The following is a 72089-nucleotide window of genomic DNA, read 5'->3' as shown; positions in this document are numbered from 1 at the left end:
TGTCTAAATGAAAGTTATAGTACTTGGAGATAACTACGCGTGGATGTAATGTACATCGAAAATGGAGTTCGTACGACCAAGTTATGAAATTTTTGAAGATCATTCTGTACCTAACCGCTTTGCCATGTAGCCCCAGCCACTGATCGACATGTGTTCGAAGCTGAGAGGTGTAGTAGCGACCAAGAAGCTGCGCGGAGCGCACCTTCCCTATATGCGGTGCCATGGCTAAAACTTCGCCTATAAATAGCTTGTTCTAGTTCAATCTTCCCCCACACCTCACCAATCGTTCTCTCTCGATACTAGCTTAATTTCCCTTAGTTTATGCCCTTTCGGCGAAGCCGTGAAACTATTGAGTGCCCGTCTGGTAGTTGCTCTCGAGTAGAAGCTCTGGAGGCACAATTTCCAAACTTTTGTCTAGGGAATCTCTGTAAGTTAAATTATACTCTATTTTATTTTAATGCAATTTATATTTAAGTTCATAGTCGTTGTTATGGATTTATAAATAAGATTTATCAGTAATTCCAAGTCATTATACTGAATGATCTACTTACGGTAGAGGTGTTTAGAATTGTCACGTTGGATTGGTTGTAGGATTTCAGAAAATCTATATACCGAAATGATCCTGCCTCCCAACTGTCCTCCCTGGCTGATCCTTACTTGATAGATCTTGATGTAGACATCGGGATTATTGAGGAATCTAGACTATTAATATAGTCACAAGGATTATGAGACTAGACTAAAACTTTGTGTTATACGTTTAGGTCTTTGAGAAGTATCAAGGTGAAGCGATGCCAAAATCACAAGTCATATGTTTTTAACTTGTGAGTGCAGAATTACTTTCATCTTACACATAGTTACTTTCATCTTACACATAGCTATATGTGCCTACTATTTGTAATCAAAATGTGCTATGTTAGATGAAATATTATAAGGTGATTTTTATATGATTTACCATATATGTATTTTCTTACCTATAAGATATTAGGTAGAAATAGGTATTGAGGGTTATATAAAATAAAGAGGGAGATATGTGGTGAAAGATGAAAAGAATAATATAGGACTTGACTTACTAGTACTTCAGTACTAGGCTATGTAGTCGTCTAGCAGAGTATAGATGATAACCACAAACTATTCTATACAGTCTAGTGGAACTCTACCAGGCTCGCAACCTGAAGGTGTTTTTGAACTATGTGTTCACCAGATGTACTCTAGAACCTATTTCCATATATACCGGGAGGAATCTCTAAAATAAGACTATCAATAAAGAAGATGATCTTTAGGATAAATCCTTAGGAATAAATATCGAAGAAAACCTACTGACAAGTATCACAGAGGAATCCACACTACTAGAAAAATAGCCTTTTACGACGCGCAATGCGTATCGTAAAATGCTCAGACGATGCGCAAATGCGTGTAAAGGAAGGCCCTGTCATAACGAGAGACGACACGCTTTTGCGCATCGTCTACGCATTTATGACACACATCTACGACGCACGTTTACGACGCGCAATGCGTATCCAGGAAGCCGCTGTCATAAAGGAAGACGACACGCATTTGCATGTCGTAACCTTACGACGCACGTTTAGGACACGCATTGCGTATCATTAATGCCCCTGTCATAAATAAAGATGACACGCATTTGCGTGTCATAAACTTCAACAACCATTTACGATATACATTTACAACACGTCTTTACGATACTCATTTACACATAATACAGAAATATGGAAACAAATATATACCAAAACAATCAATTTCATCCATAACATCATGTCAAAAAATTGTAATACATTGGTATTAAGGGGATCTGATTGTACATTGTTATTAAGAGGTTTTCCCTAACTATATAACCTAATACTACATTGTTATTAATAGGAACACCTTCTTGTTTCTACTTTTTATTGTTATGCTTCTGTTTCCACATGATACCTGTTTTCATCATCAACACATTAGTAGTAACATACTTGTACAAAATAAAATACAATAAATAAGTACCTCTGAAGATGAGGTATCGCAACAATCTCTTCAATCTCCCTGCATTTCGCCTTCGCCAAAAACAAAATCAGAAAAAGAAAAAAGAAAAACACACCAAGAATCTAAATTCTAAAACAATAACTCAACAAAATCATCTACTTACTTGGAAAACAACACCAAAAGAGACAATTCCAATTACATGCTCAGCTATGTAACTAACAGTCTGGGACAACACATTATCAAAGAAAGGGTTACGAGAAGCAACTGCAAGTGCTAGTATTGCTCCACAAGATTCTCCAAGCAAATAAATCGGCTTATTTGGGGATGAATTTTGTTCAATCTTTACACTTTCTTCCACAATTTTAATCAACCCTTCATGCAAATATAAGGGTAAAATGGTCATTTACTCTCTCATTTGGTTCCTTGAAGTTTTAACATAATATAAATACAAGAGAAGATGATAACCTTCAAATGGTGTTCGATCATGAAAAGGAATATGCAAGCATTGAACATGAAAAACCCTGTCATTGTATAAAATTTAAGCAAACATTTACATACTCCTATTAAAGATTCTATAAAACAAAAGTTTATAAGAAAGAATGTTCAAAGAGAAGATGAAGATCAAATTCAACTCACTTTCCAAGAGCTTTCTCATGTACAACAAGGCCAGTTCCTTCCAACCCTACACAAAGTATCACATCCAATTAGTAAGTAAATATACCCATATCTTGCAGGGGTAAAATGGTAATTTGTCTAATTTTAAAACCAAACACAAATTACCAGGCAAATACATAAGAACAGGAGAATCTTTTAGAGGCCTGTTACAAGCAACAGGGAAAAACCACCTAGGTGGCCCACCATCACTATTAGTTAAACGACTCAAATCCATGGCTATTTTAGTTTAATCTTTCGTGGTTTGTGTCCCATAAATAAATGATATGATCTTAACAGAGAGGCTTCAAAGTTCAAAGTGTTTTGAGACCAGATTAATCTCATAAACAGACATCTTAAAACAAAAACATCTAACATGAGCAGAGAGATTCAACCATTTCTTCATGTTTTGTTTAACTGGGTTGCATTCGGGCAGCTTGTGAACGGGCTTTTGCTGCCCGTCTTTCACTCGGATCCTTTCGTGGGCGCCCACGTTTTCGTTTTTCATGAATCATTAGTGATTCTTCGGGTCTTACTTCATGGTTGACTGGGTTCATCATTGGAATATAAACATATTTTTAGAAAAAGAATGTATAGATTTTGTCTGCAATTAGATAAAGAATTAAAGATCAGTCATTAGTGAGTTGTAACACATAAATAAAGCTACAAGCCTGATGCAATTGTTAGGTAGAATGTTTCTGAAGCTAGTCCATACTCTTCACAAACCTAAAAATCAAACACCAAATTAACAAATGTTATAAAATGGAACTCTGAATGATTAGAATCGAAATTCGAATGTTCAAATTTCAAAAGCTAACCTCCACAAGCCAATCAATTAGAATACTCCGCATTTCTTGTGAGATTTCCAGCTGCACTGTTTTCATGTAATCAACAGAATGCATCCACTTAAGTTGTGAAAGAAAAAAGGTACTTTAGAATAACAAAAGAAAAATAATTTCTTATTTGGGAAACAAAGCACATGTAGTGGTTATTGGTTAATTAAAGTTTGGTTTATTGATTTAATCTTTTAGATATAAAAAAACATAGACAAAAGAGGTTATTAACCGATGAAGGGAGATCAACAGCTATTCAGACCTCTGATGTGTGTAAATTGCTATACACTTCTATAGCATATAAGCTGCACATTTGTGGACCCTTGTGTTTGAAATCAATGTCAATAATGGATTCATCATTTAAGGCTTATGTTGTTGTTTTTCCCTGAGGGCCCACACAAACAGATGGTGCCCCTGCCACTGTCATCATCACCCTATCATTCTTCTTAGAAGTACATATTTTTTCTTATTAGGACATTTATAGCCTTATATTTGGACAACATTGATTTTGATTTAACTGGGTAGTTTTTTAAAGTAGAATGCCATAATAAGAAATACTTAGTTTGGTCTTCAATTGATTTCATTCAGCCGCTTCCTGCTGAATGAAATCAAATTTTTTATTTTTAGGTTTGATGAAGAAAACAAATCAAATTTTTATTCTTCATTATCATCGAAAACCCAAATGAACAGAAAGTTGGATGTTAGGTTTGCTAAATAGTGACAATACCCAAACAAAATTAAAAAAAATGAACAATCTTATTTTTTTTGTTTTTTTCTTAAGAAAAAAACACATACACGAAACAAAACCAGATTCTATTTTTTAAACAATGGTTGAGAAGCTAGAATAAAAGCTAGTTTTGGGTTCTTTTACCCTTTACAACAAGAAACAAAACCACATTCTAATTTCTACATAATAACTACAATCTCCTACTTAGTTTTCAACTAATGATAAAAAGTATATGTAAAAAAATAGTCAAAACTGCATTATGAGCACATCATCACTTTCTAACCTGTGTCACTGATTTTCCCTCCTTTATAATCCAGAGATGAATAGTTCCAAAAACTAAAACCACACCAAAAAAGAAAATATATACACATGACAAACATGTTATCATTTAACAATAGTGAATGTAATAAATATGAAAAAATCTTACAAAATTGGCGTATATTGTTGAATAAAAGATTTAACTGGGTTGCATTCGGGCAGCTTGTGAACGGGCTTTTGCTGCCCGTCTTTCACTCGGATCCTTTCGTGGGCGCCCACGTTTTCGTTTTGTCGGTAATCATTAGTGATGCTTCGGGTCTTACTTCATGGTTGAACGGTTTCATCATTGGAATAAAAACAGATTTAAAAAAAAGAATGTAGAGATTTTGTCTGTAATTAGATAAAGAATTAAAGATCAGTCATTAGTGAGTTCTAACACATAAATAAAGCTGCAAGCCTGATGCAATTGTCAAAAGGATCTAGGAAACCATAGAAACTTTAGAATATGAAGTTATATAGCTTCATAACCAAAAGAGAAGGATCTGCAGTTAATGACATGCTGAAGTAGATGCATATAAGGAAAAATAATAAACAATCAATCTAGAAAATTAATATGGATACTGATAAAAATTGGACTGTTGATCAACAGCAAACATGATAGTCCAACTGGAACCCTAATCAGAACCAAATATTTACTATGTATGGAAAATTAGCTTATTTGGAAGTTGGAACACTTTAAAACAAAAGCTTGAAATGAAGATACAAACCAGTTAAAAAAATTACTCATCGATTCTACAAGTTGATCATGAATTTTCTGCACATGATTAACAGTTTTTACATTAATTAGGTCGTATGATTGATGATCAATTCTAGGTTAACTGATTACTTATTCATTTCGCCCGAGTCCTTTAGCACTCATGACGACTTGCAAACTTGCGCATCAAATAAAACACCAAATACGTGATCAGCCAAACAAGCTCTACATGATACAACATTTGCGACGTAATCAAACCTGTAATTGTTTTCATCTTTGTAAGGGAGAAACGAATAAAAGAGAGAGAAAGAAGCATATGAATTAGGATATAAAAATACGGTTTCAAATTCCCAGTAACGGAGAATTTCAGTGACGATGATCAATCGGAAGTGGGTTAAAGAGACGGAAATCAAACCTTGAATCGAGGGTGTAAAAGAAGGTCTCTATTTGTTGCTTGCACTCTGCCTCCATCGTTGTTTTTGTTTCGTGCTTTGAAGTCCCGTCAATCTTCTCCACGCATAAATCATACCCTAAATCGATTAGCCCCATCTCTGTTATTTGTATTTATACCACAGCTGCATTTTATTTTACTGAGAAAACCCACCATCACTGAAGGAACCGAAGGAGGTGACACCGACTAATCGAAAGTGGCGGTTACCCTGGTGGACTTAAGGAAGCCGATGAATAGTAACATAGAGAAGCTGGAGCAGTAGAACCATCCAGAAAGCAAGAGAAACAAAGAGATAGTATTAGAGAAGGGAGATAAGGCGCTGGAGAAGAACCGAGAAGCATCAATCTGAGACAAATGCAAGGATGAAAATCACGATTATATGTAAGTGGGAAATAAAAGCCCTAGTTGTTGGTCGCCATTTTGTGATCTTCAGGAATGAACGCGAGCAGAGATGGTCTTATGATTAGGGTTTGTAGAGAGAGAGGGAACAAGAGAATGAAGGAAGGTCTTGAAGTGGGGTATTTAAAAATTTTAGAACGCGCATTTTGAGAAAAATTATAAAGCGGCATTCACAGAGGACGCACATTTTAGATAAAGTGCCCTCCGTGTTTTTAATTTTTTTACATGAGACACTAATTTAAGGGCACGCAATAATGCGCGACCTAAATCCTTAAATTTTTTGAAGAGATGACACTTTTTTAATGTCACTCTCTTTTGCGTAACATAAATCAATGAGTGTCGTGGTTTGCGCGTCGTAAAAGGGTCTTTCTCTTGTAGTGCCATGAACTAGTATTGTCAGCATAGGTGATCCTTAGGGTAGATCCTTAAGAATAAAGAAGATAATGGGGATGGGAAATTGGGTTAAATGTTTGATAATTAAACATATTAACTATATTATTGTGGGTTGAAAACCCTATGTACTCACAAGGTTTCACAACCTTACCCACTCAGTTTATTGTATTACATGTAGCGATATAAAAGATACATTATGCTGAGAGTTCGAGGAGTATTAGGCCAATAGTTTAATTGATGTAATATTTCATTATGCTTATGTTTTTGTATTGCCGATGACATCCTAAGGTTTTTAATAAAACACATTTCTTCCAAAATAATTCGATAATATCATTACCATGTTTTGGGACAAATTTCGTATGAATAATCTGTTGGGTTTTAGTTCAAAAATAGTTTCATAAAACTACAAAAATTGGCAAACGTATGACTTTAAATTTAGAACATAACATAAAGATTTTATACCCACCAAGGATCTTCTTGCAAGTTATATAAAGATTTAAACACCAACAAAGAAAGGATGAAGAAATAACAACCTTTGTTGTTCTTTGGGTCCTCTTGGGAGGCTTGGAAGTTGATGAAGAATGTGGAACCTTTGAGACACCAACAATGACTCAACTTGATGTAGATGCTAGGTCATAAACTCTTAAACCCTTAACCTATAAGTTCATAACCAATATGAACTTAAAGAGGGCATGTAAAAGCAAAGTGTTCTAACACTTTAAAGAACAATAGGGGAGAGAGCATTTTGAGAGGAAAACTTTCAGCCATTTTGAAGTCTTTCACTCAAAATTGAAAGTGTCATCCTCTTAATGTATAAAGAATGTCATTATCCAATAGTTACTTCCACTTTAGACAACCATGTCCCTATGTCTTAATGCATGCATGCTTAGGCTTTAAGGCTTTTGAATAAACAATTCAAGAAGCCATTCCTTTTGATTAAAAATTTAGAAAAGCCCATACTCTTCCTTTCATCCCTCAATTTCCTAAAATTGATTATAAAAATAAGTAATCAGTTTAAATTTTATAAAACCAAGTTTTATAAAGTATAAACTTTGTCTTTTGAGTAAACGATAAAAAGGTTTCAACTAGTCCAAAAAGTTGTGCATGACTTATTAATTCACACCATTTGAATTATGTGACATTACTTGCTAATGAAAATTATTATTTCCATGAAAAAAATAATTTCCAATTTAATTATAAGAGTTTTATTGAATATTTACTAAAATCAATTTCTAATAAATAATAATTATATCAAGTCGTTGTTAGTGTGACCCATTAGTATCATATGTTAATTAGCAATATCACTTTAATATGACTCTTGAGCATACTATACCTTTCACTCTCCTACTTGCGCAAGACTCATATTAGACTGATATAGACAGTGGTGAACGTCTAGCAACATTTCACTGCCCCCAACAACATACGACTTTGTGCCATTCTATCAATGCCCAATTCCCAAAAAACTCAAAGCTACAATTGGTGTATAAGGTAAGTTTATCAATTATCCCTTTGCTACAGACATCATGTTGAAATGAAGTGCGGATCGAGATCAATCTCATCAGTTGTTCAACTTTTTGTAAGGCGCCTTAAATGTCTAACTCTCAATACATAAGAGGAGCAAATCCCATCTTGACTACATAAGTCTCTTGCATAGTTCACACCATACCTGAAAATGGCTTCTATAACTGCCCGGTTAAGGAACAACATTTTACCATATCAAAGAATAGTACTCCCTACACTTAAGTCCCACTATGTATCTCACGTGTTAAGGATACATAGATAGTACCTTTCAATCAAGTATCATTCATGATAGCGATCCATGAGATGATCTTGATGCAAGTCAGTTCAATACTAGTTCTCTTACAAGTATTTATGAAACTTGGTTACAACCACTTGCCTACTTTCATCTAGTGAGAGTCAACCAATCCAATTCATATTAGTCTTAATTTATAATTGCTCCCACAATTATAACCGACTATGAACTTTTAGAATAATAACATTATTCATGGATTAAACATGTTAATATATAACACAACAAGTATTAATGTGATGACTATATCCCAATATATCATAACATTATCTAATAGTTGTTGTTATAATGTTCCAATATCCAAATACTAAATCCAAATCAAAAACCCATTTCTATAATAATAAAGTCTTCTAGTTGAAGTGTGATCATTCATACTTAGCTCAAAATAATGGCTTTATCAATGGATCCGACAAAATTTAATTTGTGTGAATTCTGTGAATACTATGATCTCCATATTTAACTTTATTCTAAGTATAATTAAATATACTGGAGAATTGGTGTTCTTTCGTGACATAGAGTCTATTGGCTTGATTAAGTATACTCTCGAAGTCACGAAGATTTCTATGTAATCCTTGAATGGCAGAAATCAATAATGTTTTTCAATGATCTCATTCATCCAACCATATTTGAATTCAACTTCTAAAGTAGTGTATTCTTATTTTGTAGTAGATTGTGTCATTATGTTTTGCTTGTACCTCATTCCAACAAGACTTACCCTTTATTCCATAATGAAGTCAAAATCCAATTATAATTCATAATTTTTTATATTTGTTTAGAAATTAACATCTTGTGTAGCTCTTTCCATGAAGATCCTTTCCAAACTGATTGTCTCATACACATTCTCTTAGTTCTTCTAAAGTACTCTTAGAACGCTCTCTTAGTCATCCAGTGACTTAACCACGCATTCAATTACTATCCTATGACTTGCTTACAACATGATTAAATACTATGTCCTATGCATAATATGGCGTAAATGATGAATTCATTTGCCAAGCAAATAGAATATAAATCATTTCATCTAGTTCAAGCCTATGAGCTATGTACTTTTGAGGCTAGCTCAAAATGGTGCCATACGACAATACCAAGAATTCTCCAAAAGAATTTTGTGTCTTCATCCCTTTCAAGATATTGCCAATGTATATGGACATGAAACTTTTAACATTCATTTTATGTATCCCTTATAGATTTTACATTCCAAGAATGTATCTTCTCCTTCCAAAATATTTCATTTTAGAAACACTTTCTGAGTCAAGTTGATAATGACCTTGCTTAGTCAGAATGTGATTTCAAATGATTAAGTATGTCTCATTCATACAAGATTAGGAATGTCACTATACCCCCACTAGTTCTTAGTAAACACACATGTTTTACCCATTTTGATATAAAAACACACTTTGTGGTTTTATATGAAATGATGATTGCAACATTGAGATGTTTTCTTTATGTCCACAAGTGGATCTCAAGCTCTACACATTTTCTTAGGATATCATGGATTAAGAAAACCTCCACGCTAATATATATATATATATATATATATATATATATATATATATATATATATATATATATATATATATATATATATATATATCTTCTAGTAGATGTCTATTAAGGAAAGCGGTCTTTCTTGAAATCTATTTGCTATATCTCACATATGAATTTATAGTAAATAATATCCTTGTTGATCTAATTACAACTACTTGTGAAAAAGGTTTGATCACAGTCAATGTCATGAGTATGATGAGGACCATAGTCAATGACATGAGTATGAGAGAATCCTTTTACTACAAGTCTTGCTTTAAATGTGTATGGTTATCCATGTAATTTATTCTTTCTAGAAGAATAATTTTCTCCTTCTAGCCTTGCTATAGCGATAAATTTTAATCAAGCCATAAATAGAAGGGTGCGAGACCTCCTGGGGATAATTTGGAAACTTGTCATTTTTAACCCCTTAAACAATATTTCTTTCATTCCAACTTCCCCCAAAGCCCCGATATCATACCAAACACACGAAACACGTCCCGAAGTGCCCGAGAAGCCCGAGAAATTTATCTTTTCGGTTTTGAAGCCCAACCCTCGCAGAGCCTGGTTTCTCAATAAAACTCTCAGTTTTATTAGAAACGATCGTTTTAGGAAACGAATTACTGCCCGATTATCATTAAATCATGTGAGTGTGTAGTTACTTTCACCTTACACATAGATGTGAAGTATTTACCTTAAAATACGTGCTATGTGTAATTATATTAATTGTTTATTTGAGGTGACTATTGAATAGATGTTTTATACAAGTTTTAAACTGTATATATATTTTATCTACAAATATGTTGGGTAAAACATGGGTAGACGAAATAGTCGATGGGTGTTAAAATGATGAGAGGCATCGATGTTGTTGTTGTTTTTGTTGTTGTAGTCGTCTAGTGGAGTAAAGATGACGACCACGGACCATTCTAGACAGTCTAGTGGAACACTAGCAGGTTCGCAACTTGTAGGTGTTGGTGAACTAAATGTTCATTGGCGTACTCCATCCCCCTCATGGTTGCCTTTAGGACATGTATGGCTGAGGAGTCCCCTTAGCAGTAGTGTACATCCCGATGATATTCCTTAGGCTAGGTCCCTTGTGTTAGGTGTTTAGGGACGTAAAGTGAGGACAACGGGAATGGGTAATTAGGGTTATTGTTGATTGGTGAACTTAATAAGTTTATTATTATTGTGGGTTGAAAACCCTATATGCTCACCAGGCTCCCAAGCCTGACCCACTTAGCTTTTTATTACTACAGGTAGTGGACGCCGAGCATAGTCGGAGGATGATGAAAGATTTTTGGATTATAGGCCAGTAGTTGTAAATAACTGTTGTAAGGCTTATAATGTCTTGTTTATGCTTTTGATCTGTATCGGAACATGACATCCCAAGGTTTTGATATAAAATGAAATTATATATTTCTTAAAGAAAGGTTTTGATAAACTTTTATCATGTTTTGTTTTGGGGACCGATTCCGCAACATCTTTTAAAAGGATTTCTCTGACTTTGTTTTAAAAGCATAAATTAAATCGGTCTTTTCTGGCCGAGAAATTAGGGGATGTCACATTTGAAGTATTTTGTATAGATCCATTTTGCTCCCCCTCAATAATTGGATCAGTATTCGGATGCTCCCCCTCGACTTTAACATTCGGTTGATGTTGCTCCCCCTCGAAAATATGCTCCCCCTCAATACTACTGATTCAACTCACATGCTCCCCTTCCACTTGAGAATTGGGTATTTCATGTAAACTTTCGTTGATTACTGGAGAACTTGTTGAAGATTTCATATCAACTACATCCTGCGATATAGTTGAATCATCACTATGCTTCGATGCTTCAGGGATTTGATTATCATCATCATTAACCTCTGCATCAATTGCCCTGTCAGGAACACCAAAAATTAAAACATAATCAAAATCTAATGAATACAAACTTTGAGATTCATCATTCGATTCATTAATAATTGGCGTTTTTTTCAAAACATTTATCGACTCATTTAACATAATGATCATCAAAGGTAAGATTAAAAGTCTCTTTGATTTTCCTGGTTCTCTTGTTTAACACCCTGGATGCCACCGAATTATGTGAATATCCCAAGAATATCCCTTCATCAGCTTTTGACTGAAATTTCGAAAGGTTATCCTTAAGATTCATAATGAAGCACCTGCAACCAAAAACATGGAAAAATTTAACATTTGGTTTTCCTATTGTTAATGATTTCATAAGGAGTGATGTTAAATCGACGATGAATGAAAGATCGATTTTGAGTGAAACAAGTTGTCGAAACTACTTTAGCCCAAATATATTGTGGAAGATTCGCATATGTGAGCATAGTCCTTTCTGTTTCACAAAGCGACATGTTTAGGGTCAAAACTGACTTTGCCTTTCAACTTCTCAGTTTGATTCTTATCAACCTTCGATTTTGGAACTGCTTTCCATTTTCGAACCGATGGATTCGATTCTTTGGATAATGTGCTTCCACTGGTTGATTCATTCAAGTAGCTTTCATAAGCAAACCTGATTTCTTCTTAAGAAAAGTTTCCACTTTGATATTCTTTTCCTTTTCCGTCTAGCCAATGATTGATGTTTTTAACATCAGTTTTTCCTTTGGAAAACGAAGAATTGCTTGGCTTCTTCGAAGAATGGTTGGGAAAATGAGGTTGAGTTGGTTTAAATGGGACATTACTCTTGGTATTCACATTTAACTTTTCAAAATGATGCCTTGAAAAATTAGATTTCTCTTGTGGTTGAAATCAATTTTGAAATTGTTTTTGATAACCAACATTTGAGCTTTGAAAATTTTGTGGATCTTTCGAAAATCTTCTTTGACTTGAGAATTGATTATAATTTCTTTGTTCATTTGGTTGAAAACCATTTCTCTTAAAATCAGTTTGACAAAACCTTTTGTTTTGAGAGTGATGAAAAAAATTCTTTGAATGGTGATTATTCACGAAATTCTATTTGTTTGTGTTTTGAAGATTTGGTTAGGATGTGGACATCGAAGTTTGTGGTTTACGTTTTGAAAACTCGTTTTGAGATTGAGCTAGTGTTTTCTTAACTAAAGATTTGTTTTGAGAATGTGTCTGAACTGATTTAGACTTAATTGGTTCAGATGATTTATTGGACACAATATTTTGTTTCTTTCGAGACTCAATATTTTGCCAATAAACCTTCTTTCTTGCTTTAGTCATCGAAATCCCTTGTTATTTTGAAATCTTTTCAATTTGTTCTTTGAAATTTTGAACATTTTGTTTTGACTTTTCAAAATCCTTTTCTTTTGACGGTTGTTCATCTTTTGGTTTGTCAGATTTAACAACCCAATTTCTTTGTGGTTTTTGTCTTTGAAAAGTGAATGAATTCTTGTTTAGATTATTTTCGACAGTACTTTGATTTGAGGAAAATCCTTCTTTCGAAGCTTGCTTGTTATCTTCTTCAACAATTTTGTTGATTTCAGGTTTGACCTTTTCACCATTCCCTGATGTAACAAACACCTGATTTGGAAAGATAACTTCATCGGTGCAGACAAAGTTTGGATATACAACTGAGTTTATTTCAAGATAATGAGAACCATTTTCTTTCATTATTGTTTCGAACTTCTCTGTTTCCTCATAAACTTGATCAACTACTACCTGTGGTATAGCTGTTTCTTTCGAAGCTTCATCATTGTCATCATCAGTGTCAGTTTGGCTATCTTCGACAGACACATGGACAGGATCATGAACTTTCGAAGTTGAGGGTTTGTCAGTGTCAACTTTAACCAAAGAACCATTACATTTTTCTTTACCCTTAGCCATTGAAGCGACATTAATGACAGAAAAATGAGAACAGTCAATAACTTCTTCCGCCTCAATTTCACTAATATTGTCAAAATCATCTTCGATATCAGCAAAATTGTTTTGAGAGTTAGATGTCGAATTCTCAGTTCTTTTCAAAATTTTGATTTGTTCGTTTTTGGTCAAGGTCTTATTTACAATATCAACTAATTCATTTGAATCTAAACATTCATCAATTTTCACAATCCCATATGGATATCTGTTATCTGGAACCCTATCAAACTCTAAGATTGTCTTCTCACAGTTATAGGAAGTTGAATCAATTTTCTCCCTTTCAAATGCTAAAAATGACAAAAGCTTCCTATGATGCTCTTTACTAATGTAATATGAATGATGTAAACCAGTTATTTTAGCATATAATTATTTTGTTGTATTATAATAGATGCTTCTCTGTTTTAACAAGTCCCTAACATCAACACTCAAGCTATCCCTATCACACATTATATTCGTAATTTGTAATTCTAAATGATCTATCTTTGCTTTCTTCGACTCCAAAATCCTTTGTGTTTCTAGTAGTTGAGTACAAGAATTTTTAGAATCATTACTAGCAGAGATAAGCAAATCATTAACATAAGTAATTGCATCATCAAACTCAGATAAAATTGAACTATATGCACTTGAAGGAATGTTAAATGATTGCAAAAGAGAACGTACCTGAGACGTCATGGGTGACTTGTGAGTTGATGTCGAAACAAAGCACTTTCCAGTAACTTTCGCTTCCTCCTCTTCTTCATACTTTGTGAGTATGGCCCCATGTGTTGGGTTTCGCATTTCTTCATCATCAAAACCTGAGGACCATATTTGGTAGGTTCCTTCTTCTTCATCCATACCCGTGGCCACAAGTGACATCCCCTTCGCTTTTGCTCTTACCTCCTCCAATCTTTCCACGTAATAATCTTTATCTTTTACTTTGCTCTTCTTTTCATCCTTCTTTCTCAACATATAATCACTTGACAGATGATTCGCTCCATTGCAGTAATGGCAGTCGAATCCAGAGTCACCTTTAAGCTTTTTCTCCACCTTCGCATCCTCAGCTTTGACTTCCTTCTTTTCCACTTTCTTCTCTTCACTTCCAGACTTTCCAGCAAAACTTCCTTTTGTATCACTAGCTCGAGATTTCACATTAAAAGGCTTTATGAAAAACTTTTTTACTCGGTTGTTTGAGTAAAAAGCTACAGCTTCGTCATCTGAGTTGAAGATCAGGCCTTCATCTTCTGAATTTTCTTTCTCAGCTATTTCTTTTTCGACATCTCTTCCAGTAACTTTCGAAACATAAGCAAGTGGACCACCAAGACTGATCTTCGATTCCTCAGCAATTTCGTTTACTTCATATTTATGTGCTTTCATCACATTGCAAAGATCATTCAAAGAGAAATAATCGAAGCTTTGATGAGTCTTTATGATAAGGCTGATATTTCTCCATTCTTTTCGAACGTCCATGATAAAAGTGAGATTGAACTCCATTTTTGACCTTTTTACACCATATCTGTTACACTTGAATATAAGCTCATTCAGACGATCATAATACAAGTCAATTGATTCGCCTTCCTTTTGCTTGAACTCTCCTAACTCCAACAGACATTGCTTGACTGAACTGATCTTAGTTTTCTCACTTCCTTGATATTTTTCCTTTAGTGTATCCCAAATCTCCTTTGAAGTTTTACAGCTACGCACATAAATGTATACAGTTGGTGGAAGAGCACCACGAATTTCTCGCATACATTTCTCTTCATTTTTCAATAACCTTTCAGCCTGTTCTTGAACATTTTGATTATTTGAAGAAGTACCAATATTTTGAACAGCAGGAGGAGGAAGAACATCGCCAATGATACATTTCCAGAGGTCTTCATCTATTCCATTCAAGTAGTCCTCCATACGATCCACCCATTGATCGTAGAACTCTGGAGTCAACATTGGAATTTTGGTTGAAGAACCAAGAAAATCCGAGTATGAGGTCATGGTGTTCATGTTGAAGTTTTCCATTGATATACAGACGAAAATTAGGAAAAGCTTCAATTATCAAGAATTGATTGACAAAAACATTCAGAAAATAGAAACCGAATACTTGATTAGACAAATCGTAAGCAGGATCGAATCAAATCTAAAGATCTACTCAGAACGAGACTCAAAATACTTTTGAAACTTGAGAAAATCAGATCACCACAGAATGATTCCTGCTCTGATACCAAATGTAGATACGATAAAATCGAGTAAGAACAGCGAGATCAGATTCAAGTATGAATTAAGAACACGAGATCTAAATAGAATCTGTTTGGCTCATTTATGCTTTCAAAAGTACATAAAATAATATAGAGAATACATGTGAAATGCGAAGTTATCCTCTAACTCTAGTACTCATCCCTATTTATAGGGATCGAGAAAGCATATAAAAAATATAAGGGACTGAAATGCTAAAACCTTCGATACAATGTGCCCGTATAATAATCTTACAAACAAAACATTCGATACTAAAAAAGACATAGACGACCTTCGACACCTCATAATAACATTCGACCTCAACACAGTGCACTTGAAGGAAGCTTGTCTATGTAAAGGCTTTGGTTCAACCCTTACGGGATCAACTCTTAAATGGATGCTAAAGGTTCCTCCATATTCTATTACTTCATTTGCACACTTAGTCAATATCTTCAATAACCAGTTTTCTTGTAGCAGAACCTTCGAGAAGATCACTAGTGATCTCTATCGGGTGGTTCAGGATCCTAAGGAACGACTTAGAGATTTTGTTAGCAGGTTTGGCAGGGAAGATCTAACCATCCACAACATCGACATGGCGACTGCTGTAGAGGCCTTCAAGATGGGTCTAAGGAAGGATTCACCCTTCTATGAAGATCTTGTGATGACCCCATGCAAGATATTGGACGAAGTTAGGTGCCGAGCATTGATATTCATAAGGCTTGAAGAGGATAAAGAAATCCAGAATAGGAGCAACCCTTCAAGTCAATACGAGAATCCCAATAGGAAGGCGGAATCCTCGACCCCAAGATCCTACAAATCGATGCCCTATTCCAAACCGGATCATCACAGGGTCAATGCCCTCAAAGATGAAGGAGAATAAGAGGAACTTCCTAAGATCACTGACTACTGTTTTTCTGTGGATGTTTCAGGTATAATCCATGCTATACAGGATCTCGGAGACAAAGCAAGATGGCCGAAGAAGGATAACAAGTTTGATGAGAATAAAGTTCTCTTAGATCGATAGACTCAAACAGATATCAATAGTATAATAACAAGCAATAGAAGACAATGAACACCACTATGAATCAAACGAGTGTCAAATGATTAAAACAGCAACACCTCAGAAGAGCTCAATGAAGAACTTCTACTTTAGAGGCTTGCTAGGGTTACAATACTTGTTAAAGGAAATATTCAAGAAGCGTAACTAATATGATGCATGCATGCACCATAAATACTGAACCCTAAAAACAAACACACGGTTGGACAGGCCCAAACCGTGAATACATATAGACCGAACTAACTAAGCCCAATGGCGCAACCCATAGACTCAACAATCTCCCCCTTTGCGCCAATTGAGGCGAGAGATCACTTCGGTTGAGTCACGGGTGACTTTCTTCACAGTCTTGAACAACTTTGGTATGATGGCAAGAAGAGTTTGGCGAAAGTTAATGTACCACCGAAGCATATCTGAAAACATCTTCTTATCTGCTTCACTGTTCTGATTGCACCTGTGTATGATATCGAGAATATGCTCCAAGCAGGAAGTGGAGAACAGGTGTTTGTCAACAAGAGTGAACAAGCATTTTTGACCTTCGCCCCAGATGAACATGACTGTATGAAACGGTGGGTCGATTTTTCCCTACATCATCTCGTTGATGTCACTTGCCTTTCCTATTGGCTTGATAGAGGGCCTCCTTCTCAAGGCAGAGGCGATTTCCTGATCCATCTTTGCAACTTCAAGAATATAACACACCAGCATTCGCTTAATGTGACCAACGATAGGCTTATATTCTTGTTGATTAGTTAGCAAAATATTGTTCAGGAGAATCCATTCATGAGGATTCAAATTTGGAAGATCAGCTAGGGAGATCATGTGAACCGAACTGTCTGAGCCTCGGGTCACTTTGAATTTGACATTGATAAATTTCCCTGCTGAAGTGGGTTTCAACACCTTGACTGTTGTGATTTTCTATTTACTCCAAGTCAGGTATTGAGGTTGAGAGAACGTAAGATAGTATTCGAGTAGGTCTCGATCAACCTTCGGGTCAGGAGAGGGGATGGCAACAGTTGACTCAAAACAATGAAAGATGAATGCCTTTCGGGTGATTCGCATATCAAATTGAGAATCCTTGGAATTCTCAAGATCGAATGAAAGGACCGGTTCGAGCCAATGTGTGCTTGGAGCTTCAATTACCTCCTTCAGAAGCTTTTCCATAGTCCACAGAGGGAACATAGATTTCCTCTGTTCTAATACATCGTTCGCTTCTTTTTGTTTCCTCTCCCTGTCAACTTCTTCCTTTGCATTACGAACCTTTTCCATAAGCTCTTGATCATTTGGCTTGATTTTGAGGCTTTCGGTTTTGGAAGCTTTTTCTTCTGTATCAGCCACATCATCGATTTCATCATCATGATCCTTACCAATTTTCTTCTTTCGTTTGTCCGTTATACTACCTGAAGCTTCATTACCCTTCGGTTCAGCAGTGACTTTCGGTTGGGTGATGGGTTTGCTTTTTGGAGGTGGTTTTGATTGACCCTGGGTAACATTTTCTCCCCCTTGTTTCGGAGGGACAACGGCCTCCAGAAAACCATCAATCCTGGTCAGAATGTCTAGAGCAGGTCTCAATTTCTCAGCCAAGTGGCGTCGAATCGAGATGGTAAGGACCAAGTCATGTGCTTCCGAAAGATGTAAAAGAATAGAATGCACATCACCAACAGATCTTTTGACGATTGCTCGCTCAGACTTAAGTTCTTCAATTTCCTTGGTTGCCATCTTGAGCTTTAAGTTTTGAGATTTAAGCTGAGAAGTTCGACGATCCAGCTCATCCATTATCTTGCTTTCCACAGCAAGTTCAGCTTCAAGTTGAGTAAGTCGTGCATCAACAGATGTGTGAAGCTCGGTGTTGCAGACTGAATGGCTTTTCCTGTTTCCTCAAAGTGCTTCTTTTCAGCTTGAAGCGATCTGGTAAGAGTTTCAACAGAATCATTCACCATTTGAGCATTCTTCTGAGCTGCAGCCTGAAGCGAATCAAGAAAAATTTGAGTATCAGAAACTAGTTTTTCGACGTTTGCGGTCGCTTGCTTTCAATCTTTGGAGGATTCTTCAACGGTAGTAGAGGCTTTCTGGCATGTAGAAGTGGAAGCATCGATAGCTTTGACAGCATTGGAAATTGAAGTGTCATGCTCCTTTACAAAGGTTTCCAACAGAGCCTTGATAGCTGCTTCAGAGTATGCATTAGTAGAAGAGGAAGAAAGAAATTGGTCAAGCTTGTTATTCAGATCCTTTATTTGCCTCTTTGTGACAGGAGCTTCATCGTCATCATCGCTCTGTACTCTATATGGGCTAAAATAAACAGAATCAAATTCCATTTCTGCTCCTCCAAGAACAGTGTCAGATTCGTGTGAGGGAGGTGGGGATAGAGGTTTTGAGGTAACTGGGGTTTCGGTTTCTGAAGTAGGTGCCCCCGTATCAGATACGTTGACACGAACATTATATTCGGTTGTATGAGTAGTTGTTGTGGTAACCTCGGTGAATAAAGGGGTAAGAATGGGAATTGAAGTTGTAGTTGAAGATGAGATGGGAGGTGGGAACGAAGCAATGGTAATAGGAACCGAACGTGTAGGAGAAGGAGGAGGTGAGTTTCGGTTACCTTCATGAGTTGGTGAGGGTGGAGGCGAATTACCTCGAGGCGGAGTTTCGTGTTGAGAAACGTCATCATCACTGGACTCTGGTTCGGGCTGTGGATCAGATGGAACGTAATCAGAGTCACTTGAAGAAGGAGAAGGAGCCTTCGGCTTGTGTGCCTTCTTCTTAGTCTTTCGTTTCTTTGGAGCAGTAGGAGCTGCTTGTTCAGACTTTCGCTTCTTAGGAGTTGAAACTTTTGAGGATTGACCTTCCTTCTCCCCATTTCTTTCAGGCTTCTTCCCTCTTTTTGTAGGTTTATCTGCTGCGTCCTGTGATTTTTGCATCTCGGGTGTAAGCTGCCTTGGTCCTGTAGGGGTAGCTTCTTGTACTCATCTATCACTTTGCTTTCACTAGAAACACACCTATACATGGATTCCGGAACCGAACCAATAAAGAGAAACTTCGATGGATCGGAGACAATTATCTTTGTCGTGTGGAAAGTAGCAATAGACGACATCATTGAGTCTGCCATTATTGGAACGTGAAGCTTTTCCATCGCCCATTGAGTAACGAGAGTCCAAAACCTAGCGCAAGATATTTCATAGTAGCGTGAAGTAGAACTAATACTTTGAACCAGTTGAGACCATAAGATAGATCCAAAGTCCATGTTGACCCCATGGTACAGACCGTAGATAAGGGTCATGAACGCCTTGGTTGCTCCATCAGATGCTGCAACCCTCTCCGATAAACCCTTAGAGAGGTGGGTAAAAAGACCGTTCCACTAAGGAGGAAGGCATGATTTCTTAAACTTTGTGAGAGTGGTGAGAACCTCAGTGTACCCCATATCATAGAACATGGTGAAGAGTTGAGTGTTGGTGATGGAATCAGGGTTGATCATGGAGTCGTCGATAGCAATCCTCAGCAACAGACAAAACCTAGCTTTTGAAATCGACGTCTTTTGATTGACGATCTCAAAGAAAATGCGCTCCTTGGCTTTATCGTAGACAGCAGTTGAGTAGACCTGAGAGAGTAGCGACATTGGAACATACTCCACCTTGGTTAGGGCAACTACAAGTGGTGAATATTTGAGGCATTCAACCACTTGCAGCATGTAGGGATCATATTGGAAAGGTGAGAGATCAATTATGAGGTTTTGATTTGGTTTAATGGTGAGAAGAGAGGACTGGGAAAATTGTTCATAAACAGATGAATATTCAACCATTGTTGCAGGTGTGAAGAAGAAGATGAATAGTAGAAATTCACCGTTGTGTTCTTGAGAGAGTTGTGAATTGGTAAAGTGGTACAAGGGGTGTGAGAAAGCCTTATATACCATCTCTAGGAGAGAGAAAGAATCCACAGTAATGATTCGACGATCTTCTGAATCGGCGCCTGAAAAAGCGCGATTTGACAGCTGTATTTCCTTAGGAAGACGTCATCAGGCGTGATGTTAGGAACCGTTTCAAATTCACGCGCCCGTTGCAAATCTTATCCTGTTACCACCGTTTCAACTTTGAAAACTTTTCAAATTCCTCTTCAAATTATGACAAACCCTTTCGCTTCATATAAGGCTGGTAATGTTTGCGCATTTACATTGTAGACCACCATAGCATTTACAACCGAAGCATCAAATCTGAAAAACTGCCATTAGAACCACGAACAAGAATTGGGAAAATCATAAGGATCTTCGTGCAAGAGTGTGCCAATAGAAAAGAAATAAAGCAAAGTATTTGTGGGATTAAAGTGATGTCTATTTTAGACACGAAACTATGGATTCCGGCCACGAATCTCTTCCTTCAAAGTCAAGAGAGACTTAGAAGTGTCGGTGTGGTTTCCCGTTGAAATACAATCAAATGTTTATTAAGAAACATTGAAAGGCATCTTTTCAAATTTAAGCTATAAGGGGTGGCTCAGCTTCAACCAAACTTTATTACTTGACATAAGACCGAAAGTTGGATAAAGTACTTGTGAGACCAGTGTGGCCTATTAAACAAGTAGGTTAGTTAACATATTCAGTGACTTGGTGATAAGTGTAGAAATCTCAAAAACAAAAATATAAACTGGATCTTTTGGAAAGAAAAGCCTTGGTGTTAGACAAGTTCATAAAGATCGCACAAAAATGAAAAAGAGATTTCTTGGTACCTTCCACTAAAGTGGTTTCGTTAAAACGTGGGTGAAAACTAGAACATTTGATTGTTCACCGTCAATTCGTTATTGGTGTTGGATTTTGGGTTTCACTTAGCACGTAGTGAAACGAAGCTAAGATCATTAACACATATGTTGTGTAACCATAAACCTCAGTGGTAAATACTAAGAGTCTCAAGGGTTACGATTATGAATCGAAATGAGATGGAGAAAAGTGATAAGGAGGTTAAAGAACCGAAAGTACCTCTGCGATATAGTAAGGACCGAGCAGACAACTCTTAACTCAATGTGAGATGAGTAAAGTAGCTCATGACATAAGTGATTTTGCCTGATTGGGAAGATTTGATTTGTGTATAACAAATCAGTAAGGCTTCACTTGAAGTCTTTGAGGCTTTGGTCAACATACAGCAGCATGCTTCTAGGGACACTTAGCTAGTACAAAGATAAAGAAATGTATACATGTCCCAGCTCCATCATTTGAATGATCGATGATACCTTTCAGTGATATTTTTGGTATTTTTGATTTTTATAAAAAGCAACGAAAAAAAAATATTTTTGGATTTTATGAATTTTCTGAAAATGAAATAAAAACAGAAAGGAAAATATTTTTGATTTTTATGAATTTTCTGAAAAAGAATTAAAAACACAAAGGAAAATATTTTTGAGTTTTATGAACTAAGAAAAGACATACGTAGTGTACAAAGTATACAACCGAAACTTCACCTAAAAGTAGTGAAGCGAAATAGACCGAGCGTTCGGTTCATTTCGGTTCCCGAAAAATCAGGAGCCGAAATAGACCGAGCGTTCGCTCTATTTCGCGTTCGGTCCATTTCGGTTCCCGAAAATTCTGGAGCCGAAATAGACCGAGCATTCGCTCTATTTCGCGTTCAGTCCATTTCGGTTCCCGAAAAATCTGGAGCCGAAATAGACCGAGCGTTCGCTCTATTTCGCTTGATCAGTTTTAATGAGGCGAAAGTAGTTTCGGTACTGATTCAGCTTCCATCATTCCTAAGCCTTGGAGTATTTTATTAAAGCTTACTTCAGGTAAGGTTTTTGAAGATGTGAGCTAGTGATCAGCAGATCTAACAAAGTGGATTTCCACATTACCATCTTCAACGTGATCTTTGATGAAGTGGTATCTCAGTGCTATATGTTTCGTCTTGGAATCCTGCAATGGATTATGACAAATCCTGATTGTGCTTTCAGAATCACAGTAAAGAGGAATCTTCTTCATATTCAGGCCATAATCTCTTAATTGGCTTTGGATCCAAATGACCTGGAAAGTGCAAGATGATGCAACAATATATTCAGCTTCGGCTGTAGAGAGTGAAACGCATGTTTGTTTCTTGGACTGCCAGCTGATGAGTTTACCATCAAGGAATTGACATCCGCCTGTAGTGCTCTTTCGGTCCAAACCACATCCTCCAAGATCAGCATCATAGAATGCTTGAACGAAAAATCCGGATTTAGCAGGATACCATAGACCGAGAGATGAGGTTCGCTTCAAATATCTGAAGATGTTCTTAACAGCCACCATATGAGGTTCGCGTGGATTAGCTTGGAACCTGGCACAATAACAAACAGAAAACATAATATCTGATCTACTGGTTGTTAGATACATTAGAGACCCTATCATTTGCCGATAGAGGGTCATATCAACTGCCGGTTTCTCCAAAGATGGTGTTAACTTCGTTCCAAATGTCATAGGAAACTTTACTTTGGAATCTCCCATCATGCCAAACTTAGTCAGTAAGGTCTTCGTGTAAGCCTCCTGATTGATAAATATGCCTTCGGGTCCCTGTCTAATATTCAAGCCAAGGAAAAAGTTAATTGGACCCATTGAGCTCATCTCAAACTTAGTCTCCATCAACTTCCTGAATTCAGCTGTTAGGCTGGGATTTGTGGAACCGAAGATGATATCATCGACGTAAATTTGGACGATCATTAAGTGGTCACCCTCTTTCTTGCAAAAGAAGGTTGGGTCAACCGAACCTTGTTTAAACTTGGACATTTTTAGAAATCGAGTAAGGGTTTCATACCAGGCTCTGGGAGCTTGCTTCAAACCATAGACGGCTTTATCCTGAATATAGCAATGATCAGGATACTTTTCGTTCACGAAACCCGGTGGTTGCTCGACATATACAGTCTCCTCTAGTTCTCCATTCAAGAATGCACATTTGACGTCCATTTGAAAGACTTCAAAATTCTTGTGAGCAGCGTATGCCAGAAAGATCCAAACTGATTCTAACCTTGCCACAGGAGCGAAGGTTTCTTCATAATCTATACCTTCTTCCTGAAAATATCCCTTGACTACCAGCCTTGCGTTGTTGCGAATCACATTCCCCTGTTTATCCATCTTGTTCCTGAATACCCATTTTAATCCAACCACAAATGCATCCTTTGGTGTGAGAATCAGTCTCCAGACTCAATTTCGCTAAAACTCGTGGAGTTCATCTTGCATTGCTTGTACCCAATCGGAGTGATCGATTGCAATATTAACCATTTTTGGTTCTATTTTCGAGACGAACGAGTTAAACATGCAAAATTCTACTTGAGAGAACAGAGCAGTTTGCTTCGCTTTTATTTGAGACCGAGTAAGAACTCCTTCAGATGTTTCACCGATTACTTGAGTTTTTGGATGATCTTTTGTCCATTTTGTGAGAGGAGGGTAGTCTGGATCATAAGCAGGATCCAATTCAGCATTTATTTCTACTTCGAATTCTGATTGAGAGTCTTCGTCATTTGTATTGTTATTCTCCCTCTCGAACGACGAAACAATCTCAACATCCGGTTCAGAATTCTCCCCTCGATTGGACTTTCACGGGTCATTGTTGGAGATGGGTTCTCCCCCTGGAATGGCAGGTCAGGTCGCCTTGGTGTAGATGAACTCTCCCCCTGGAATGCAGAACATTTATGAGTAGGTTCGCTCGAGCTTTGGGGTTCGCCTTGATCTTGAGGTTCGCTTGGACCTGGTTGTTCGGTTGTCCTTGATGTTCGCTTTACATTTCTTTTGCTGCTTCATTGATAATTTTATTCAAGTTGTCGATCTTGTTTTCAGTTGCATTTGCCTCAGTATGAATTTCTCTCTCTGGTTCATCAAAGAGCAACATGTATTCTTCAAATAGATTGGAAATTGGAACTAAGACTTGACCTGATTTTGGAAAGATCTCCTCCGTTGGTCCTTTGCTGGATTGAAGTTTCTTCACGTAATCATCATCAAAGGTGACATAGTAGGTTTCTTCAAGTTTCTTTGAACGTTTATTCACAACCCTATATGCCTTTGAAGTTAGCAAGTAACCAAGAAAAATCCCTTCATCTGCCTTTACATCGAACTTTTTTCGGTTCTCTTTGGAGTTGAAAATAAAGCACCTTGAACCGAACACATGGAAGAACTTGAAATTTGGCTTGCGATTATTCAAGATTTCGTATGGAGTGATGGAAAATCTCTTATTGAGGAAGGTTCGGTTCTGGATATAACAGGCAACAGCAATTGCATCAGCCCAGAAGTACAGAGGTAGACAAGCGAAACTGAGCATGGTTCGGGCCGCTTCACAAAACGAACGGTTTCGCCTTTCAACTACGCCATTTTGCTGTGGAGTATAGGGAGCAGAGAAGTTGTGAGACACTCCCTTTTCAGCGAGAAATTCTTCAAACTCTTGGTTTTTCAATTCCAGCCCATTGTCACTTCGGACATTTCTAACCACCTTTCGGAATTGAAGTTCCACTTGCTTTATATATGCTTTGAGCTTTGGAGTTGCCTCTGATTTCTGTTTAAGAAAGAAAACCCAGGTGAAACGTGAAAAGTCATAAACAATAACTAAAATGTACTTACTACCACCGATGCTTTCTATGGCCGAAGGACCACATAGACCGATGCTTTTTGTGTTGATAATTGTGGGATGACTCTTTCGACTTTGCTTTCCCATCTCGCATGTTGCGCACAAGTGTTCCTTATCAAATTTGAGAAGTGGAAGTCCTCGTACATGATCACCGATAACCAACTTGTTGATATCCTTAAAGTTGAGATGTGAGCGCCTTCGGTGCCATAGCCAACTTTCGTCAGAGTGTGCTTTCGTTAAAAGGCATACAACTCGCTTTCCTCGAATTGGGTTAAGATTTAGAGGATACATTTCTCCTTTTCGCTTGGATTTCAACAGGACAGCCTTCGTCTTCTTTTCAACAATCTCCGAACCTTCATCATCGAACGAAACCTTCAAGCCAATTCCCACAAGCAGTTGAGAGACACTGATGAGATTGTGTTGCAATCCCTCTACATATGCTACCTTCCGGATTGAGAATTCACCATTTGTGATCATTCCGTAGCCTTTGATCGTTCCATGTTAATTATTCCCGTATTTGACACATCCACCATCCTTAAGAGCCCACAACTCCCTTTGCTCTTCCCTCCTTCCTGTCATGTGACGTGAGCAGCCACTATCAATGTACCATTCGTCGTCGAACTGCTCATCACTTATAACCTGCAAAAATCAAGCAGATTTAGGAACCCAAAGTTGCTTGGGTCCTCGTGAGCCTTTTACAGAACAGGGAATAGCAATAGAAAGATCAACCATATAAGTTCTTTTTATTAGTGTGGTTTCGTCTTTCCTTTTGATGGTAAAGACCTTGAGTCTTTTTAAATCATATTGAGGATTTTTGTTTTGATTCTTAACAAACTTGTGTTCGTGTTTCCTAGGGTTAGCTGACGTCTTCTTTGTTTGCGTTTTGTCTTCAGATACGAGCTTCCCTTTCCCTTGCTATCCTTGACATCCTTGTTAGGGTTCTGCTTTGTAGGAGAATGAGGAGGATGGGATTTAGTACCGAACTTTGTCTTTCAGTTCTTATCAAGGCTAGTCTTAGGACCGAAACTAGTCTTTCGGTTCTTGTCGATGCAAGAATTGGGACCGAAACTAGGCTTTCGGTTCTTGTCACCACTTGATCTGGGACCGAAACTGGGCTTTCGGTTCGCTTGACTGCAGGATTGGCAGTGAGTGCATGGATAAGAATTATCCTTTGATCCTGCTTTCCCCTTGAGATTTGACGCCTTTTCTGTGCGAACATAATTGGAGTTTTGAGAGTTCCAAAACTGCTTCCTTTCATTAAGATTCTTTTGATATCTTTTGTTTCGCTGGCATTTCTTTTCAGCAAGCTGCTTTTGAGACTTGTGTATGTTTGCCCTTGGCTTTGGTCTCTCAGCATAAATTTCACTCTTCAATGAAGAGGTTTCGCTTGCAGCCTTCAATGATTCGCTTGGAATTTCTTTGGTACCACTTGTGCTTGGTACATCAAAGCTTGTAGGCTTGTTGAGTGGTTTTGCCACATATCTCCCTTTAACCCTCCATGAGGTTCTCTCTGATAAACCGACAGTCTCATCTTCATTGTCGATTGGGGCGGACCAAAAATAATTATCACAGCCACCTGCGTTATCTTCGTTTACTATAGTTGTTAGTTTGGCTGTGTGTTTCTGAGTAATCCCTGATGTGGTGTATACCTGATTTGGTACAGTTTGAACCTTTTGATAAACCACTGCTTTCGGTTTCAGAACTTTGGATTTATCTTGGGACATCCGAGCGAACTCAACCGAATTCTCAGATATAAGACCTTTGGTAGGCTCGGTTTCGCTTTTGACAAATTCTGAACAGTTCACCACATCCTCTATAGAAATTTCACTCATATCATTGTCCTCGTCAAATTCAGAAGTGTTTTCAATGTTTATTTTGTTTTCTGAACTTAACTTAGCATTCAATGAGTTAAATTTATGCATGATTTCGGTCTTGATTTTCAATTTATCATTTTCGTCCAAAAGATTTTTAAGCATGTCCTTATGGTCTTTGGACTTGATAAAGGACTCGATTTTGTCCAGATCGACCCTGTAGGCATCAGAGATATTATCTGAAGAGACAATAGATTCACAGTTATAACCATCGATATCAACTTCGTCCTCCTTTAACTCTAGGAAGGGTAAAATCATTTTGTGAATCTTTTTGCCAATTTCACAATCTAAATGCAATTGAGTGATATTTGTATATAAACGTTTAGCAATCAAGCAAAAAATGTTTCTTTGTTTCATAAGTTTCAAGTTATCACGTTGTAAATAAATAACTTCATCTCTCGCCCTAACTAACTCTAACTCCGTCTTCTCTATCCACATCCTTCGCTCCTCATTCTTGGATGTCACCGTGCTAATTTGATCGGTTAGGTTAGCATTTGTGAGGCGTGTTTGCATTAAACTGCCACTTAAACTAGAAATTTTGAATTTTAATTCGTTTAAATCCTTTTCATAGTTAGTTACAGGTATTTTAAGTGATTCAAGAATGGATTGTACCTTCTTGATCCACTGATCGCAGTCGTTGATCCTTTTGCTCACAGGTTTGGCAGCAAAACACTTATCTTCCTTCAGATTCGCCTCCTCATACTCGCCTTCGGTTGTGTAGCCCCTCATTTGTGACACTCCAACTGTCACCATCAAGCATCTCCCTGCAAACTCAGTACTATATTCTTTCGCCACAATTGCCTTGCCATGTGTGGGTTTACGTACTTCTTCATCTTCAGAGTCTGTAGACCAGACCTCTACGCCACCGAACTCATCATCCACAACGTTCTCCTGCACAATCAAAGCATTCATTGAACTGTTAGAGGCTTTCTTCTTCTTTATCTCCTCCAGCTTGCGCATATAGTATGCTTCATCATCTTCACCCTCCTTCTTCTCCAATAGCTTTCTTAACATGCAATCTTTGGCAAAGTGGTTTTTGCCATGGCAGAAGTTGCAATCATATCCGAAGTCTCCTACCAGTTTGCTCTCCTTCTTCTCTTCTTCTTTCTGAGGAGTATTTTTGATCTCCTCTTTCGCCTTTTCTGAGCTATAGCTTCCCTGCCAGTTTCGGTTCTTGGCAATAGGAAACTTTTTGCAAGCAAACCGCTTCAGGTTGGAAACCATCATTGCATACTCTTCGCTTGTCAGATCACATTCTGACATTTCTGACTCTTCTTCATCTTCTACCACATTCTTCGCCTTAGAGAGAAGGGCCAAGGATCCTATACCTGAAACCACCTTCGCTTCCTTTGTCACAACACTTTCATGAGACTTGAGAATACCCACCATCTTTGCCAATGAATAGGTTTTAAACTGCTCGTGAGCCTTCACAGTTGATACCACAGCCATCCATTCGGTTCTTAAACCATTCATAAACGTGACCTTCTGTTCGATCACTTCTCTTCCAATACCGTGCTTGATCATCTCGCGCAAAAGATGGTTGAAACGATCGAATGCCTGAATTAGTTTTTCATCTGGCTTTTGTTGGAAAGCACCAAACTCAGAGAGCAATAGAGTTTGGATAGAATGCTCTAGGTCTTCATTAGTGGAATACAGCTCTTTAAGTCTATCCCATATCTCTTTTGCCGTGGTGCATGGGCTTACCAAACAAAAAGTATCAGACTATAAAGCGAATCGGATCATTCTCATGACTTTAACATTACACAACAACTTATCTTTTTCGTCTTGAGGAATCTTCTCCACATCAGTTAAGAGTTTGTTGTACTCCTTTTGAGTCTTAATAGTTCTATTTGTTCCAGAATGAACAAAAGGACCCAATGTTATTGCTTCCCAGATGAGATAACCATTGTCTTCAGAACCAACGACATAGTCCTCAAAGTGATGCGTCCAAACTTCATAATCTTGAGTGTATAGAATCGGGTTCTGGTTGTGGATCCAATGTTGTTGGAGATATTGATCGGATTGGTTTGTGAATCTTCATGAGACATGATGACCTTTTTCAGATATCTGCTAAGAATCAGACTTGTAAAGATTGAATAGGGTAATATCGAGATCTATGAACAACGCCAATGAAGGAATGACGGCTTAACAGATCCAGTAAAAGCGGAAACCCTAAGAAAATTCTTCAAACAGAAGAGATGCGTATGTTTTACACAGCCTCCTGCTCTGATACCAATTGATGAGAATAAAGTTCTCTTAGATCGATAGATTCAAACAGATGTGAATAGTATAATAACAAGCAATAGAAGACAATGAACACCACTATGAATCAAACGAGTGTCGAATGATTAAAACAGCAACACCTCAGAAGAGCTCGATGAAGAACTTCTACTTTAGAGGCGTGCTAGGGTTACAATACTTGTTAAAGGAAATATTCAAGAAGCATAACTAATCTGATGCATGCATGCACCATAAATACTGAACCCTAAAAACAAACACACGGTTGGACAGGCCCAAACCGTGAATACATATGGACCGAACTAACTAAGCCCAATGGCGCAACCCATAGACTCAAAAAAGTTCACCAGTTGGAAAGACAAGTCCAAATGGTGTGCTTACCATGAAGACTTCGGTCACACGACGGAGGATTGTATAGCCCTAAGAAAGGAGATCAGCTACCTCCTTAGCAAGGGGCACCTCAAAGAGATCATCGGGAAAAAGAGAGAAAAGTCCAAGGAGAACAACCAGGATGGTCACAAGATCCCGGAGAAACCATGATCTCCACCCCCAAACGCCAAGATAATTAACGTTATCTCAAGCGGATCTAACATTTGTGGTACTTCTTACTCTCAGGCTAAAAGACACGCCAAGGTCTTTAAAACAGAAAAGGAGGATAGACCACAGAAGAATATCGTGGTTAGCAATGATAAGGAAATCACATTTGACGATACGAATAGGGAAGGCATCCATGATCCTCACCATGACGGACTCGTGAAAACATTGTACATGGCCAACCACTTCGTCAAAAGGATCCTTGTTGACGGAGGATCCTCGGTCAACATCGTACTCCTAGACGCACTAAAAAGGATGAACATCCCAGAATCGGAGATAATCAAAAGATCCTCGGTTCTCATAGGATTTAGCAGGGAAACGAAACACATTATTGGGGAGATAAAGCTACCAATATAAATAAAGGGGGTAAACTCTATACAAAATTTTTGTGTTATTGACACTTTATCTTAGGAAGAAGAACTTCCTAAGATCGCTGACTATTGTTTTTCTGTGGATGTTTCAGGTATAATCCATGCTATGCAGGATCTCGGAGACAAAGCAAGATGGCTGAAAAAGGATAACAAGTCCACCACTTGGAAAGACAAGTCCAAATGGTGTGCTTACCACGAAGACTTCGGTCACACGACGGGGGATTGTATAGCCCTAAGAAAGGAGATCAGCTACCTCCTTAGCAAGGGGCACCTCAAAGAGATCCTCGGTAGAAAGAGAGAAAAGTCCAAGGAGAACAACCAGGATGGTCACAAGATCCCAGAGAAACTAGGATCTCCACCTCCAAACGCCAAGATAATTAACGTTATCTCAGGCGGATCTAACATTTATGGTACTTCTTACTCTCAGGCTAAAAGACACACCAAGGTCTCTAAAACAGAAAAGGAGGATAGACCACGGAAGAATATTGTGGTTAGCAATGATAAGGAAATCACATTTGACGAGACGGACAGGGAAGGCATCCAGGATCCTCACCATGACGGGCTCGTGAAAACACTGTACATGGCCAACCACTTCGTCAAAAGGATCCTTGTTGACGGAGAATCCTCGGTCAACATCGTACTCCTAGACGCACTAAAAAGGATGAACATCCCGGAATCGGAGATAATCAAAAGATCCTCAGTTCTCATAGGATTTAGCAGGGAAACGAAACACACTATTGGGGAGATAAAGCTACCTATATACATAAAGGGGTAAACTCTATACAAAATTTTTGTGTTATTGACACTTTATCTTCATATAATGTGATATTAGGTAGACCGTGGATCCACGAGATGAAAGCGGTTCCATCAACATATCATCAGTGTGTAAAGATGCCCACTCCATGGGGAACGGTGAAGATCATGGGAGATCAACAAGAATCGAAGGAATGTTATAAAACCTTTATGAAGCCTACGACCAAACCCCAGCAAGCATAGCATTTAAGGTGGGGGGGCACAACATGTTCTAGAAACGAAGGAGCAAGATGTGAAGGAAGTGACCCTGAGCATCGAGGATCCTGAAGCCAAAGTCCTCATAGGATCCTTAATACCTGAGCAAATTAAGTAAGACCTGTTAAACTTCCTTTGAACCAGAAGCAAGACATTCTTATGGAAACACAAAGATATGACATGTATAGACAAGAGTATTATCACTCACAAACTTAATATTGATCCTTCTTTCAGACCAATACACCAAAAGAGAAGGAAATTTGCACCTGAAAGGAATAAGATCATCCAATAAGAAGTAGAAAAACTCCTCAAGACAGGAATGATCAAGTAAGTGAAGTTCCCAAGATGGCTAGCTAACGTGGTTGTCGTACAGAAGAAAAACGGCAAATGGCGAGTATGTATAGACTACACGGATCTTAACAAGGCTTGCCCTAAGGATCCTTTCCCTCTACCACACATTGACTCTATGATAGATGCAACGGCTGGCCACGAACTCCTAACTTTCATGGATGCTTCAGCAGGATTCCAAAAAATCCAGATGGAACCATCCGATCAAGAAGATACAACGTTTATAACAACAACAAGTATATATTGTTACACTGCAATGCCTTTTGGTCTTAAAAAATGCAGGTGCAACATATCATAGATTGGTAAATCGGATGTTTAAAGACAAGCTGGGGGACACCATGGAAGTCTATATTGACGACATGGTGGTGAAGTCAATGAGAGTTGAAGATCATCTCAGGGATGTCAAAGAAGCTTTCGACATTCTAGACGGATACAACATGAAGTTGAATCCACTTAAATGCCACTTTGGGATGAAGTCGGGCAAGTTCCTTGGGTATATGGTAACCAAGAGAGGAATAGAAGAAAGCCAGGAGCAGATCAAAGCGATCATCGAGCTAAAATCTTTGTCCTCAACGAAAGACATCCAAAGGCTAACCGAAATAGTAGCGACACTCAACAGGTTCATTTCAAGATCCTCATAAAGATGTAAGCCCTTCTATGATATCTTGAAGAAGAACAAGATATTTGAATGGACTGAAGAACACGGAAAAGCTTTCCAGGAACTCAAAAAATATTTAAGTTCCACGCCATTACTAGTGAAGCCTATAGATGGACAACCACTTCTCATCTACCTCTCGGTATCCTCAAACACGGTAAGTGTTGTCCCGGCCATGGATCTTAATGGAGACCAACATCCTATCTACTATGTAAATAAAAGTCTTCTGGATCATGAGATCGGGTACTCTCATCTTGAAAAATTAATTCCTGTGTTAGTAACTGCTTCTACTAAATTAATACATTATTTCGAGACACATACTACACATGTGAAAACTAATTATCCTATTAAGAATGTCATGAGAAAACCAGAGATGTCAGGAAGGATGGCAAAATGGTCAGTGAAGTTAAGCACGTTTGACATCAAATATGAGCCAAGATCCGCCATAAAGTCACAAGCAGTAGCAGACTTTGTGGCTGACTTTAGTGATGATCTACAAAATGAAGTAGACATGGAAGCCAAACAACTCCTAGAAGGTGAACACTTAGGAAAATGGACACTGTTCACAGATGGAGCTTCAAACCAAAAAGGAACAGGGTTAGGGATCATACTAAAATTGCCACAGGGGGACATCCTACCCCAGGCAGTGAGTTGCGAATTCAACACTACCAACAACGAAGCAGAATATGAAGCACCAATCATGGGACTACAATTGGATAAGGATCTTCAAATCAAGGATCTTCAGGTATTTGTTGATTCTTTATTATTAACTAATCACTTCAACCGATCTTATGTAATGAAAGGTGAAAGATTAGCACTATACCTGGAGATCCTCAAAAAACTAGCCTCTGATTTTGAAAACTTTAGCCTAACCCAAGTTCCCAGAGAAGAAAACACAGAAGAAGACGCATTAGCCAACTTAGGATCCTCCCTAAGAATCTCACCAGAAACGAAGATCCCTATAACCCACATATTAACTCCAGCTATAGAATCCCTTTTTGAAAAATCCGATGATCATGAGAACTAATAAGCATAGCATCCATCGAAGATCATGACCCTCAGATCCATCCTCAAAAGGATCCCGACGAACAGGATCCTCAAAGAAGTCCACGATCATGGACCCAACCCATTATGGAGTATCTCCAAAATGGCACGATTCCAACAGAAGAAAAAAGTGAAAGAGCATTCAGAACAAGAGTCTCAAGATTCGTAATAATCCAAGGTAAACTCTATAAAAAGTCTATGGCAGATCTGTACCTTAGATGCTTGGAAGATCCTGAAGCTGCAAAAGTCTTGAAGGACATACATGAAGGAGACTGTGGCAATCACACTGGGGGCAGATCCTTATGCTCCAAGATATTAAGAACAGGATACTACTGGCCAACCATGAAGAGAGATTCTTTTCTACATGCTCAACAGTGTGATGCTTGCCAAAGACATAGCAACATCCTGCATCAACCAGCAGAACCTCTACATCCTATTATCTCTCCATGGACATTCATGAAATGGGGAATGGATATAGTGGGAAAATTACCAATAGCCCTAGGAGGAAAACTATTCATGTTGGTGATGACTGATTACTTCTTAAAGTGGATCGAATTTGAAGCCTTCGTTCAGGTAAGAGACAAAGAGGTAGTCTCGTTTATTAAACGTAATATCTTGACCAGGTTCGGGATCCCAGCTGAAATCATATGCGACAATGGATCCCGGTTCATAAGCAAAAGGACAAGAGACTTTTGCATAATTTGGGGAATCCAAATGATAATGACCACTCCTGTTCATCCCCAAGCTAATGGTCAAGCAGAATCCAGCAATAAAATCATAGTAAACAACTTGAAGAAAAGGTTGGATAAGAAGAAAGGAAGATGTGCAGAAGAGCTTCCTTTCATCTTATGGGAAGATAGGACTACTTCCAAAGTAGCCACAAGTCAGACCCCCTACTCTTTGGTGTTTGGGACAGAAGCAGTGATCCCTACCGAAGTAGTGATCCCGACGGCAAGATACTTGCTACAAGATTAAGAGAATAACGACAGGATCCTAGCCCAGGATCTTGACACTATTGATGAACTCAGAGATCTTTCCAAAATACGCATTGCTGCTCATCAATAAAGGATCACCTAGGCTTACAATAAGAACATAAAAGTCAGAAGATTCCAAATAGGAGACTTGGTATTAAGGAAAACATTCCAAAACACCAAGGATCCTAGCGCAGGTAAATTAGCCCCTAAATGGGAAGGACCATATCTCATAGATGTTGAGGAAGGAAAAGTAGCATATTGGCTAGCAACACTCAAAGGAGATATTTTGCCAAGATCCTGGAATTCCATGCATCTCAAAGCATACTATATGTGAATAAGATCGATTGATCTTCAACAAAACCAAGGTGTACACGTTCTTTGCCTTAAACTCTTCATCATTACTTATTGCCTCCTTGAATACTTTACTAACTTAAGCATCGGAGGGGCATTAGCTAGACTAACGCCCACCCCTAGCTAACGTTTGCTATGCAGAACAACATAAGAATCTCGACGCACAAAGACCTCAACATATTAACACTTGAACAACTCCATTGTATCGACGGTCTGATCTTTGAACTGTCATATACACAAGCTAGAGACTGATCATCTCTCCTACGCTTAAGGGTATGTAATCCCCTCTAAGGTTTAAAGAGCTAATTACCTCTTTCACACGAACTAAGGTTTATACACCTCGCTTGAACGCACGATGTCTAACTATGGGATACAAATAAGGGGATCATTTCACTATGCAGTGACTTGGAAACCCTTTATTTTTGAACATAAGTTAAGATCCTTAAGGTTTATAACATTTTCATGTTATCCAAAAATTGGGATCCTACCCCAGTGATTACTTAAGGCTTATGATATTTTCATGTTATCAAAAGTTGGGATCTTACCCCATAAATTACATAAGGTTTATAACCTCTTTATGTTATCACATGATGGGATCTTATCCTAGAAATTACATAAGGTTTATAACTTCTTTATGTTATCATGCGTTGGGATCTTGCCCCAGAAATTACATAAGGTTTATAACTTCTTTATGTTATTACACGTTGGGATTTTTCCCCAGAAAATACATACGAATCATAATATCTTCATAAGTAGGGATATTTCCCATGAGATACGTCACAATTTGGGATCCTCCCCAGTATATAACATTAACATGTTATTTATGGTGTTACCCAAGAATATTGTCAAATTTTATAGCCTGAATAGGTTATCCTAAGAAGGGAATTCCCCCGTATGATCTAATGATTAAGGATCATCATCATTATGGATCCTCATCATTAAGGAACCTCATCATTATGGATCCTCATCATTAACGATCCTTATCGATATAGATCATCATCAGTGAAGAGCCTTATCATCAGAAGTCAACAATGATCCTAAGTTCTTTTTGAAGTTGAGGTTTATCCTCAGTAAATTCTAAGGTTGAAGAGCTTATGAAGCTTAAGGAAAAACTTGAAGATAATCAGCTTCCATCTATCCTTATTCTCGAAAAACTCTAAGTAAAGTTTAAGGATCCTAAACTTTCTAGGATCCTAAGCGAAAATCATTTGATTATCAGAATTCAAGTATGCTAAAAATGATTCACTAAGAGAATTTTATTTCAAGATTATTCGCAGGAACCAAGTTTTCCAGGATCCTGATTATTTAAGGATCATAATATCATAACAGTCATGCAGAAAAAATCAAGAGAGAGATATAAAAGGAAAATACTACCATGTCATTCAAAAAGGGGTTGCGCACCAACCCAACCAAAAGATTAATTGTTTTACATTACTGATAAAAACAAAAACTACCTAAACTAATTTTTTGCAGGCCTAAACCTTAGCTTGGTAATCATCGGCCGCACCCTTCATCTCCGCTCCTTCGGACAGCCGCAATACAGGATCCTGGTTGGCAGTAGCAGGCTTGCCAGTCAGTTTGGCCAGTGCCTCGCACCAACCGTCCACGTCCCAAGAACCTGCATTCTCAAGATCCCCCGCAAGACGGATCTTGGCCTCCCAAATAGCCACTGCAGCACTGACCTTCACATCAGAGATCACTTCCTCCATCGCATGCAAGTGCTCCTCCTCCTTCTCAGCCTTCTCCTTAATGAGAAGCTCCACTCTCCTCAACGGATCATCAATGGTCGCTTTCCACATCCTCTCCTATCCCTGAAGGATTTGTTCTACCCTCTCCGCTCGGATCCTTAGATTAGCGGAAACATGATCACAGACCTAAAACGAATACATAGTAGGTCAGCAAAAGGTAGAATAAAAGATAAAACGAGAATAAAACCAATACTTATAGCTTGGTAGAAAGAGACCAATTTCTCAGCTCCAAGGCTCTCCAAAGATAGACCTGCTGACTCGACAATTTTCCTTTATCGGGATCCCGGGGTCTTCACTATCAAGTCAGTAGCCGGTTTCTTAGGAGGAAGAGAGGATGATCTCTTCTCCTTCTTCACCGTCATCTGATCCTTCGACATGGTTGTGTCAAGATCAGCAAGTGTGAAGCGAGCACTGGAACGAGTGACTTTGGATCCTATATAAATATATAACAGAAGACTATTAAAAACCTTCATCACGAGCAAAAAGGATCGAGGATCCTTACATGTCGACATAAGGTCAGTGCCAAAAGAGCTTTCTTGCAGAGTGGAGTGATCAAATCGGAAGGATCTCTCAACTTCAGACAAGGCCAAGAACTTCTCGATCTTCCCTTCAGATTCATCAGCAACGGGGACGAGCTCTTCAAATTTGAAAGCTACAAAAAATCAAACAAAATAAGAAGATGTGAATTCCAGGATCCTTATATCAATATAAAAGAATCCTACCCTTCTTGACCCATGCATCCGATAAGAGATCCCCACTAGGAACAGAGTCACGTCTCACGAAAAGGTACTTTCCTTTCCAAGCTCCATCGTTATGTTTGGTTTTCAGGACCAGAGAAGTTCTGTGGGTTTTGACTTTGAGGAGAAAGCAAGAATTCTCGAAGGTTGTGAGATCATATACGCAGGCCAGTTCAGGAAGACCTATATCAAGGCCTTTTGACTGATTTATTTGGTCAATCTAGTATAGGATCCTCCAAACAATCGGCATGGCCTGAATATACGAGATCCCAGTCACCCTGAAGAATTCAGAGTCGATCCCGGGGGAAAGGGTATTTCAAACCCAAGGAGAATGGGTACTCAGGAAAGCACACCCAGGTAGGAGAAACAAAGTCAGGTTGAAGCCTGAATGAGAGGGTCGAAGGGCCTGAAAACAGCTTCGGGATGGAAGACTCCATTGAGTCCCAAAGACTCAATATCATCGTCGCCGAAGGAACACGTCTCCTCGTAGGAGATGATCCCTTGGTCGATGAAGTCATCGTCAGGGAGAGCTAAGATGTTTTTGCGAGAAACGGCCATTTTTCTAACCATAATAGAAGAAGTGAAAATGTAGAAATAGTTACCTTCTAATGAATCGCTGGTACTCGAAAAGTAGCACAAGTAATGAAAGGAAAAACGAGACGAGTAAAGAATGAAGGAACTGTTCATGTCTATTTATACTAAGGATTTGAGGCTGATTTGACTATTGACGGCTAGTTATCCACCTGTTGAATTTCAAAATTACCTAACCGTTGAGGGTTAATTCTGAAAATTACTTTTCTCTCTCCTTTTATCTATTTAATTTAAGTTATTCCTTTAATATTTTCGAAATTAACTCTTACATTTTCAAGAATAACTTGGGGGCAATTGTTAGGGCCAGGATCCTCAGACCTCTTCAAATATTCAGGATTCTCAACTATCTCAGGATCCCGACTGTTATTGTTATTATTATTAACTAATATTTATAACGGTTATATTTGGTACATAACTGACATGTGTGTAGAAATAGTCAAAAGGAGACTTATTCTCAATAGAGTTTCGTTTAAACTATGCTAAAGACCCGGAATACCAAGTCAAAAAATCATTCACAAAGCTGGTCATAAAGGATCCCGGGAATATCGGACATCTTGCTAGCTAGTTTAGACTATAAATTGACACATGGATCTCGCACACGACACACTCTGCTTACTCTTAACTTACTCTACGAACTTTTTCACTTGTTCTTATTGGAATACTCTCTATAATCATCATTTTACATTAATAAAATCATCAAGGCAGGTGATCATTATCACCTCCCAAGGTTTTGTGTCGGAGATCCTAGGAAGGATCAAGGGCTTTCCTTGTAAACCATTGTGTCATTCTCTTTATCTTTTTCTACTGCACAACTCTAATATCACAACCTCTCATTCAATTTGGTTGATCAATACTTGTGTAATTTTTGACCAAAACAGTTATTTTATTACAAATATGACCACTTTGTTTTTTTTTCTAAATCAAACGTTTTAATTTAATTTAATTAGATACTTGATAATGTTTAAAAAAAATTGTTATTAAATTGTAATATTTATTTATTGTTATCTATCATACACTGAAAAATATTGTTATGTATATTGATTTAGGTTTGAGTTTGATTTACGGATTTTTGTTTTGATGAAATTTTGAATTCTTCGGTTTCTTATTCATTTTCATCGTATTCAACTACACTTAAATGTGTTGAAGATACTCGTCACTGACGTTTATATTAGTATTTAATCTCTTAAAATGGTCTTCATTACCAAGATGAGATCTTTCTTTGATTCTAATGGAGTGCATATCCGACATTTTTTTTAATAAAATTCATAATTTTTCTTCTACCATCTTCCTATACAATTAAAATTGCGATACTTGTCATATTTAATAAAATTAATAATTTTTTATTACACTTGTCATCATCTAAAAATGGTAGGAGGATAGATAGAAAGATTAAATAGGAGGATGATAGGAAAAAAAAGGTAGAAAGATATTTGATTTCTCATTAGGGTATATTTAGTTTCTCTTTACTTCTTATCAATTAACCTTTATTGCATTAAATGCAATATGCTCTGTTCCATTCCTTCCCAACCAAAACCACGATTGCGTAAACAACGTAGTACTTTAATCTAATATATTTTTACATAAATCCTATAAAGTATACACTTTGTTCGTGACAAAGTTGCTTCAGCTCACATTTACGTTCTTCACATCCCCTTTAATTCTCAATATGATGATATCTTCACTGAAGATCTGTGTATATCATTGTTTAAAGACATACGTATATCATTGTTTAATGACTTTTGGTTTAGTTTAAGGGGCTGCTTGTTTTTTACGAAAAATCAATTATGTCCACTTTTGGCTACGTTATGCAGCATACGCGCAATACTTGGTCTTTCGCAACTATTTGTTTTTCAGAAGACTTCTGGCTTAAAAACTATTGCACATGTGATGTGTGGCACAACATTGAACACTCCTTTTCACACCACTTCTCACCTTATTATAAGTTATATTGTTCAACATAGATTTGTTTTAATTTTTTTCAATATGCTTATTATTTTAATAATATTATGCATGATATTATAAACAATTCGAGTATATTTTACATAATTTCAAAACCGTTTGGTAAATTTTATATTAATATTTTTTTTGTGTTACATTGTCTATAACCAAATATTAATAAATTATAAAGTTAATCACTAAAATTACTAAGTTTATTGAAGCTAACAGGAAAAATAACGATCATATTCGAAAATTTAACAAAAGGAACATATTGTTTGCTAAATTAACAAATTTTATTTATTGTTATTTAGCAAATATTATGTTTAATTATTTTATATAAACGTTTTTAAAAATCATATCGTCATAATGATCTTTATATTTGATTTGCATATGATTAAACTAAATAAATTTTTTATTTAGAATTATTTTTAACTATTGTATAATTAATTTCAGTTTATTGCAACTGTCTGCAGACGTTAAAAAAACAGACTTCTTATTATAGACTACAGTCGTTTGGTCTATCTCTTATGTTGCAGATGGTTGCAGATGTGGTCCGCAAACTTCATACGTTTTCACTTTGAAAAAACAAACAACATCTAAATGTTTGGACAAATCATCCCGATAAAATTGTGGTGAACATTAGTCTACATGTATATTTCAATATTCTGATGGATGTAACGGACATTAATGACTTGGTCGCATACCATGTTAGGTTAGCCTCAATATATATTTAGTGATGGATGTGCATAGACCCCACTTAAAAGTGGGGCATTTGAGAAAAAAAAAAAATTTGGTGTAGTATTTTTGGCAACCACTTTTATTGAAAACCAACTAAAAAACCTTGAAATTCAGATTTTTTTTATCATTTTTATGACCTTGTTACTTTTGGTTTTGAATCTGCAACTACATATATTGAGTTCCTATATATTTTGGTTATCAACTAGAGATAACTCTCACGAAAAAATAACATTTAACACATCGAACCTAGATTTCATTAAACTATGAAATCGCCACAATATCATACCCTCGTATGGAAACGTGAAAACACGATTAAGAAAATCACAAAAATATGCATAAGAAAATAGCAAACTACATAAAACACAACCATCAAAAAAGTAAATGTTGTCATTGATTTTAGTCCGTCTGCAACCTTCATTTGTTTCTTCGTCTAAACCAGATTTGGAAAGGAGGAATGGAGAAATATAATTTCAATAATGCCATTTGAGTATATAGGTTTGTAGGTAGGACAAAGGACTTGTTATTCATAGAATCTGTATATATCTTCATGTTATACCCTTTACAAGCTTGGTTCGCAGGACAATCTTAAGGGATTAAGACTTATGGTGATGATAACTCATTTATCAATCTTTTTCTAGCACATTACATGGGGTACATGGTTGTTCCAAGACCCCGAAGCTGATGTGAAAATTTTGTGGAAAATGCATGATCATCCATACAAGGAAGATGGTGAATCAAAAGAACATGAGAGGGTTTAGGGAGAGCCATGTTTCCAATCATCATATGAAGTTTGGGACGAGCATATTTGAATTTAGTAATATGTTAGTGTATCTTACATTTATGCTACACGTTCCTATAATTGTCTATATAAGTTGTAGTCTTCCTATAATTGTCTACATATATCTTAATGGTATCAGAGTCAGCATCCACATCCCCGTGGCTTATGCATTCATGTATGTTTTCATGAAGCCTCTGGGTGGAGTGTAAGTGTGTATCCCACATTGATGTGACACGACCCTATAATTGTCTATATATATTGGAGTCTGACTCTCCCCTCTCCATAAATGCTCTTTTAGAGAGACAATATTGGACCCAACGTAAATATGTTACATAAACAAATCTAAAAATAACATTTTTTATCAAGTTAAACAAAGTATTAGTTATTACTTGTATATAACGTAAAATTTTGAATTTAAAAAAAAAGTAGAAGTTAAGCAAAAAAAAAAAGTCCACCATCACATCATTTTCGCGTTGTGTGTTTTGCCCTTGTTTATGTAACTGAACCATCTCTTGGGTAAATATGATTCTAGGGATGTGAATTTGTGTTTCTTGGGTAATACTAATGTATAAAAGGAGTACAATTCAGTCTTGAAAGAAAAAATATGTTTTATTTATTTTTTATTTTTTTGCAAAGAACATAAAGTTTTTTGAACAAAATGATCCTTTTTTTTTTTTGCAATATGTCTTAAAGGACATCCCTGAATTATTGACATTAATAATTTGAAATTTTTTTAATTTTCAGGCAGTTTTATGATCATACTAATAGTGTTCATCCCTATGATGATTTTAGTGGAAAAATATGTACTTGTGGGCTTATGTGGAGGGGCAAATGCATTTTATCTGGGAGATATGTTATTACAAGGTTTTGTATTTTTATTTTTTTTGGGAGATCATTGATCTCGTGATAAACTGAAAAAGCAACTCATGTCAGGTCCAGAATCCAGATAGAGCCTTTACCGTGCAATGGACGAAGTGACTTGCAAAATTCCTGTAGGTTTTGAAAAAATTGAATGATCAAAATGTGACTAGTGTAATTCATGTTGAGTTATGTTGTGATAATAGGGTTGTAATATAGATTGCAGCTGACCCTGTATTTCATGAATAATGTATCAAGCACAAGGTTTCTGATGACTTAATTAGGACTTCAATTTGAATGATGGTTCCATTGAATGAATGCATGCCTGATATTGGGAAACATCGGTATCTGTGCAAGAAATAAAGATTTTTAAGGGGAAAAGTTAAAAGGGACGGAGCTATGTTATATCCAATCTTGGCATGGAATTTTGGAAATCATCTAAAATAGCAATGTAGTTACCATTGTTTGTTTTCTGGTGCAGTTTTTGATATCTAAAATGTAAGTGGTCGATTAATAAAGGTTACCACTAGGAGCTATAATTTTATATATGAAATTGACATTCTTTTCCTCCGTTAGGGTTCCAACTGAAACCTTGCAATCTGTCAAATTTCTCTTTCCAATATTCCATTGAATACAGATTAGATCTTACTGCATTTTTCCCCAAAATAAAATCCATCAATATTACCAGATTACACTAACACATACTTTGTTAAAACTACTCATATATAGCACGACTTGAAAAGTAAAGCAGTTAACCCAAAAATGACCACCAAATGTTATGTGTATTACTCCAATGTAATAGTGTGTTTGTGTGATTCACATCACATCACATCATGTATCAGAATGAAAGCAAGGAATTCAAGTTCTGATCAGGAGTTATTATTTGTAAATGGAAAAACAGTTAAAACCAAACAAACTATGTATCTAAGCCTCCCATCCTCTTAAGATAGTAGCACGTGCAACCCTCTCCACTCCCAATGCGAATGCTCCCATCCTAAGGCTGCAATTGTGTGTGTGACACATGTCCTTGATGTCACGGAAAGCTTGCCTCATGTATTGTATCAAGTATTTATTCACCACCTTTTCCTCCCACATAAACCCCTGAATATTCTGTAAATTTCATACAATTCATTCACCTTTTCATACCAACTAACTACATATAAAACTGTTTTTTCTTCTAATTTAATTTAATACATACAATACCTGAACCCACTCAAAGTAGCTAACAGTCACACCTCCAGCATTTGCATAGATATCTGGAAGTATTACAACTCCTTTCTTATACAGAACCTGTGTTGTGTATGTACCAATCAAATATATCTTATCAAATAAAGACCAAAAATATTAAAAAATTCTCAAATAAAGACCAAAGTTGTAAAAGACAAGTTTTTGGGACCAAAATGTTACCTCGTCTGCTTCAGGATCAGTAGGATGATTTGCAGCTTCTATGATGAACTTGGCTTTAACATCGTCAGCATTTTCACTTCAATGGACAATTTGAAATTTTAGAATAATGAAAAATCTGTATTTAAATGGTAGAATTATTGATTGGTAGAAAATAACCTGGTGATAACACCACCTAAGGCACATGGAATCAGAACATCACATTGCTGAAATAGCAATTCATCAGGATCCATGGTTTCTCCTCCATTGAAATCGCTTAAGTCCCCCCCTGTCTCTCTATGTTTGAACAATTCCACTATATCGATACCATTTGGGTTCTTTATAGCTCCAGTGATGTCACTCAATGCAACAATCTTACCACCTTTTTCATGAATCATCCTTGCAGCCCAAGACCCCACATTCCCAAAACCCTGTAAAACTCAACCACATGATACACACAACAAAATCTTGAGGACATGAATCCTGCTACAAGTTACATGCAACAATCATACCTGAATAACAAAAGTTGAATCTTTGATCGACTTCCCATGTTCGTTAAGTAACGCTTCCGTGGAAATAACTACACCATACCCAGTTGCAGACTCTCTTCCAAGGGACCCACCAAGTTCCTAGTCATTAAACAAAGAAAGGCTATGAATATTCTAATTATAATTTAATATTATAAATTTATAAATTATAATTACTCTCACCAGTGGCTTTCCGGTGACACAAGCCGGTGAATAACCATGGAATTTCGAATACTCATCCAGAATCCAAGCCATAGTCTGTCATTAATTATCCGAGACATGACTTAATTAGTAAGACAGCTGGCAAATCGTATTAATTCTAATTGTGTGCAAACCTGAGAATTGGTGCCCATATCTGGCGCGGGAACATCGATGTTTGTTCCGATGAGATCTTGAAGTTTTTGTGTGAAGACACGTGTCATCCGTTCAAGCTCAGACTTGGTTAAGGTCTTAGGTGTGCATCCGATCCCACCCTTTGCTCCACCGTAAGGAAGGTCCATCACAGCAGTTTTCCAGGTCATTAGTTGAGCCAAGGCGTTGACCTCGTCAAGGTTAACCTTGAGAAAATTAACATATACCAACCATATCAAGCAGTTTCAATTTCAAACGCATCTTCAATGACGCCAATAAATAGAAACACAAAAAATATAGATCTAACTGGAAAATAATTAACCGGATGCATATGACGGTATGACCAAGGCGTTGAAAGTATTCTGAACTAGGAATTATACTTAAAATACCTTTTTCAGAATGTAGAGCTGAAATCCAAAGTAACACAGTCGGTGAGAAGTATGATGAATCGTGATAATGAATCGATTGAGCAACCAAATCAAGAACAGATAACATCAAATCAAGAAAGATGAGATAGATTCAGTCGGTTGCGTTAATTTTGATCAGATCGCGATTTAGTTTGGTTATATTGTTAGGTTTTGTTGATCATAAACATGTTTTGCATGGCATAGGTTATGATCCAAACAGTAAAATTGCATATAACAGACAGAATTTATCACAAAAACTAATCAATTAACAACAGTAAAATTAAATATATATTGCAGACATGATCGGAGAAGTAGAAATGCATTTGATAAACAACAATCAACACAGGACGATTGCATATCAATCAACACAGTAAAATCCTCACAAATTCAATGAATCAACAGTAGTAAAATGAAGTTGATATTGCAAACATAATCGGAGCATGCAGTAGAAATGCGTTTGACAAACAATCAACACAGCAAAACTGTAGTTCGATCAACAGAGTAGAATTCTCAAAAAAAAACTCAATGAACACAGCAAAATGCATATCAATTGCAGAGATGAAACAAGAAGTAAAATCCTGAAAACTAAATCTAAGTTATCACTAAACACAACCATATGACACAGAAACAAAGATCAAAAGATGAATCAAATCACCTTAGGATGATATCTGATTCCTCCTTTCATCGGACCACGAGAATTATCATGTTGAACTCTAAATCCAACATAAGAAACCAATGATCCATCATCCATCGGGATTGTGCACTCCACCTGATCGAAAAACAAAAATATCACATCAATACTCGATAGCATTCTAAATCAGAACAATCAACTATTTACAAATCATTTCTACGCACCTTGATTTCTCTAAAAGGTATCAAGAGACTCATCTCGAGCTTTTGATCTACGTTAATAAGACGACAAGCATGACGGAAGTTCCTAGTCGTTGCAGCGAGAGCATTCATGGTGATTGTTTGTGAGAAACAGAGAGAATCCCACAGGTCCGAAACGAAATGGATTGAAGTAAATGAGTAATGCGGTTTTCGAAGAGGATTTTCACAAGAACATTAAGAACAAATGGAGAAGTTTCTGCAATGTTTGAAGGGTAACTCATATTTATATGTGTATATCTGAATTTGCGTGGTTTAAAGTCTAAACCCTTTCCCTTATTACTCAAAGGGGTTTCCATTTTTGTTTTCTTTATTTCTTTTAGAATTATTTTTAATCAGAGAGTGACATGGTATGAGTATGTTCATAAGTTAGTTGGAAAATCACGCGACTGGGGTTAATTATTTTTTTGACCAATTTTTGTCTGAATTACATATTAAATTAAAATATTAATCATGTAACAATATATAAAGTACATTTAGATACATATAAAACAAACAATTGATCTTGAACACGTGACAAAAATAGCAGTCCTTCCACGTGGCATGTCATTTATCGAGCATTGACTCAATTTGGTGTAACAGAAAGCAATGACGTAAGAAGTTTGTTAGCACGTTTTGCGTCGCGTCATCTCCGTTTCCAACTGTTTTCAAAATCGTTTTAACAAATGGATTTGGATGATGATTTTCCCTTTCTTAAAAATTAGAGTCGGATAATTTGAAAGTCCACTCCACATTATATATACTTTGATTTCTTGTGAGTATTTTATATTTTATAATTACAATTAATTTGATATTTTGACGAGGTTTTTTTTTCTTCATATGCATTTAAGTATAAATGAATAAAGCTGTTCAAATTTGTTGGTTAGTAATCACAAATATGTGTACGAAAAATCATTTAAATCTAAAGTGTTACTTTGTCACAATAGTTATATTCACCATTAATCATTATAACAGCGGTCAGCGGATGTCACCTTATCACAACATTCACAGAGGCGAGTCTATCTGTATCTAAAGGGTGTCCTGGGACACCCCTTAGTTCTAAATTTTATTTACTAGATATAGCATAATTTTTCTAGGACACCTGTTGGCAAAACAAATTGGACACCCTTGATAGTAACAAAGAAAAAAAATAAACGATATTTGCCAATCATAATCTATTTTCAATCTTTACAACTTTTAAAAAACTTAAGAGCAAAAAAATAGGGGTTGATTAAGCAACAAAATATTTTACGAAAATATAATAACAGATATTCTTTCAAACCCAAGACTAATCTAATTTAAATGTAGAAAAATATAGAAATGGAAAAACAAAAAACCTAAAAAAAATTACGATTTTGTGGATTAGCCGCTGTCAAAGTTCCTTCGTCTTTCTCAACTTTGGATTGCCACCGACTGCCGACTTCTTTAGTGTTGCCGATAATCACGTTTTGGTCACCTCTGTTCTTTAGTGGCCGCAAACTGTCTTGAACAGTTCTTGGTGTCAAAGGTTTGGACTTCTAATTGTCTTTAACATCATTATCTCCGGTTGCATCCATACAATCTTCGTCGCCGGCCCGTTATTGAACCAGACGGAATTGAAGAACCTGCGGCCGTCGACTTCTTCTCAGCATTCCATTTACTTTTGGGTAAACCATTTAGTCTTTTATATCTCGTTTTATTTAGAATTGTTATATGGTGTAGAAACTAGAAACAATAAAGTGGGCATAGGTCACTGTATATATGAGAAGTCATTGTCTATGCCTCTATGGAAAAGTTATAGTCTGTTCACCTGCTCTTGCTTTTGTTATTGTGTATGTCAGGCAAATTGTCTTTATTTGTTTAATAAAGAATTAGACCAATAGGCTAGGCATATCAAATTACTTTTACATATTTCATTTATATAGTTTGTTTTATTTATATAACTTTTACATATTTCATTTGTAGCGGTTGTTTTGATTATTTATTTATATGAGTAAATATTTATTTTATCATTTTAGGCATAATGTTGATGTATTATAAAAAAAAGATGAAAAAAAATCATTTATATAAGATATATTTATATAGCTTATTTCATTTATATAACATGTTCTGTAATATATTTTTATTAGATCTATATATTTATTTGTAGCAGTTGTAATTATTATTTATTTAGATGAATAATTATTTATTTTATCATTTTAGGCATAATTTTGAGGTATTATAAAAAAAAGGGTGAAACAAGCTCTTTATCTCATGATCATGGCAATTCACAACAAAACGATGAACAACAAACACCTTCTTCAAAATATATGAAAGTTGATTTAAACACACTTCCTGCGGATCCCGGAGAAAGGCCAAGCATGGAAATTTATCATGTAAATCAACGAGATGAGATTAGAAGATCCTACTTACAAAAAGGGCCTTATCAACCGCGAACTCATTCTTTCCAACAAAGAGAGATTGGAGGAAAACTTCGTAGATTTGTTCCCTCTTGGTTTGATGATCACAAATACTGGCTAGAGTACAGTATTAAACTTGAAGCTGCATTTTGTTTATGTTGTTATCTATTTAAATCTGAGATTAAAAACCAAGGTGGTTCAGATCATTTTGTAAAAAATGGATTTAATACTTGGAACAAGAGAACGAGTCTAAATCATCACGAAGATGGAAGTCCACATAATATGGCAATCCAAAAGTGTCAAAATCTGATGAACCAAAGACAATCCATAGCTACTGCTTTTGATAAGCAAACTGATTTGATGAAGACCAACCAACGCATCAGATTAAATGCTTCTATAGATTGTATTAGATTCTTACTGCGACAAGGGTTAGCTTTTCGGGGTCATGATGAAAGTGAAGACTCGACTAATAGAGGCAACTTTCTTGAACTTCTTCAGTTCTATGCTGATCGAAATGATAAAGTGGGTGGTGTTGTTTTAAAGAATGCTCCTAAAAATTCACAAATGACATGTAGTTCAATTCAAAGGGATATTGTACATGCTGCAGCAAAAGAAACTATTAAGACTATTGTGAAAGGTATTGGGGATGAATTCTTTGCCATATTAGTAGACGAATCACGTGACGTGTCTTGTAAAGAGCAAATGGCATTGGTTTTGCGGTTTGTGAATAGCCAAGGGGTTATTGTGGAGAGCTTTATTGGCATAAAGCATGTCAGTGACACTTCAGCTTTGTCATTGAAGGCAACTATTTATTCATTTCTGACAGAATGTGGATTAAGTCCACATAGGATCCGAGGACAATGTTATGATGGAGCTAGTAATATGAGTGGTGCATTTAATGGATTGAAGACACTTATTATGAAAGAAGTGAAATCTGCACATTTTATTCATTGTTTTGCTCACCAATTACAATTAGCACTTGTATTTGTTGCAAAGAATCACCCTGACATCAATGACTATTTTGATTTGACTTCTCGTTTGTTAAACATGATTGGTTCTTCTTATAAACGTCGAGACAAATTAAGAGAGAAACAAGCAACAAAAGTGGTGGAAGCATTGGCCACAGGTTTCTTTTATTTTATTTTCTTATTATTTTATGGTGATTTATATATATTTTTTGCTAATTTATTTTTTATGTTAATTTTAGGTGACATTCAAAGTGGTACATGTTTGAATCAAGAAGTTGGTATCAAACGACCATGTGATGGGGTTCTCATTTTGGTTCACTCTTAAATATCAAGAGAACATATTCTTCAATTTGTGAAGTACTTGAAGACATTAAAGTGGATAGTTATTGTCAAGATCATAGAGCATAAGCACATCGTCTCTTGAAGTCATTACAAACGTTTGATTTTATTTTTTGCTTACACTTGATGGTTGATATCTTAGGGGTCACAAATGATTTGAACATCACGTTGCAAAAAAAAGATCAAGATATTGTAAATGCAATGCATCAAGTGAGATCCTCTAAGACCAGACTTAAACAAATGCGAGATGAAGGATGGGAACCACTCTTAAATGATGTTACTTTGTTTTGCGAAAAATGTGATATTGAAATTTTGAATATGGAAGATCCATATTACAATAGAGCAAGTCGTCGCAAAGGTTCACAGGTTAGCAACTATAAAGTTGATCTATTTCTTCAAGTTTCTAAATTAATCATTAACCCGTTGTTCTATTTAATTCGCAGATTAACCACTTACATCACTATAAAATTGATGTATTTATTGCGGTCATAGATATGCAATCTCAAGAGCTCAACAATCGATTTAATGAAGTAAACACACCATTACTTGTTTCTATGGCTTCTTTTTGTCCAAGTAAGTCTTTTCAAGCATTTAATGTGGAAGAACTACTTCAGATGGCAACCTTTTATCCAAACGAGTTCCCAGAACATGACATTGGAACACTTAGAGCAAGTTTATATTGTGGATGTACGTGGAGATGCAAGGTTTAATAACTTGAAAGGAATTGGAAACTTGGCAAAAATGATGATTGAAACGAACAAAAACATACGATATATCCAATGGTGTATCTTCTACTAAAATTAGCATTGATATTGCCCGTTGCAACATCCACAGTGGAACGTGCTTTTTCTGCAATGAAGTTGATAAAGAACGATTTGCGTAATAAAATGGGTGATCAATTTATGAATGATTGTCTAGTTTCATATATTGAGAAAGATGTGTTAGATGGTATTAGCAACGACATACTTATAGATTTTTTTAGGGATATGAAAACTCGTCGTGAACAATTGTAAGAAATTTATGATTTTTTTTTAATTAGTTTGATCTTTGGTATTCAAGTTAATAAATATTTTCCTAAGATGGTATTACCGACAAACCGACCCGATAACCAATTTTTTTGACCCATTTATTTTATCATTTCATTTATGGGACACACGTTAGTTTGAATCCTAGATTCGCCACTGCACATTCAACCATTAAACTTATGAGATACCTATCACTAACACACCACTACACATCATTTTTTTTAAAATAAATTTAATTCAAAAATACAATAAAGCATAGATTATTTTTTTAAACTAGATCATGTACAATGTGGAAAACAATTAACAATTAAGAGGGTACATGCATCCTATAAAAGATCTATGTCACAACACTTTGAAGGCAACATACTATGAACAACAAACTAACATAAACCCTAATGAAATCGAAATCATTGGATTAGGGTTACATACATTTGATTTGTTGTAGTAAACAAATCACTTTCAATCTCCTTGTAGTGTAGGTCTTGGAAAGCTTAGCACCAAAAGGATGATGCATATAATGGCTCACACCCAAACCCTAAAACTAGAAGACAAGAGGAGATGGGGGAGAGGATATTTCCGGCCAAAGTATTCCCTAGGGAAGCTTATGAACGAAAATCATAGGCCTTGGGGTTCTATTTATAGTTTAAATAACTTAGGGACAAAACAAGATTTGAATGATTAAATAATATATTTAATACCAACTCAAATAATTTCCTTATTTACTATCAGGAGGCTTCTAGAAACCCTAAAATCCCTTCTAATTTCGTTCCCAACTATATAGGTTCTAGAATATTCATTCATTGTTCAATTATGAATAATTACAATTCAGTCATTGGACATTTAATTAATTCCAATTACTCGAATTAATTCCAGATTAATTTTGATTAATAATTAATTAATTCTAATTGAATTCATATTAATTTATTAATCATATAAATTAACAAATCAATTTTCTATTTCCAATTATATTAACAAACTATTTCCTCATAATTTCCAATTAGTTTATCAATCATATAATAATCTAATAAATTATCCTCTCTCTACAAATATCATTCTAACCTTGTTCTAGTTATAAGGACAACCCAAAAACGACTTTGTTTCTAATTACAAGAATATGTCATTTTAGTTACTGACTTAGACACCTTCATCCGACACTTCTAAATGTGAAACTTGGTGGTGCCCACGACGTGGTGAAGGGAGCACCACGACGTTGTAACATCCCAAAATTATGAGGTAAAAATTCCATTTTTAATTCAACCAAAACATTAATTATATTTTAAGTCGACATTCAACATCCTTTTTCTAATATTCGAAAGTGCTTTATAAGAAAACAATTATCATAGTACAATCCCAAAATCATCATAATGCGGAAACGTGGGTGGATGCATTGCGATCAAACCGGGCCCTTCCCTTTCGAACCGAAACTACCTGAAACTATAATCATAAAAAAAACGTAAGCACAAAGCTTAGTGAGTTCCCCAAAATACCACATACCATACATATCAAACACATAATGGGCCCTGCCCGGCATACAAATCTGTCAATCAACGGGGCCCGCCCACTACGTATAACAGGCCTTGCCCTAACTCGCATAAGAGGTCTACCGAGATTGCGTCATGCGACTGTTTGAGGTCTACCGAGATTGCGTCCTGCGACTGTTTGAGGAGCGTTATCTGGTAGATCTGGTTCCCATACCTTTGCGGGGGAACAAGGTTATTATCGGTATGGATTGGCAAAGCCCCAATGGGGCAGTGATTGACTGTGCGCAGCAGTTGGTGCGGATCAGGACCCCAAGTGGGGGAGAGCTGGTGATTCAGGGCGAGAGGCCACAGCGAGGACCAGCTTTATGTTCAGCAGCTAGAGCTAGGCGTTACCTTCAGCGGGGTTGCGCAGGATTTGTTGTCTATGTTGTGAATACCCGAGAGATGGGTAAGGCAACGGTGGGCGATGTGCCCGTGGTGCGAGAGTTTGCGGATGTATTCCCCGAGGAGTTGCCTGGGATACCTCCGGAGAGGCAGGTAGAGTTCAGGATTGAACTAGTCCCTGGTGCGGCTCCGATAGCCAAGGCACCGTATCGGTTGGCTCCTCCTGAGATGCAGGAGTTGTCTACACAGCTGCAGGAGCTGTTAGACAAGGGATTCATTAGACCGAGCAGTTCACCCTGGGGAGCCCCGATTCTGTTTGTAAAGAAGAAGGACGGGTCGCATCGGATGTGTATAGATTATAGGGAGCTGAATAAGGTAACGGTGAAGAACCGTTACCCACTCCCGAGGATTGATGACCTCTTTGACCAGCTACAGGGAGCATCTTGGTTCTCCAAGAATGATTTGCGTTCAGGGTATCATCAGATGAGGGTCAAAGAGGAGGACGTGCAGAAGACTGTGTTTCGGACGCGTTATGGCCACTATGAGTTCGTGGTGATGCCTTTCGGGCTGCCAATGCTCCTGCCGCGTTCATGGACCTCATGAACCGCGTGTGCAGACCGATGTTGGGTCGGTCCGTGATTGTTTTCATTGATGACATCTTGGTTTACTCCAAGACGCGAGAGCAGCATGAGGAGCACTTACGAGAGGTTTTGGGTACTTTGAGGAGGGAGAACCTGTATGCTAAATTCTCCAAGTGTGAGTTCTGGTTGCGCGAGGTGCAGTTTCTTGGGCACCTTGTCAACCAGGACGGGATATCGGTTGATCCGGTCAAGGTTGAGGTCGTGATGAGGTGGGAGGTTCCGAGGTCTCCATCTGAGATTCGGAGCTTTCTGGGATTGGCAGGCTACTATCGGAGATTCATTCAGGACTTCTCCAAGATAGTCGTGCACCTGACCCGGCTGACAAGGAAGGCCGTAGTATTTTGATGGAGGCCTGAGCAGCAGACGGCGTTTGAGACCTTGAGGCAGAGATTGTGCGAGGCGCCAATCTTAGCCCTGCCAGAGGGCATGGAGGATTTTGTGGTATATTGTGATGCGTCCATCTCAGGTTTGGGCGTGGTACTGATGCAGAGAGGGCATGTTATTGCATACGCTTCGAGGCAGCTGAAGCCTCACGAGGCGAATTACCCGACGCATGATTTGGAGCTGGGGGCTGTTGTTTTTGCCCTCAATATTTGGCGTCATTACCTCTATGGTGTTCGTTGTACCATTTACACGGACCACAAGAGTTTGAGGTACCTCATGGATCAGGCGAACCTGAACATGAGGCAGCATCGGTGGCTTGATGTGGTTAAGGATTATGATTGCGATATCCTCTACCACCCGGGGAAGGCCAATGTCGTGGCCGATGCGCTTAGCCGCAAGGCAGCGCCAATCAGGGACATCTGTCTGAGGATGACAGTGGTGACTCCACTGTTGGAGCGGATCCGGGAGGCTCAGCAGGAGGCTATGAAGGAGGAACATCGGAAGAGCGAGCGTATAGTGGGTCAGGTTTCCTCCTTCGACTATAATAGTCGAGGATTATTGACTCTTCACCGTAGGGTGTGGGTCCCTTATCATGGAGGCGTGCGCCAGGTCCTGATGGAGGAGGCTCACAAATCCAGATTTTCTATCCATCCCGAAGCGACGAAGATGTATAGAGATCTTCGTCCTGATTATTGGTGGCCCTGCATGAAGCGGGACGTAGCATGGTATGTGGAGCGGTGCTTGACGTGCAGGAAGGTCAAGGCCGAGCACCAGAGGCCACACGGCAAGATGCAGCCGTTAGATATTCCCATGTGGAAATGGGAAGATATTACCATGGATTTCATCACCAAGCTTCCCAAGACTGCACGGGGAGTGGATTCGATTTGGGTAATCGTGGATCGGTTGACCAAGAGTGCCCATTTCATACCGATCCAGGAGAGCATCTCGGCCGAGAAGTTGGCCGACATCTATATCCGAGAGGTAGTAGCTCGGCACGGAGTGCCAGTTTCAGTGATTTCCGACCGGGATGTGCGGTTCACTTCCAGGTTTTGGAAGAAGTTTCATGACGAGCTGGGTACTCGTCTTCATTTTAGCACCGCCTTTCACCCGCAGACGGATGGTCAGAGCGAGCGGACCATCCAGACGCTAGAGGATATGCTGTGGGCATGTGTTTTAGACTTCGGAGGTAGCTGGGATACCTACCTTCCGTTGGCGGAGTTCTCATATAACAATAGTTATCATGCGAGTATTGACCGTCCTCCCTTAGAGATGTTATACGGGAGGAAGTGAAGGACCCCGATATGTTGGGGTGAGGTTGGCCAAAGGGTCATGGGGAGCACTGAAGTGGTGCTCAAGACGACAGAGAGGATTCAGCAGGTTCGGAGCTGACTTCAGACTGCTCAGAGTCGGCAGAAAAGTTATGCCGACAAGCGCCGATCAGACCTGGAGTTTCAGGTCGGGGATATGGTTCTCCTGAAGGTGTCGCCATGGAAGGGCGTCATCCGATTCAGGAAGCGGGGGAATTTGGGTCCCAGGTATATTGGACCCTTCAGGGTAATAGCCCGGGTGGGCAAGGTGGCGGATAGGCTGGACCTGCCAGCCGAACTCAGTCAGATTCATAGCACTTTTCACGTCTCCCAGTTACGGAAATGTTTGGTGGACGATTCGGCAGTGGTACCTTTAGAGGATATTCAGGTAGATGACAGCCTGAATTACATCGAGCGGCCTGTAGCGATCCTCGACCGGAAGTCGAAGGATCTGAGGAACAATAGGGTCGAGATGGTGAAGGTGCAATGGCAGCACCGGAAGGGCTCGGAATGGACTTGGGAGCTGGTGGATGAGATGATGAAGCATTACCCACAGCTTTTCCAGGAACGAGCAGCAGACTTCGAGGACGAAGTCTAAAATAAGTGGGGGAGATTTGTAGCACCTGGTTCCTGGTATGTATTTTATTCAAGTATTTTGCATTTTTGGCCTGGGACTCGACGAGTTGAAGGCCCAACTCGTCGAGTAGAAGCGGATTTGATCCGGGATTTAAATGACGGACTCGTCGAGTCGGCTGCAGACTCGACGAGTAGGCTCTGACTGGACAAAACCCTAATCTGAGGGTTTGCACCCTATTTAAACAACCTTATACAGCCTCCATCGCCCCTTTATGCTCCTAGAACACTCCATACAAAACCCTAGTCGTGTTGTGAAGATCTAAAGGCCTTTTTGGTGATTCTTGGTAGTTTGTGGTGACAAGAAGGAAGGGAAAAGCTTGAGGAACCAAGAGGTTGGCCAGAGGAATCAAACTTGTGAATCATCTACAGTTCTTGTAAGGTATAAATTCGATACCTTGCTTGTTCATTTGCTAGATCCCTTTTTTGGGAGATTTAGGGCTTTTATAAGCCATTCTTGGTAACCAACCATGATTGCAAGCATGGTTGGGGGTTGAGGCTTCGGATCGAGGTCCATGGAAGAGTTACAAGGCAGAAAAGGGCTACTTTTGCACCCATGGAAGCTCCCATGCAACTTAAGAGCCTCTTTTAGAGTCTTTTTGGCTCAAAGTCCCATGCATGCACGTAAAGTTCGTAACTTTACGTGCTAGATCGAGTTTAGGGACCTAGATCTATCATTTGGACGAGAGTTGTACACCAGAAATCGAAGAAATAAGACTTGGACTGTATCGACTCGGCGAGTCGTTCTTGGGACTCGGCGAGTCCGAGGTTAGACTTCCCTTTTCCGTTATGGTTCATGAGACCCAGTTGAGTGAAAGAAAGGTTTTAGAGGGTCCAGGGGAGTGACCCAAACGTATTGGGATAAGCCATAGTCCTGGAGTTCATAGGACTTGACGAGTGCATGAACAGACTCGACGAGTCCAAGGCAATCTCCCAACTCTTGAAGATGAACTCGACGAGTTGTTCATACAACTCGGCGAGTCGAGGACAGGACGTGGTCATAGGATGAAGATGGACTCGACGAGTGTTCATACCGCTCGGCGAGTCGGATGAAGGTTCTGATGGGTTTTGTACATAACAAACAATCCTATGTGTGCATGCAACCCTAAGTTGAGGATCTATGTTTTCACTATTAGACATACAAGCATTGAACACAAAAACTAGAAACCCTAGGAGGCACATGTTATTTTTGAAATTAACATATAATTAGGGTTAGGATACATACCTTGATTGTTATATTGTAATAACAATCAAATCCTTGAAGATCTTGAACTTTGGTAGCAAGCGCCACAAGTGTCGTGCCTCTAATGGCTCACAAACAAACCTAGCAACCAAGGATTACTATGGAGAGAGAGAAGTAGAGTATAATTTCGGCCCTTAGCCTTTCTTGGAGTGCCTTGGACGAAATCCAACCCTATAGGGGTTTATATAGGTGATAAGGAAGGTTTAGGATAAGGCAGGTGTATCTTAGATAACCCTAATCCCTTAACTTCCTCCCTAAGGCTTCCAAGGCACCCTTAGAGCCCAAGGAAACCCTAGGACACTCTAGATTTCGTTCCCCACCTCTAAGGGAGGTTCTAGAATGCTCAATGCACAACTTTTGAACATTGTCACCTTTAGTCCCTGCAGTTTCAATTAATTCCTTTAATCCCAAAATTAATTCCAAATTAATTTCTGATTAAATATTAATTAAACAATATGATTTCTAATTAATATATTATATCCATAATACATTAATAAATCATTTATCTTGATTATTAATTTATTAACCAAGCAATAAATTAATAAATCATTCTTCTCTCTCCAACAATTATCTTATTCAATTGCCAGGTTTGAAGGCAACCCAAAAGGACATTGCTACTATCAATTCAAGTACATAACAATTATAGCTATGGCCTTAGACACCTAATCCAACAGTCTCCCACTTGGATAAGTCTAATAACTATAATTGCAAGTATAACTTCAAAAATTGACTAGCAAATTTTAGCTACCAAAAGTCGTTGTCGAACTCTGACCTAGTCAGTGACGTGTCCTTAGATAAGGGATCATATATTCCCATTCTAGATATCGTATAGACACGAGACATGGATTTTAATCATTCTCTCTGTCTCTGTTCTATTTCCCGATTTCCGATTTATGATGACTGACTAATTGAACAAATCAAATCAGTCCCGGCTTGGCCAAGCACTTTATGGTGTCATCACTAAATCATCGAGGGGCCCACATATATCGCTTTTATCCAACTTTGGGTAAAAGGAACGGATAAACATTGACTCATATGCTTGCTCTATTTACTCATCAAATCACACACAACAATACGTTTTATAACACCAAGTTACTGGTGCGTTTACGTATTATCAATGTGGAACCGATTTGCAAACTGTAACTCATATCTCTTTGTTTCAAGAATATAAGATATTATCGTCTCACAATCACTCGTGATAAAATCCATGAAGTGATTCAAGTGAGCGTGGGTTTAATCCAATACTCTAATCTTATTAAAGCACTCATGAACTCTGCAACAAACTTTTGCTATGTCTAAACACTTTAGACAATCTACAGACGGACTCATGACAGTCTTGCTTCATACCTACTCCCAATGTATGAGCGACTGTGGATGTTTGAATAACCTAGTTATTATGGAAGTCAAAACATGCAAAGTGAAACACAATAATAATACTTAATCCTATATGACCCCAAAACTTTTGAGTATAAATAAAACACCTTTTATTTAGTCACCATATTGATTACTCATTATTCATTGTATACTGTTTCAGATAATCAACTTGACACTTGAATTATAACAACAGTTGTCCCATGCACCAAGCATGCACACTATGTTTACCTATCATCCTTTCTTTGTGAAATAGATCAATTGGAAAACATTTCCAATGAAACTCATTTCACAATCCCCAAAACTCATTGTTAGTGTAAGAATATAAAATTCTTGCCACTATTAGAATATGTTAGATTCTAACATTTTATGCAACGATCCTTTCGTAATGTCACCGCACAAAAGTCACCAAGACTCAGCCAATGAAATTACAAAGTTCTCTATCGGAGATTGTTTCAAGACAATTCCATAGACGTGAAGTCTCACATTCAAAGTACATTCCTTTGAACATCCTTCTTGCATAAAACTTCCTAATCTCGACATAGATTCTTAATATCCAAATCCATTTATGGAAACATTCTATATTTGCCATATGACAACTCATTCTAAATAGAATCTTATCTATTCATAATAATGTCGATATGGTCCATCCAATACTATACTTTCAACTACTCACAAGCGACAAATCCTTAGGAAATCTTATATCGTCCTTTGACAGTTGTTTAATCATTTTAGTCAAATCCGGTTCTAGTCCCTTTTCCCTCTTAATTCTCTAGGCATTTGGAAAATTTTAGAACGGTCAAATATTATAGCATATGCAATCGATCCTATACCCGAAGCGTATGGGACACGATTCATAATGTCTCACATAAAGACGTGATACTTGACTAGTCCTCTGCTATAATATTTCTAATTGCCATGTTCTCAAAATTTTGATTATGAAAAGGATGCCGTAATCATAACCAAATTTTGAGAATGCAATTTTCTTTTCCATATATAGAATTTCCTTATGTTGAACCATTCCAACATAACATTCATATATATTTGACTAAATTTGACTAAAAACTCACAATCTAAGCTTTTAGATTTGAAATGAAGTATAATATTCTCTCCCTTAATTATAGCAAAACAACTCTTCATCCCTTGCAACTCTGCAAATTGAAATTCTTGTTTTCTATAATTAGTATTGTTAACTCGCAAATCATAATAATCATGCTTCCACTAACATGATAATTATCTTCTTACCAGCATAACACTTATGCTCCCACTAGCTTTGACATGTATTCAGAAATCAGTTGGACTTCTAGAAATCAATACTTTTTGACTTTCTTACCTAAGTTCATATTTCTAATACGAGATGCTTCGATAAGCTTTTATCTAAGCTCATACACCTTTTAGAAAGCTCACATGTGTGTCTAAACTAATTCATAACTTATATTACTAAGTCCCAAATGTTGAGACTAATTTCAAATCTCACAATTCGAACTATGAAGAGGGATGCCGTAATCATAATCGAATTCGAGAATGCAATTTACATAATCACCATCTCCTTAAAATCTCTCTTAGTGAAAGCGTTTCCTCACAATCATTTTCATGAAGGAGAGAAACCTTATGACACTTATATTTTATGGTGCATGTGTTCTATCCATGTGATTTTGTCATAACCACAATCATAAGATAATGTTTGTGACAAATCCAAACTCTTATGGATAGAACTTGTTCATTCTTAATTTCTTGCCATCAAGGGTCCCACCATTGCTTCCCAGTTATTTAGCAGCTCACCTATGCCAGTCAATGTACTTTCATTGATCAAGGTGTTTGCCCTTATGCATTCAATTGAGAACTCGTAGAACTCATATGCATAATCACTCAACTGGATTGGCACAGTAATACAATTTTGTCAACACGATAGGTTATAATCCTCAAGTCGTGTGCTAGTGTTTAATAGGTTTACTTCTTGATTTGTTCTTGAAACTTTTCAGGATCTTTAGACTCCCACTGACCTCTTGACATATTAGATTCTCTTATCAAGAAACATTTCTTGACAAAACAAATATCCAAGAGTTAGTGTGTATCTATATCAAGACAAAACTACGCGCAATTTGGTACTAGTTGGTCTATGTCTTATTCAAGACATCACAACTTACCAAAATGTGCAAATGTAAGAACATTCCTACTTAAGATTATGTCACTCAAGTCACAATCTTGGAGTTTAACTCTAAGACTTGATTTTGGAACGAAGTACGATTCATCCTATTGTCTTAACCATTTTGACAATTCTCGACTCCTCTTCTTAGCCATACTAGTGCACTAAGGTGTCATTAGAGGATGAATTGTAATATGGTTCTTAAGACGATCATAAACATGATACAAAAGTACTCTCCCTTCTTCTTAGATTGGAGAAAATTTTATTTTTCTTGCCTAATTGATTCTTCTTATTCGTTCTGTCATTCATTGAAACCTTTCAATGATTCAGAATCATACTTAATCTTTTAGGTATAATCATATTTACTAATCTTTTAGCAAATCATGACGAACATTTTATCGATCTTTGTGGTGGACTTGACTAGTGCACAACATTGTGTATCAGATCTCATTATCCTTCACTTGACTCACATACTTATGTGAACAAGGAATTAGTCTCAATTTTCCATATACGAAGGTTCTCATTCTTCACACAATACCAGTTGCATGATTCCAAGTTTCTGTCCAATTGAAACTTGGGCGATGAGAATCTTTCCTCATTTGGTAAATTTTTGACATTTCCACAAATAACATAACTAAGAATCGAATCCATTCACAATATTGCTAACAATAGAACCATTCAAACACCAATTTTCATAAAATCCATTGCAAGGAAACATAAATAAGATAAATCAAAATTTATTTTATTGCGGAAAAATAGTGTGCTTACAATGCGATTACTAATGAAAACTATGTAAATATTACTTAGCAATCTATCCTAACTCTAAAGTAGTAGCTTAAATATCTGATCCTTGAATCATGTGATCGAAATCCATTTATTCGCGATCAGACTCAGCTTGCTCCTTCCTTTAAGTTTCCTTTCCTTTCTTCGATCCTTCAAAACATCGAAATGTAATCTTATCACATCATGTATTAAGAATCTCCAAATAGGAACTTAATAGAGTTATATAGTGGATTTTTACCTGAAGCAGAGTCATACATCTTGACTCTCCCATCTCTTAGATCTCTCAGGTAGTCAGGGCAGCTTCGTAACCAATGCCCCTTCTTTTTGGCAGTAGAAACTTATGGACTCTCTGGAATGGCACATGGGACTATCTCAGACTCAGCCTTTCTCTTGCGTAGAGAAAACGTTTCTGGACTTCCAATGTTACCATTGCCCATAGAGGGTTGGGATATTGATTTATCAGACAAATTTGCTGACCAGTGCGCCAAATCATTTCTGATTCAGCAGCAATAAGCAAATAAGTCAAATCAATAAGGGTCATGTCGTGGTCCATCATATAGTACTCTCTAACGGACTTACCATATGATTCGGGAAGTGACTGAAGAACCAAGTCAACAGCCAACTTTCTTTAAACATCGACACCCAACAATCCCAATTTATCAATATGTAACCTTTTATCCAAGATATGAGCACATATAGACTTTCCATTTTCGTGTCTTTTGCCAATAGGGCTTGAGTGACCTTGAACTTTTCAAGTCTTCGGACATGTGGGTCAGGGAGAATTATTGGAGGAGGTGGAGGAAATGAAGCATGATTTCTATTTCCACAATACAATCGTGGAACATCATCTTCACGTGGAAAACCTTTTCCAACGGATTTAGGAAGACCATAGTTGTTAGACTTTGACATCTATAAAACGGGAGAAAATTCAAGTTAGTTGATTGAGTCCTTAATAAAACACCCAAATGAGATATTAAGGCTAGGATCCAACACAATATTCTACAATTTGGAAGAGGGATGTCGTAATCCAACTTGCAGAACATTTGAAGGTAAGTGAATGACGATTCACTAATTTTCCACCATGAAAAACGAAAAGGAGATTAAGTTTTAAATGTATTGAAAATTCCTAGATCTTTTGAGATTCATTGAACTTTTCAATGGCATGTTTAAATCTCGATATGCCCCTCGATTTGTGACTGGGATGCCGAGGATCACAAAACAGGGTGTGAATAACCATGCAAACTTACATGGTGCCCCCAATGTTACAGTCACCTATTCGATGTGCCGATTAACCACACACGCCTCATCGAACTATGACAAACACCGAGTCACCCTTCGCTACCTTTGCTTAGAACCCATTTAGTGTGCCGGTTAACCACACACGCTCCACTAACGTCTCAACAAGGGTACAAAGTGTAATTCCATGGAATTGCATCGATTTCACTTTTTCCTAAAGTAACTAAGATTGGGAATTTGGTAAAAACATTTAGTTACTTTATTCATTATACTTTTAATGAGGAGAGGGTTTGCCCTATCCTACCCGTTCGGCTAACGACCCTCCACCAATCAAGGAAGCGGTGGGTGAGAGTGGACACCCATTAAACGACCATTTTATAGGCCATAACCTTATACCCCCCTTATAGATCGGCTTCGTGAATGAGGCCTACTAACGGTAAGACTAGCAGTTTAAGTTATACATATATAATATTAGACTTTTAATTTTATATATATATATATATATATATATATATATATATATATATATATATATATATATATATATATATATAGTATAAGGGTGTATTTTACACTTTTAAAATACTAGGTGGTTTTATTAATTTTCTCTTTTAATTAAACTTTTAATTAACTTAATAAAACCATAAGGGTGTAATTTGAACTATTTTGATTTAATAATTATTCAAAAATTAAACAATTAATTAAATTATTAAATCAAATAAGGATTACCAATTTAAATTAAATATATTAACTTAATTTAATCCTATATCCATGGATTTCGAAATTTAGGCAGGGATATCTTTAATTATCCAATTAAACAATTAACAAGATAATTACCAAAAATAACAACCTACTAAGAGATTCTTTAGATTTCGAAATCTTCTTCTTGGAGTGGAAGGCAAGGCTTTCAAACTTGCCTAAAAATCAAAAACCCTAGGGCTAGGAAACCCTAGATTTCGACTCCAAGGTGGCCAAAGGAAAGGGTTTGAAAACCCTTAGGGATTTTCGAAAAATAGGGTTCTTAAACCCTAATTTGCGAAAATTTAAAGGCCTTAGGGTTTAGTAGCCATAAACCCTAATTTTTTCTAGTTCAATCAATTGTACCAAATCTAATTGAAAACAAAAACCATACGCTCTGATACCACTGATGGGTTTTGTACATAACAAACAATCCTATGTGTGCATGCAACCCTAAGGTGAGGATCTATGTTTTCACTATTAGACATACAAGCATTGAACACAAAAACTAGAAACCCTAGGAGGCACATGTTATTTTCGAAATTAACATATAATTAGGGTTAGGATACATACCTTGATTGTTATATTGTAATAACAATCAAATCCTTGAAGATCTTGAACTTTGGTAGCAAGCGCCACAAGTGTCGCGCCTCTAATGGTTCACAAACAAACCTAGCAACCAAGGATTACTATGGAGAGAGAGAAGTAGAGTATAATTTCGGCCCTTAGCCTTTCTTGGAGTGCCTTGGACGAAATCCAACCCTATAGGGGTTTATATAGGTGATAAGGAAGGTTTAGGATAAGGCAGGTGTATCTTAGATAACCCTAATCCCTTAACTTCCTCCCTAAGGCTTCCAAGGCACCCTTAGAGCCCAAGGAAACCCTAGGACACTCTAGATTTCGTTCCCCACCTCTAAGGGAGGTTCTAGAATGCTCAATGCACAACTTTTGAACATTGTCACCTTTAGTCCCTGCAGTTTCAATTAATTCCTTTAATCCCAAAATTAATTCCAAATTAATTTCTGATTAAATATTAATTAAACAATATGATTTCTAATTAATATATTATATCCATAATACATTAATAAATCATTTATCTTGATTATTAATTTATTAACCAAACAATAAATTAATAAATCATTCTTCTCTCTCCAACAATTATCCTATTCAATTGCCAGGTTTGAAGGCAACCCAAAAGGACATTGCTACTATTAATTCAAGTACATAACAATTATAGCTATGGGCTTAGACACCTAATCCAACAGGTTCATCCGAGGTTGTGTTAGAAGGAGAACTCGTCGAGTCGTTGCTAAACTCGACGAGTAGAGACGTGGATGAGGACAGTTGAAGAGATAGGGACTCGACGAGTTGGCGGCCCAACTCGGCGAGTCGGGTCAACTGGAAGTTGACTTTGACTTTGACTTGGACTTGGTCAGGGGTAAAATGTTTATTTTACCCTAAGAATAGATATCAGACTCTGATTAAGTGTTTTGTGGGGATTATAGCCGGAGGATTTCCAGAGCAGCAGCAGACAGAGATTTCCCGCACAGATTATCAGCAGCTACTCGTTCGAGGTGAGTTACCTTCCAGTGAGAGTGGGTCTACGGCCACAATGCCGACCCACTAGTAGGAATTGTTTGTTAGATGATTGTCTTTGTGATAATTATCTGATGTGCTGCTATCTGATATACTTTATGTGCTAGGATGGTATGACATATGTGTTAGTAATGGTAGGGGTGAGATAACCCCTAGTTACCGGTTGAAAGATACCGAAGGGGTAGATAGTACCCATGCATGCCTAGCAGTACGATTATGATATGTTATTATGTGATAAGGGTAGGGGTGAAATAGTCCCCAGTTACCGGTTGAAAGATACCGATGACAGATATCGGTTGAAAGATACCGATGACAGTTACCGGTTGAAAGATGCCGATGACAGATATCGGTTGAAATATACCGATGACAGATACCGGTTGAAAGATACCGACGATTTTATATGGTATGTGGTATGATGGGGGAACTCACTAAGATTTGTGCTTACAGTTTTAGTTTTGGTTTCAGGTACCTCTTCGTCTAAGGGGAAGGAGCCGGCGGTGTAGCAGCGCATCACACACACATGATTTCCGCATGGAGTTTTATGGGACTGTACTCTGATTTAGTTTACTTTGACATTATGATTTTTCAGACACATTGTTATATTTCTGTTTGAAAATGATATGACATGGGAATTGTTTTGGTAATTATGTGGAGGATTACTTATTTAAAAATGAAAAAAATTGGGCTTAAAATTTGGGATGTTACACAACTCATCACGACTCAACATAGTCAACTTAGTAATCGGAAAGTCAACGGGGTTGCCCTCACGTCGTGAGAGGCCTTTCTCATGTCGTAAGCTCCAAGCAGATGACCAGAAACGAGACCAAACACTTCTCACGTCGTGAGACCTTGTGTCTCACGTCATGAGAATAGCGTGAGGCTAAAAACCCAACTTTTAAGTCCTCAATCCATTAAGCCTTCAATCATACTTCTTCCAGAAGCTAACAAGGACTCTAAAGGCCAATAAAAACGATTACTTGATGGACATGCATGCCCTAAGCATGTCCTAAACCCATCTTAGGTCAAAATGACAAGAAATGGCCCCAACCCCAAACAAGATTCATAAATTATAACCACACTCTAGATCCATAAGACTAAATCATAGAGAATGACTCATTGATCCATAAAGTTGCCAACTTTATGGACCCAAAACATGCAATCCAACATAAACATGCAAAAAGGAGCTTAGAGCTTAGATCTAGCAATTTGAGCTCATAAATACTGAATCTTGGACACTTACAATAGTCCAAAATGTGAACAAGATGATGATGATGAAGCCTCCTTGCTGAACCTACACTCTAAAACCTCTTCTTCTTCTTCTAGCCACCAAAACACTAAAATGGATCCAAAATCACCAAGATGGACTAGGTTTAAGGTTTTTTGAGTTAGGGGAAGCTGGAGGCTGATAAATGAACCCTAAAACCGAGATAAGGGGGCTTAAATACGTGGGAAACCCTAAAACTTTGTGGGCTTCGGGTTGCAGCGATCCTCACGTTGTGAGCTCAGTCCCGGATAGAATCTTCATGCGGCCCTCCTCACGTTGTAAGGATCCTTTTTTCACCAAAATCCAAGCTTTGACCCTCCGAAACCCTAATCCGATTCATCAAAGAAGACGGATGTTACAGACGTGCTTTCAGCTATGATGGAACATGCATTCTTTGAATGCACCATGATCTGGAAAGTCTATGGCCATGACATGGTGACGCCTGGAGTGCAAAACCCTAATTTTTGGGCCTAATGACTTTTTTAAAGGATTTGTTGGCTATGGTTTGCTCACTCTCAACCTCCATCACTCTCTCAAGTCTAGAAACAATCCCTAGACCCCTTCTGTTCATCTTGAAGCTTATTGTGGTGGTTTGTGACCTTGAAGAAGGAAGAAAGGAGATCCAAGTGCAAGGATTTAGCAAGAAAAGTTTATCACCACCTCCTTGTACGTAGTTTGGATCTTTGTAAGTCCACAAGTTCTTTTATGTTTTGTCCCAAGCCTTCTAGTTCTAGATTTTGAGGTATTTCTTCATGTTTGTGTTTATGTTGAGTGGATAGATTCCATAAAGTTGGCAACTTTATGGATCTTTGAGGTCTCTATGTGGTTAATGGTTATATATACCAGATCTGAATTCCTATGAAGTTTTGGTTCCGTGCATGCGTTTTTGACCTCTTTCTTCTTCGTTTGACCTAACTTGAGTGTATGACATGTATTGGACATACATGTCCACAAAGAAAGGGTTTTTATGATAGTTATGGGTGTAAGGAAGCCTTCTGGAAAGGTTGAGTATGAGGCTTAATGGATTAAAGGCTTAATCCATTAAGAAGTTCATAACATATCCCACGACGTTGTGGTGTGCTCACCATGACATGAAGGGTTTCTCACGACTATTTTGTCTTGAAAATGCCCCGACGTGGCTTATGCTTGGCCACGATGTGGTGGCCAGCTGTGTTGCATTTGACTTTGATTGTTGACTTGTAACAACGTAAATTTTCAAAACCAATTTTTCATTTTTAAATCATATTTTCAATCATCAAAACAATATCAAACAACTGTGTCCAAAGTTATCATAGCAAACAAATCCCAGAATCTCAAAACATAATCTCTATGAGTGTGTACGGATCATGTCGGTGCCTTCCCGCGATCCTCGCTAGTACTTGAAACACATAACACAGCAACTGTAAGCATAAATGCTTAGTGAGTTCCCCAAAATACCATATATAACACATACGCCTTTCCAGGTCATAACTCTGCAGGATCTTCCGATCCAAGTGTCTCAGGGGACTTCCGTCCCGAATCCCGGTAGACCTTCCGGTCCTACCAGTATCGACCTTCCGGTCCGTAACCTCCTGACATTCCGGTCCATGTCATACATAACATACATAACACATACATATCACATAACAGCATATAGCACATATATCTCATAGCATACAAGACCTTCCGGTCACACATGGGTACCACTCTAGGTACAGTATAGTGAGAAGACTCACCTCGACTATCTCGGATAATCTCGCACACGTATACTGATCTAGCCTCCGCCTAAACACATAAACAATTATCTCCAATCAATAACAGCTTTACAGGCTAGACTAGTCTCTTCCATATCCTCTAAGAAGGCTAAAAGACCATTTTACCCTTCAATGGTCCACAAGTCCAATTGTTGACCAAACCCTAAAAGTCAACAAAAGTCAACGGTCAAACTTTGACCAGACTCGCCGAGTGCACTCGTGTGACTCGGCGAGTCCATGCATGTCCTATTCGCCCCTGGTCCTCACTTGACTCGCTGAGTCAACCCTACACTCAACGGGTCATCACCGGTCGCGAATCGCTGGGCAACCCGACTCGACTCGTCGAGTCCCTTATGGGCTCGGCGAGTTCCTCCCATGACAACACTCATCTGACCTCTTGAGGTCAGATCTGCTTCTCTAAACTATAGATCTGACTTCCCCATGACCAATAAACACGTAAAGGTCGAATCTTGCTACACATACAATGCTCCCAAGGCTTATTTCGGTGAAATCCCTTCTAACATGGCAACCTATGTCCATTTCCTCCATAGAACCACAAAAAGCAGCATGGTTCAGGCTCTCTGGACCTCAAAAGGTCCAGATCTACAGTTTAGCACTCAATGGGACACTATACACAAGTAAACAAGCCATAAAAGGGTATAGAAAACCCTAAATTCAATGCCCTTAAGCAAAACAGAAGGATAGGATCAAATAGCTACCTCAAACTTGAAGATCCAAGCTGAAAACCCATTGAAATGCAATCCTCTTGACCTCCCCTTGCTGGAAACACTTTCTCCTTTGCAAAATCACACCAAAAATGATCAAAAGGATCAAACTCTCTCATAACTCGCTCACAATCGCTAGGGTATCTCTCTCTGGACTGGTAGCCGCAAATGGAGGCCATAAAGGCCTTTAAATAGGGCTCAGGCCCTGAGATTTAGGGTTTCACTTTACAGCGCGGACTCGCCGAGTCCACGCATCGACTCGTCGAGTCCCTCATTAATCCAGACAAGAATTCGCGATCCTACTCGGCGAGTCTGAGCGCCTACTCGCCGAGTCCCTCCTTAAAACTCAAGATAAATACTTAAAATAAGATACCTGGGAATCCGGATGTTACATGACTTTTTGAAAAAGTTGACTTTTTTTCAAGTTGATGGTTTTTGGGCTGTAGATTGAGGTTTTTACTCTAATTGATGTATAGGTGGTTCGTAGTGCTAGTCTTCACTTCCGTGTGAGCTATGGTATTTATCTACGCTTTTGTGAGGTGATTTTTCTTACTATACTTTGTACTACATTATGTATCCTTGTATGTAGGATGATGTTATGATGTATTGATCCAGGTATCCTTATGTATAGGATGTTGTTATGTTGTAGTAACCCAAGTATCCTTGTGTATCAGATGATGTTATGATGTAGTGATATGTTAAGCAGGTAGACTTGTTATGATTACATGTGCTTGCTTGTTATTGTGATGTGCATATGTCGACATATTATGGTTGGGTTGAGGCGGTCTTGCTCTGTAGGCCAAGATACTTGGGCGGTCCAGTTGTGACTGTAGGTGTAACGTTATGATTTTAACCTAAAAAAATTATTTTTTGTTTAACACTTTTAACGGAAAACGTTAGCGGAAGAGTTGGTTATTTTAAATTCATGCTTTAAACAAACCACACATTACCAACTCCCAAAAAAACATGACCAATTATAACCGTTTAAGTTTAATAAACCATTATTGAACAAGAGTAACAACCAAAACATGTCTAAGTGGTATCTGTTAAATAAAATCAAACTACCTCAAATATAAAGTGCTTCCAACCTCACCAATTCATTCTTCTAAGCTACCTGTACCGAGCCAAAGGCATAAAGTACAAGAAACAAGTGTCAGCCCTTGTTGAGTGAGTTAGTAAAAGTTGCATACAGTCGTAGGGAAAACGTATAATTCCCAAATGGGTCAACAATTCAGTTTATGACATATAATATAAGGCAACAAGTACTCTTTACTCACATATACAATACATATAACAACAAATTCATCATGTACCACCAAAAGCACAACATATTCACCAAATGATATCATATCACCAAAAGCATCGCATATCATTGAATCACCACATATCACCAAAAGCTTATCACCAAAGGCATATCACCAAAAGAATATCACCAAAAGCATGACACCAAAAGAAGATCACCAAAAACATATCACCAAAAGCATATCACCAAAGGAATATCACCAAAAGTATCCTATGATAGTCATGAATCTCTACGCACATCATATCTCAAGGGAACGACCCAGTTCACTACTCGTGTGCCCACGTTGTTGAATGCTCTAAGTGGCTTATGACTTCCACCCGAAACACCAACCCTAGATACCCCTTTCGCCACTCCAACTATGTGAAACACAAGTGTCCTGTGATGTCATTTAGGATTTTATATCAACGGTGTCATACATGCATAACACCTCCTAATCCAACGTGATGTGTGTACTGGTCCTCCTCTGTAGGACCACACCACTCTAGTCCATGAACACTGTAGTGACAATGTACGTGTACCATTAGTTGAGGGATCTTACGGATAGACCGGGTGACTAACACCAAAATAGATTAAGCTCTTTTTTATAAGTCCTATTTCTACCTAATAGGTCACCAAATATATTCGGATAGAGTTTAAGTCAAGTGATATAAACTACTCAACTCACTACGAAACGCCCTGCAAAAATTCAACAAATAATCATAAGATATATGCAATTTCATATAATCAATTAATATCATCATATTCACCAGATTCATCAACAATTCACCAAGGCATAGCCAACTATCATCATTTCAACTAAATTCATGCTAACATACCATAAACATAATAATCATCAAAATGGAGTCAAATATCAATTTAGAACCTAAGGATGGCAACTAGCAGACAAGCATATCAAATTATCACATCACGTTCAATACAAAATAATGGCTAATTTAGACATAAAGTGAATCAATGATCCGTATATGAAATGTACTTTTCGACTTATACACAATTAGTGAGTAAAACTACTAACTCGCCTTATCCTTGACGAATCATTTAGTAACTTCAAGTTTTGAGCTCCCTTAAAGATGTCAAGACCTCGCCTAATCACATATATCATCAAGTTATTAAGTGCATTCAAAGTCTATAAGTATAGCTCAACATATTTTATTTGTATATTGTATTTTTTATAATTCCAGCCACAATCATTATTCAGTGTTTTGGTCATAAAACGGAATCTACAACTCCAAACGACATGGTTCAGGACTTTTTGGAAACTAGACTTGATTTCATACAACTTTGCTCGGGATTTCATTTTCTAATCGGGCCTGAATAGACTCTACAGGACTCGCAAGACAGGTAAACATTGTTGTGTAGATTTCCAGCTTTTACCAAAAATCACCATATGCTTTGAGACTTTAAACAAAGGATTGAGGCCACTCAATTATACACATAATAGGTTTGAGTGAAGGAATAAAGAAATAAATTGAGTACTTTATGAAAATATTAAAGAGATGACACAACAATGTTGAACGTAGAATGTCTAAACATATAGACAAACATCTAAACCAAAGTTCCAGATTTTGACCCGAAACAACAACCTGTTCAAGGCCATTTTAACACCACCAAGACCTGCAAAATATACAATATTTTTTCATATTCCAATATTTTTGACTTTTATATTTTAAGGGAATACTCGTACAACTCCACACGATTTTTATACAATTTTCTATGGATTTTACAAATGGAATATCAATGCATCTAATTTCTGACCAGTCAGTAAAAATGACGATTTTCACCTTGGTTAGACATAACATCAGGTCCTGGAAAAAATCACGGACAAACTAGACTCAAAATGTAAACTTTTAGAGTTTATAGATCCTAAATTTGACTCCTGATGATTTTTCTAGATTTTTCGCAAAATAGGAGAAGAATATGAATTTGCCAACAATTCCCAGCTTTGAGTTTTAAGGGTTAATTGACAACTTAACCCCTTAATCCATAACCTAAAACGACTATAAAGATGAAAATTAAGTCCTTAAAAGTATCAACATGTCAAGGAGTCAAAAGGAGAATTTCAATCACAAACCATGACTCAAAGTACATTGCTTTTAAGAGAAAACAAAGTACAATGCTAAAAGAGAAAACACCATTAAGGGCTTGAGTTTCCTCCACCAATAAGCCACATATGAACACCTTTATCGACTATTTTGAAAACCTTTTGTATGGTTCAAAAAAAAGTCTTATATGCATGAAATTAATACATAAGAATTTGCTAGAATTGATAGTAAAAGAAATATGAACTACAACATCAAAAAGTAGCATTTGACATCACAACTCCAACCAAGTTAATAGTGATTGCAACACTAACATATGAGTTTGGTTATCAATTTCCAACCAAAATTGAACTCAAATGAAATCATAAGGATTGAAGATAAAAGAAGACAAGATTTTGACACCAAATGAATACAACTGAATACATAATTATATCAAATTCTTTAACACCATTAACAAACTATGAGGGAGTGTAACAACCCAATTTTTCAAAAGAAATTTTTTCATTTTTAATTATCCAAAACACATTTCCATCATCCAAAAAAACCAGTTACAATTGTTTTCAAAACCATATACAATACAACTTTATTTCAAAATAT

General features: G+C 37.4%; 2 protein-coding genes across 2 annotated transcripts; one reads left to right on the top strand and one right to left on the bottom strand.

Moving 5' to 3' along the window:
* Nucleotides 1-43013: 43013 nt before the first annotated feature.
* On the bottom strand, nucleotides 43014-45994 carry LOC145130453 (glutamate dehydrogenase A-like). The gene is made up of 9 exons (XM_079065252.1): nucleotides 45767-45994; nucleotides 45567-45680; nucleotides 44489-44710; nucleotides 44337-44411; nucleotides 44139-44255; nucleotides 43807-44057; nucleotides 43651-43726; nucleotides 43447-43533; nucleotides 43014-43353 (listed from the first exon to the last, which is right to left on the bottom strand). Exons 1-9 carry the CDS (start codon nucleotides 45872-45874, stop codon nucleotides 43168-43170), a joined length of 1236 nt encoding a protein of 411 aa, XP_078921378.1. The 5' UTR covers nucleotides 45875-45994; the 3' UTR covers nucleotides 43014-43167.
* LOC145130221 (uncharacterized) lies at nucleotides 45944-50507 on the top strand. Its single transcript, XM_079065057.1, has 8 exons — nucleotides 45944-46014; nucleotides 46123-46193; nucleotides 47960-49282; nucleotides 49364-49378; nucleotides 49606-49829; nucleotides 49907-50150; nucleotides 50268-50411; nucleotides 50503-50507. The coding sequence occupies exons 1-8, from the start codon at nucleotides 45944-45946 to the stop codon at nucleotides 50505-50507; spliced, it is 2097 nt and encodes a 698-aa protein (XP_078921183.1).
* The last annotated feature ends 21582 nt before the right edge of the window (nucleotides 50508-72089 follow it).

This window comes from Lactuca virosa, chromosome 8 (assembly GCF_052849685.1).
Source record: "Lactuca virosa cultivar CGN04683 chromosome 8, Lactuca_virosa_CGN04683_v6, whole genome shotgun sequence".
Taxonomy (NCBI): domain Eukaryota; kingdom Viridiplantae; phylum Streptophyta; class Magnoliopsida; order Asterales; family Asteraceae; genus Lactuca; species Lactuca virosa.
This window is presented reverse-complemented; position numbering and strand designations above follow the sequence as displayed.

Coding starts and splice junctions, on each gene's coding strand:
- LOC145130453 (XM_079065252.1), bottom strand. CDS start 45,874: ATGAATGCTCTCGCTGCAACGACTAGGAACTTCCGTCATGCTTGTCGT. Junction 45,681..45,766: donor TACCTTTTAGAGAAATCAAG/GTGCGTAGAAAT, acceptor TTTTTCGATCAG/GTGGAGTGCACAATCCCGAT. Junction 44,256..44,336: donor GTGTCACCGGAAAGCCACTG/GTGAGAGTAATT, acceptor TTTAATGACTAG/GAACTTGGTGGGTCCCTTGG.
- LOC145130221 (XM_079065057.1), top strand. CDS start 45,944: ATGCGGTTTTCGAAGAGGATTTTCACAAGAACATTAAGAACAAATGGA. Junction 46,194..47,959: donor TGGAAAATCACGCGACTGGG/GTTAATTATTTT, acceptor TTATCATTTTAG/GCATAATTTTGAGGTATTAT. Junction 50,151..50,267: donor AGCAAGTTTATATTGTGGAT/GTACGTGGAGAT, acceptor TACTAAAATTAG/CATTGATATTGCCCGTTGCA.